At 35.7% G+C, this 72089-nt stretch overlaps 1 long non-coding RNA gene across 1 annotated transcript; it reads right to left on the bottom strand.

Moving 5' to 3' along the window:
• Nucleotides 1-51818: 51818 nt before the first annotated feature.
• On the bottom strand, nt 51819-53210 carry LOC127840981 (uncharacterized). Its single transcript, XR_008030658.1, has 2 exons — nt 52833-53210; nt 51819-52687 (listed from the first exon to the last, which is right to left on the bottom strand). It is a non-coding gene; the product is annotated as an uncharacterized LOC127840981 (long non-coding RNA).
• Nucleotides 53211-72089: the final 18879 nt, after the last annotated feature.

Below are 72089 nucleotides of genomic sequence, written 5' to 3'. Positions count from 1 at the left end.
TTGCTAGACTTGTAGGTCTAATGGTTTCAAGTTTTTCCGCAGTAGAATATGGTCGTTTGTTTTACCGGAAAATTGAAATTGCTAAAATTCAAGCACTGAATAAAGCGAAAGGTGATTTTTCAAAATTAATGTGTTTATAACATGCAAAATGAAAGATGAATTGGAATGGTGGATTGATAATTTAAGTTATCAAAAAAAGCTTATTGATCATGGAAATCCTGATTTGTCAATAACCACAGATGCTTCAACACTAGGTTGGGCTGGAAAATGTGATGGCCAAGAAATTGGTGGCAGAAGGTCAGTTGTTGAAGCTACACATCACATTAATTATTTGGAATTATTAGCATCATCTTTAGCTGTCAAAGCATTTTGCAAAGAAAAACACCATTTGCATGTAAGAATTTGTTCAGACAACTCTTGTGCTGTATCATATATTCAAAACATGAGTGGTTGTAAATCACTAGATTGTAATGACTTGGTTCATGATTTGTTGATTTGGTGTATGAATAAGAATATTTGGCTATCAGCGACTCATATTCCTGGTGTTAGCAATATTGCTGACTTTGGTTCAAGGAATTTTAATGACAATATTGAATGGCAGTTGAAAAAGGAATTTTTTTCAAAAATTATTGACAAATGGGGATTACCACAGATTGATATGTTTGCATCTAGGGTAAATACCCAGTTGCCAATCTTTGTTTCATGGAAACCAGATGCAGACGCAAAATATGTAGATGCTTTTTCATGTGACTGGTCAAAATTATTGATGTACATATTTTGTCCTTTCAGTTTGATCGGACAGACTCTGGCGAAGCTCAGGAGGGACAAGGGCGAATGTATTATGATACTTCCACTGTGGCCAACTCAGAACTGGTGGAACAGTTTCTTGGAACTATTGATAGATATTCCGTTAGTGATTCCAGTCGAAAGGACTACACTGATGATAGCCAATACGGCCAAAGTACATCCTTTGGCAGGCAAACTCCAGTTAGTTGTTTCTCGATTATCAGGAAATCCTTTGAAGACAGACAAATTCCAAAACGTGCTGTTGACATCATGCTTGCTTCATGGAAACCTTCCACTAAAAAACAGTACTCGGTATACATTCGAAGATTGTTTTTGTTCTGTAGTAAAAGGAAGATTAATACACTTCAAGTTACTATGAATGATGTTTTAGATTTTCTTACACAATTATTTGACAGTGGTTTGTCATATGACACTATAAATATTGCACAAAGTGCCTTGTCATCATTAGGTTTTTTGTTAGACGGTTTTGTGGTTGGCCAACATCAGTTGATTAAAAGACTTCTCAATGGTGTTTTTAATTTAAGACCATCTAAGGCAAGGTATAAAGATGTTTGGGATGTGAATATAGTGTTGAAGTATTTAAAAAATTTACCTGATGTAAGGTTATTGACATTAAAAAATCTTACATTGAAATTAGAAATGTTGATTGCCCTGACACAAGCTAGCCGAGTTCATTCCTTAAAGTTATTGACACTTGAGGGCCTTAGGCAAGGTCATAATTCTATTGTGTTACAGAACGAGCGTGTGCGCATGCGCAAGAGTTCAGTCGGGAAAAATTCTGCGGACGTATTTTTGAAGTGTTTTGAATTGTTTTTTGTGAAATTATCGATAATTACGTGGTTTTATTAAGATTACTTATGTGTAGGAAGTGTTTTTCTAGGATTCAGTTGAGTGATTTGCAACGTTGAGTGTTGTTAGTGTGTGAATTTGATAAACATTGCTCAACCACGTGCGACATCATGGCCGCCAAAAACAATTGCAAGAAAGCAAGAAGGGAAAAACAACGCCAGAATATGTCTGATTCCGAGGAAATATGTGAGGATTGTAACAAAGAGGTATCGCCGGATGATAAGGCTCTGGTATGCAGCCTACGTGACAACTGGTTCCACATAAAATGTCAGCGGGTGAGTGTTGCAGATTATGACTTTCTAATCAAATCTGATGATAGTATTCAGTGGTTTTGCAAAAGCTGCAAAGGTGCGTCCCAAAAAGTATATAAAATGCTGACCTTAGTACACAAAAGGCAAGACCAACTGAAGAGCGAGATAAAAAATCTGTCCAAAAATGTCCAGGATTGTAATGGCAACATAACGGATTTGAAAGCAAACCTACACAGTGTCGTCTCGGGCACGGTGAAGAATATTTTGGATGAACGACACGAGGAAAGTGTTAGAGAACAATTTGATCTTCTTTAATTTTAAAGACAATGGCAACACCAGCAATGACAAAGAAACCTTGAAATCAATTCTTGAAAATGTCTTAGGATTAACAGATGCAAGTGGAGAGGTCGAATTAACCTCCATCACCAGATTAGGAAAATTTGATAATACATCCGAAAAGGTCAGACCGTTAAGGTTGTGCATTGAAAGTAGAGATATGAGAGGCAAGATCCTCAAAAACGCGTTTCACCTAAAGAACAATTTGGAGTTCAGTAAAGTTGGAATAGGAAAGGACCTAACCATTAAACAAAGAGAAGTGAATCGGGGACTAAGAAAAGAACTATCAAATAAAAGGAACTATGACCCAAGTAAGAACTGGGGAATAAGGAGGGAAAAAATTGTTGAGCTACCAATAGTTACCCACCCCGTGGCAGCGGGGGACGGGAAAGCCATCTAAAAGACTTATCCCTCAATACAGTTAATGTTATACAGTTTAACAGTTCTACACTTAATTGTTTTTCATTATCTTCTGATTTTTCGATATTATCTGAAAGTACAGATAGAAATTTGACATTAGTAACTGAACCATCTGACTCGAGTAGTGTTACAGACAGAACGAATGTAAACGTAAGTTCAAGACGTTCATTAGCGAACTCATTGACAATTAGCTTTACAAACATTGATAGTTTATCAAATAAGGTTGCAGAGTTGGAAGCATTTCTAGCGAATGAAAATCCAGACATTTTTGGGATATGTGAAGTTTTTCCCAAGTTTGCGCATGAGAAGCTGAGTGTAAATGACATTAAATTTTCCGGCTATGATGTGTTTTGTCCAAATACTGATGGAAGCAGAGGTGTTATGTTATTAGTTAAAAAAATATTTAAAGCTTCAAGAGTAGTGGCACTAGATTCAGTTGAATTTGCAGAACATGTCTGGTGTGATTTGAAATTAAAAGGGAAAGACAATATATTAATTGGAATGATTTACAGGAGTCCCAACTCTAATTGTGCCAACAATCTAAGACTGTTTGAATAAATCAACAAAGCCTGTAATTTGAAATATTTACATCATGTTATAATAGGAGATTTTAATTTTAAAGACATTAATTGGACAACTCTGGAGTGTAACTATGCCATTAACTCAGATGGTCATCAATTTTTGGATACAGTGTTGGACTGCTTTCTGCATCAGCATGTAAAGGAAAGTACGCGTTTTAGAGAGGGTCATAATCCCAGCTGTCTGGACCTTTTATTCACTACCGATGAAGCTACAGTACTGGATAACTCAGTTGTGGTGACATCTCCAATTGGTAAAAGTGATCATTCTGTTGTTTGCTGCAAACTGTGTTTATATACAGATGATCTTTCAGAACACCAAGAAAGGCGTCAATATTTCAAGGGCAACTATGAAAGTATAAGGGCTGATCTGTCTTCTGTGGACTGGGATTCATTATTTAGTAACAGCGATACAAACACTGCATGGACATCATTTAAAACTATTATGGAAGAGACAACAACCAAACATATACCAGTTAGGTCTAAAAGTAAAATTGAGAATATTCGTTGTGCACAGTCACCATTGTGGTTTGATAAAGACGCTAGATTAGCAATACAGAAGAAGAATAAGTATTGGAAAAAGTACAAATACTCGAGATCACCTATAGCTGATCAGAAATATGCAAGCAGCAGACAAGAGTGTGCGAAGATAGTAAAAAATAGTAAAAAAACGTACGAAAAGAAAGTAGCTTCGGAAGTTAAAAACAATAATAAGTCCTTCTGGAGGTATGTGAACTCAAAAAGGAAAACTAAAGACTCCATTGGTGCACTGATCAAGCCTGATGATTCGGAGGCAGAAACTAATGAAGATAAGGCCAATTTACTCAACAGTTTTTTCAGTAGTGTATTTGTGAAAGCAGAAATTGAGACGGGAGAACAAATAGAGGTCACAGATGACATTGAAATGTTAAATAACATATGTTTTAGTGAAATTGAAGTGAAAAAAGTGTTAAAGTTAATAAACCCAGAAAAGTCCCCAGGACCTGATTGTATTCATCCTAAAGTACTTAGTGAAGCTACAAATGAGTTGGTTAAACCATTAACATTGCTTTTTAACAAATCATTGAATGAAGGAGTTATTCCAGACGACTGGAGAAAGGCCATCGTGTCGCCTATATTCAAAAAAGGAAATAAAAAACACCCGTCAAACTACAGACCGGTTAGTTTAACATCAGTTGTATGCAAACTTTGTGATAAATTGAGTAGAGAAAGATTAACAGATCATATGGTTTCCAATAGACTGTTTGCAGATGCTCAATATGGTTTCATGTCAGGACGTTCCTGTGTTATTCAGCTTCTAGAAATTTTTGACGAATGGACAAATATGCAAGATTCTGGAGTGCCAATAGATATTATTTATCTTCATTTTGCCAAAGCGTTTGACCGTGTATCTCATGATTTGCTCCTGATTAAGCTGAAAAAATTGGGCATTGTGGGTAAACTTTTCAACTGGGTGAAAGACTTTTTACATAACAGGACACAGTGCGTAAGGGTTGGTTCATCTGTTTCTTCATGGGCTAATGTTGTGAGTGGAGTACCCCAAGGAAGTGTGCTAGGTCCAATTTTATTTCTATGCTTTATCAATGACTTGCCTGATGTTGTCTCTGGAATTGTTAAAATCTTTGCAGATGATACTAAATTATATTCACAAGTTATAAACAATGAAGATTGTGAAAAGCTTCAAGTTGATCTGGACAAACTTTGTGATTTGAGTGAAAAGTGGAAATTGTCATTTAATGCTGAAAAATGTAAGGTCATGCACATTGGAAGTAATGAAAAAGTGTACAGATACTCTATGAGAGAGAAGGATAGAAATTTTGTCTATGTTGAATCTGTGACTAATGAGAAAGATTTGGGGATTACTTTTGATAATAAGCTCACTTTTGATCAGCATATTTCTAACATCACATGTAAAGCACAAAGAACTCTAGGATTGATACGCAGAACATTTGAATATCTTGACAAGGATATGTTTAACCATTTATATAAATCGCTTGTTCGACCTACATTGGAATATGGATCTAGTATATGGTCTCCACATTTGAAAAAACACATTAAGAAAATAGAAGATATACAACGAAGAGCTACCAAACTTGTGCCAAACTTGTATCATATTCCTTACACTCAGAGGATGAAAGAAATTGGTCTTGTAACCCTGGAGTATAGACGTGATAGAGCAGATATGATTCAGTTGTTCAAATCCATGCACAATATGGACAGTCTGAAATGGGACAAACTGTTTTCACTTTCACAAAATGATTTGCGAGGTCATTCTTTGAAACTCCAAACAACAAAGTGCAAGAAGAACATCAGATTGAATTCTTTCTCAATTAGAACTATTTCATTTTGGAACAGTCTGAGTGAAGAAAATATTTCTTCAAACAATGTGAATCTTTTTAAAACCCGACTGAACAAAGAAAATTGGAATGCTAAAAAATTTGTACCATCATGTTATGTGCACAATGAAATTAATTAACAAGGGCTGTTTGTAAAACATGCATGCCCCCCTATATGGGCTATAAGTTGTAGTAGCAGCCATTGTGTGAATACGTTTTTTGTCACTGTGAATGGTGGTGGTGGTGGTGGTAGCAGAAGAAATAGTAGTAGTAGTAGTAGTAGTAGTAGTAGTAGTAGTAGTAGTAGAAGTAGTAGTAGTAGTAGTAGTAGTAGTATTAGTAGTAGAGTAGTAGTAGAAGTAGTAGTAGTAGTAGTAGTAGTAGTAGTAGTAGTAGTAGTAGTAGTAATAGAGTAGTAGTAGTAGTAGGTGGAGGTTGTGGTAGCAGAAGAAATAGTAGTAGTAGTAGTAGTAGTAGTAGTAGCAGTAGTAGTAGTAGTAGTAGTAGTAGTAGTAGAAGTAGTAGTAGTAGTAGTAGTAGTAGTAGTAGTAGTAGTAGAGCAGTAGTAGAAGTAGAAGTAGTAGTAGTAGTAGTAGTAGTAGTAGTAGTAGTAGTAGTAGTAGTAGAGTAGTAGTAGTAGTAGTAGTAGTAGTAGTAGTAGTAGTAGTAGTAGTAGCAGTAGAAGTAGTAGTAGTAGTAGTAGTAGTAGTAGTAGTAGTAGTAGTAGTAGAAGGAGTAGTAGTAGTAGTAGCAGCAGCAGCAGCAGCAGCAGCAGCAGTAGTAGCAGTAGTAGTAGTAGTAGTAGTAGTAGTATGCATTAAAAAAATGCAGTTAGCCTTACATTTGGTAAAATTTAAATATATTACAAGGGAGGCAAATCTGTAACAATAAATTTAAACTTATTGCATTTGTTTCCCCTGTAGTGTATTACCTCCCCTGTCCTGCTTATATTTATATTAATCAACAAAATTAAACATTAACACAATATTTAATATACAAAATATACACAAAATCTCATATTCTGATAATATTTTTACTGTATTTTACTAAAAGGATGATGTTTCATTGGACTGATAATTATAGATTTAGGATTACAGACCAGTTGCTTCAGTAATATTGTTCAGAGTGTGCCCTGTTGGCCGCGTATGCATTCTTGAATTATCATTCAAAAAACCACTTTACTATTTCGAGTCACCGTGACCTTGACCTTTGACCTAGTGACCTCAAAATCAATAGGGGTCATCTGCGAGTCATGATCAATGTACCTATGAAGTTTCATGATCCTAGGCCCAAGCGTTCTTGAGTTATCGTATGACAACCACCTGGTGGACAGACTGACCGACAGACCGACCGACATTAGCAAAGCAATATACCCCCTCTTCTTCAAAGGGGAGCATAATAATATATGTTGTGAGAAACCTATAAGAAGACATTCATCAGATGGGCCAAGATAGCTTAACCGCTAAAATTATGGCACTACCATTCAGGTATCCAGGTATCCAGGTACAGTAACTCTTTAAAACAATGTAAGCCTGGTAGGCGTGTACCATATGTTGAATTAAAGGAATATTTTCCTGATAAAAACATTTGTGTTGTACATACTTTGAGGGAATATATCAAGCGAACTGAACCTTTCAGAAAAGGTGAACATTTGTTACTCATCAGTTATTTGAAACCATACCATGCTGTGACTGCAAGTACTATTAGCCGATGGCTTAAAACAGTTATGCAGTTAGCTGGAATTGACATTAACGTTTATAAAGCTCATTCAATAAGAGGTGCATCAACATCCAAAGTTAGTCAGTTTGTACCTATTAAGGAAATACTATCTGTTGCGGGATGGAAAAATGCTACAACGTTCAACTGGTTCTATAACAGAGACATACAACAGCAAACATCCTTCTCCGATTCTTTATTGGATTCTTCACAATAAGGTTGGACAACTACACTGGTATGTAGAAATTTCTACATTGGTCATAAAATTTCTCTGTATTGCTTTAAAGTCTCATGAGGTCTCGGAAGTAGTATGACGTAATAGAATCTCCCAATCAAACGAATACTTACCAAGTTGAAGTTTGGTTGGGATTCTATGTAGTCATATATCTACTACTATCTAAGAGATCACATGCCCACCCAGAGTGTTAGTTATGAAATGTTTTTGTGTATACCCTAGCAGGAAATTGTGCACGGAGGTTGTTCTTAATATCTATATAGGGTGTTTGTGCTCTGTGTTTTCGAAAATTTAAGGTTTGAAGCTTTTAAGTACTGACATTATGGTCACGGTTCGGCGCGCATCTCATGTGATCTCTTCAGTAGATATATGACTACATAGAATCCCAACCAAACTTCAACTTGGTAAGTATTCGTTTGTTTGGGGGATTTTATGATACAATGTTCATATCACAATGGGCTTGCTCAATACCAAACTATATTGAAGAAGTAGCATGTGTCTTTGTCGCTAATTTTAATACAGGTTGAATTTGTATTGACTCCATAAACATGAAACAAAGAATATGTTTTGGGATTGCATATATGGCTAAGGCAAGCTTTCGCAAACTTGAATGTGCAGTTTTTGTATTTTTAACTTAACCATTTATTTGTTAGTCTGTATCTTACATTTGTTTCTTTTTGGTTCAATCAAAATATTAAGTCAAGACTAAAAACAAACAGAACAAATATTCATTTGAGAAAGGTTGAAGAGTAATGTAACATCTCTTGACCCCTTGTGACACATGAAAGTATTACTCTTTGCATCAATATTTGTGCAAATTGTAATGCATGTTCTTCCTTAGCTCTTCAACTTGTTTTTTTCTCATTTCAGATAAAAATTAATTCTTACATAAAACAAGAGCACCGCATAACGTGTGCCACGCTCGGCTGCGAAAGCTTGTCAGAATTTTTTTTTTTTTTTTTAGAGGTCACAGTGACCTTGACCTTTGACCTAGTGACCCAAAAATGGGTGTGGCGTGTAGAACTCATCAAGGTGCATCTACATATGAAGTTTCAAAGTTGTAGGTGGAAGCACTTTGATTGTAGAGCAAAATGTCAAGGTTTAGAACAACGCCGGCGGAATACACGACACGACAACGACGAGCTGGCTATGACAATACCTCGGGTTTTCTCCGAAAACAGCCGAGCTAAAAATTGAACAATGCAGAAATTAATCTATGTGCAATTGGCTACAAACTGACCAAGTTATTGAATTCAGTGGACCCTGCAAGTAGGAATTTTGTTTCTAATGATATACTGCCATTATTGGACACGGCGGCAACTGAAGTAAAATCCGTTTCAAATTGCCTGCGAAGACATAAAAAAATTGAAGACATTAAAAAAAAGAGATGAAGCCTGCTGTAAAAGGAAAGTGGCAGAAACATTTTCAGTAATAATGTATTCACTGTCCAAAAGGGCAAGGGAATTTCCATCTAGCAGCAACTCTACATTGAACACCCAGGTACATGACAGTTGTATTATATGCTGTGAAATACCTCAAACCTTCTACTATTTTTATATGTTATTCTGTAAATAACTATAACTTTTAATCTGCTAAATGGGCTAGTTTATTTTGGGAAAACATTTATAATTGTCAAGAATTTACTGTATATAACTCTTGACTACTTACGTGTCATACAGACATTCTGTAGCATTCACACATCATCATTTCAAATATCTGTTTTTTGGCAAACCTGGTGTTATTACATTCCTATTATTGTATATTTCAATTTGTTTTAAAGTGATTTCTTTGATGACTTGGATGATGACTTCCTGGTAAATAATACACTTCAAGACCAGAACAACAACAATGCTACTCCAGACGAGACAGAAAAACCTGAAGAAAAAGGGGAGAAAAAGAAAGACTGATGATCTTGTGATGAATAAAATAATTATGTATATACATATACAGTAAATGCAATTGTTAATATGTTATGTCTTCATTTGTAAAAAAAAAAAACAACAAACAGTGAAATGCTTGTAATGTACTTGAATTAAAATAATTATAAAAAAAAATTCAGTTACATCCTGGATAAGAAACCAAGCTGTTTCTGAAAAGATCAACAAAGCAATGGACATTGTTATTGGTGACCTCCTTCCAGATGTACAGAAAAGAATTCTCCAAAAAGCACCTGCATTACCCGGGGACACCATGGGACTACCTATGGTTAACAGGACAGCTATAGGACTTCGAAACAAACTGTCAATCTTGATGTAGAGAATGGTCTTGTAAATTGGGCAAGGCGAGTTTGCAGCCCATTTACCAAAACAGTTGCTGGGAAACTAAAGATTGTTTGCATTCACTTTGATGACCCGAAAATAGGCCTTCAACTAAGAAGAAATTGTGATCATCTTTACCAAAAAGACATTCTAAAAGAATGGACACAAATTACACCAGTAAAGAGAAAATTCTCAGTGTATAAGTACAAGAACGCTTCAATTCAAAGTGACCAATTTCTATTTATTCTCACTTGTGCAAAGACAATCCACAAATGTCAAGGAGACACACTACAGGAGGTAGTGGTGCAGTTGCCAGAAGAAAGACGCCCACATGTTCACTATGTTGCTTTAAGTCGTGTAACTGCCATGAGCAATTTGCATATTCTCCAACCCTTTGATCCTTCAAAAATAACAGTGTCTGTCTATGTTAAGCTAAAACTGGAACGACTACGATTAAACTGCCAAGTTGAACTCTGTTACACACCTTTGTATACACTACCAACAGATTACTTTGTACTATGCTTCCACAATGCTCAGTCTGTAAAAGTTTATTTGGATGATAGTATTTCTGAACGAAACTATCAACAGCTGATATACTCATATTTACGGAGTCCAAACTCTGTAGACAAGACAACTTTCAAATTCCTGGATTTACTCTGCCTAGGATAGATTTTGATGTTCAGAGAACCCCATATGGTACACTTGTGGCAATCAAACCACAGCATGAAGTACACTTTGAAGGCGTAAATGCTTCGGCGATAGAAATGACTCTTCTTAGTGTTTTGCAACTTTAAAATGAATATCTTAGGACTCTATAGACCTCCTAATCAAAGATGGAAACCATTTGAACATGCTGTAGAACAAATTTCTTGGTAAATTGTTATAAAATAGAAACTGAAAACCTATTAGAAAATTACCTTTTTCAACCTACCAGTCCTTTTTCTACACTGAAAATCTCGTAATTTCTAAACTTTGAAAATTGAAACTATCCATCGGGATTTTTTTTACTGGAATTGGGAAAAAAGGTATGTTTTGCCATTTGGAATATGACCGAATAATGGCTATAAAATCAGCATGAAAAAGCCCTTCTTTAACCATGCTGTATTAAGTGTATGCTTCAACATCGTTTGTATATACCCAGTGGGCACCCAACGTTGCTGCAACGTTGTATGTATGTTGCATTCAAACGTTACAGTTTGGTTGTCACAATAGGGTATATGAAAGTTTTCCTGACGTTTTTTTTCCTAATGTTGCTGCAACGTTGTATTTGTATTTAGGTTGCATTTAAATGTATAATATATAGTTAATTAATTAATTATACTATCAAGTATGTCAAAACAAAACAATTTTTTTTTCTATCTCTGTTTACTGCCAACCGCTCTTTCGAGTATTATAATATTATGCAGATATGGACACTGTCGAGTCCTTTTTCCTAGGAAGAACCAGTACTTGGAGATAATGAGAATGCTCCCCGAGTAGAAATCGAACCCACCAACTCCCGGTCGCTAAGCGGACACCTCATCCACTACACCACCGCGACATTTGAAAAGTTTCGCAAATTTTATTTACTTGAACAATTTATTTTATCCAGCGATTTTTAGTTAAAGTTCATTTTAAGCATCTTTAAGTTTTAAGCGAGATTATACGATTTTTATATGTGTTAAATTGTAATGAATTCAAGGGAGAAAATTGCAGAAAAAATGCAGACGCCTCAAGAGTGCACAATTACCTAGAAGCAATGTTGTTGCAACATTTTTCTCAAACGTTCGACCGACGTTTCGCATGCAACGTTTCAGAAACGTCCGGAAGTGGTTACTAATGTTGCGTCAGAATGCAACGTTTCAGAAACGTCTTTGCAATGTTATGATGAAACGTCCTGGTAATGGTTGCCGACATTGCAACCTTAATATTACGTTTCAGCAACGTTCGTAAAAGGTTTGATGCCCACTGGTTAGTTTATGTATCTAACAAACTTGATGTGGCATGCGGTGGTTAATATCCAGTTTAAAGACCACAAACATGTGAAAAGGTCATGCTCAGATTTTGTTAATAGTATGTTTTTGTCTTGTTGTAGCCATGGAAACAGCAACTCCAGTAAAGTCAGTGAGGGCCTGTCTAACTTGTAATCGTGCATCACAAGGACATTTAAAAAGACCTTGTGAAAGTAGGACATGATCATTTGTTGGTTTGTGACACACGTTTGAAAATATTTGACAAACTATCCGAAATGAAGTTGAATTTACAAAAGAACATGAAAGAACTAAAGAAGAGTGAGGATAGAACAAAGTGATTAATTATGTATTCTGATTCTCCTGTAGTTAAGAAGTTCAAGGACACAACTGTGCCAGTTAAATGTAGAAGAAGTTCAAGGGCACTTTTTAAGATGCCATCTCTATCTCCATCAAGATGTATTGATTCAGTTAGTAGTCCAAAATCAGTCAGCATTACATAGTACTTATAGTATAAGTATAATAGAGTATTTTATAGTATAAATGAGTACTTTTGATCGATTTCTTTTGAAAGAGTGTTGCAAAATGTATTTGTATCTGCGATACGTCAAATGTTCTTATGTAAAGCGCCTTTGAACGTGAACTCTTGCATGAAAAGAGCGCTATATAAATCCGGTATAATAATAATACAATACAATTACTCATACCCTAGAATTTTCAAACATACATTTTTTTGTTAAAACGAAATAGTTTCAATTTGAAAAAAAAATCAAATATGTTAAAATCAACCTATGCCAATGTCAAACACATTGATTTAGAGTTTATGGAGTGCAGCTTTAAGTGTTGTTAAATATCAAAGAAGGCTTGAGATTTTAAATTTCATTTCCAATTCGTGGAGTTTTTACACAATCTGGGAATGTAAATACCTACAAAAAGCAAGCTGTCAATGTTGGATGACCTTGGACAAATAAACGGTCGGGACGTAGTTTCCGCTTTGGCTAATGGGAAAACCATCAAAATCACAGTTGACAACATTGATGGGCACATAAAAGCTTATCAGGTTAGGAAATCTTTGTAACTTTTATTTGAGCTGTATAATTTTATCGATGTTTTACTATTTGTAGCACTTTATCAATTTTTAATGTATAATATTGATAAATAATGAGAAAATAACAATTAAAAGAGATAAAAGTTTGTACATTCAACAAGAGCAATATAAATTTATTTTCCACAGGTCAGGCTTGGAAGTGGAAACAGATTTTCACTACACTCATTGGTCGATCCTGATAGAAAGATTTGACCCAATAGATCTTCAGGGACTTAGCACACAATCATAACAGATAACTGCCCAATATTTTGCAGTGTAATGATCTGATCTTGCACTGTTCAAAGGTGTCAACAGGATGCAAACAGACTTCTGTAGATTATAATAATCTTTAAGGATCAATAGTGCCAGCTGGTAAATCAGGCTATTACCATAACCAGTTGGGAGTATAGCCATAACGTCACGTTTTTCAATGACACAAATTAACGCTTCGATTTGCAGATCCTTGAGTGGCATGGGAAATCCTCCTTTTTTAGCAACCTCACTTATGATATCTCTTTGACTTGCCATGTTTACGATTGGAGATTAAAAGTGAAAGTAGGACAGATAAACAGATACAAAATTTTTGTTCTTCATATTTTTGGAAGATAATGTAATAAATGACCACACCCCCGCACTATACATCCCTCTCCACCCTTACCCCTCAATTAATAATAATAAATCTTTTAAAAAACGAAACAGCATTGTATTTAAGATTCAGAGTGGTGAGCATGGTGAAGTTAAGAGTGAGATTGTAAGAGACTGGAAGGAGAGGCTGCCCACTGTTTGTGCGTGGTACGAACCCAAGGACATCTTTAAAACATTTCTATTAGAAATAACTACGATCTAAATGAAAATGAGAACACATTATTATCTTAAAAATGAGAACACATTATTATCTTAAAAATTCTTTGTCTTTTTAGGCAAGAAGCTGAAGCCGCTCGTTATTGGAAAGTCCCGAAAGCTGCGCTGCTTTGGATCCATGGACATACGGTAGCTACCGGTCCGTTACGAGGCGAATCGAAAAGCTTGGATACTCATCCCCCCTGATGGAGGATTAGACTCAGGGACCTCAATCGCCAGATGGGGAAGCAGAAGCAAAACATCCTGTTGCTGCTTGACAACGCCCAAGTCCACCCCGACATCAAACTGAAAAATGTTAACTTACAGTTCCTTTTGCCGAACACAACGTCTTTGGTACAGCCAATGGATGCGGGCATACTTCAGGCAGTGAAACTTAAGTTCCGGAAGCAGAAGTTCAAGCACGTCGAGATTAAGCGTCATCCCACCAAGCTTGGTTCCAAAAGTTTATGTCATGGAAGAGATGGACCGTCATCCCACCAATCTTGGTCCCGAAATACTGCGCTTCATCTCGATCCTCGACGCCATCTATTGGATCTCGGCTGCTTAGCGCAAACTCTCAACAGAGATGATTTCAAGGTGCTTCTGGAAGTGTGGCCTCACACCCGACTTCCTAACAACGGGCGACCATGCGACTGTCATGAGTGCTAACACTGATTTTGATCCTGAGGACAATCTTCCCCTCTCCATGCTCCGTGTCTCCAAGGAGCTCTTCAATTGTGACATCAATGAACTCCACAAGATTGACAACAATCTGTCGACTTGCCATAACGAAATGGATTTCTGGGAGCGACCGGCACCCCAACCCAGATTTCATCAAGATAAACATTCTGACCAAATTTCATAAAGATTGGATAAAAACTGTGACCTCTATTGTCTACACAAGGTTTTTCTATTATTTGACCTAGTGATGTACATTTTGACCCCAGTTGACCCAAATACAATCCCAACCCAGATTTCATCAAGATAAACATTCTGACCAAATTTCATAAAGATCTGATAAAAACTGTGGTCTCTAGAAGACTGATTTCGCAGGAATTCGCGGCACCGACACAGATGATATTTTAGTGTAAATTATTATTAAAAATTTATTTATTGAGATATCTTCATGAAACTTGGTATGCATATGTTAAATGACATGCTCTTTTCATTTTTAAGGTCCATTTTTCTCTATCTGCAAGAGCAAACATTTTTTTCCTATAAAAACCATGATGTCATTATTCGTTGTTGTTTTTTTTAAGTTAATAACTGTATGTCGCATTACTTTGATGTCATTCCCAAACTGCTTTTGTCTATTTAAATTTTTACATAAAAGTTAACATATTAAACATGTCAATATAAGTAAAATCATTAAACAAACAAACATGTGGTTGAACAGAATACATTTATTGCCAATACACACAAATAGACATAATACATTGAGTACAAAATTGTAAAAATGTCCCTTAATAGTTTACATACAGGATGATTATCTATAATGAAAATAATGCTTTTTCGGCGTAAGCTGTATTAAGCCAGCTTTTCACCTCTCCTGACCTTTGTAAGTGTCCAATAAAATTCAAATAAAATTTCCCGCTGCTAGGTACGAATGAATACACTTCATTTATTCCATTGGCTGATTTGAGTATTCCACCAGAACATTGGAAACATATCCGCGTCTTTGTAACACTGTTTTACTGCATGAAACAATTTTATTTCTAATGAAAAGGCTTAATAGATAGAACAGTTTTACACTCAATTCTCGACATCAATACAGTTTGTGCGTGCACTTTTTATTTTCAGAGAATTACCAGCGCGACGCGTTTATATTTAAAGGCTATGTTCTCATATTTAGTACTTACTTCCATATTCTTGTCAACATGTTAACATGTAAAAGTATAAAGAGCAGTGGAAGCGAGGCCTCACTTTAATACATTGCATTTCAACCCGGGTCAATTCGCGGCCAATGTATGAATGTCAGAGTTTATATACAGGTCATCACCGGAGTTCGCGGCCAGTAAAATAATAGTTATATAATAAATACGCTATCCGTAAACTAGGTGACCTGGAATTTTCTTTAGACCAGAAATATGTAGATTCTTAATGTGTTTTCAACAATACAATGATAAATATTATTTTTGATTAATTTAACAATAATTATTCCACCATATTGACCAATGTATTAAGCATGAGCGCGATGATTATCGATACTGTTAATAATCGAATCAAATAGCAATGCCCGACAAACCACTAAAACAGGTTTGTTTGAAGAACGCGCCTATAAATACGGATACTTCTCGTGTGGCCAGTTGACTCGTATGTTTTAATTTCACTTCCATTCTTCTTTTGGTTTTCTGTTTTGTATCTATAGGTTTATGACCAGCAATATGTAATAATGTAAAATATGCCGCGAAAACTCCGCGTAACATCCCGTACTGCGTGTGATGCAGCTAAGAACTGATCAGAAAAAAGACATTCGCTATCCTTGATTTCATTCATTGAACTATCAACGCCGTATATCTTTTTTAAAGATATTTCTTGTTCCTTTTATAACAGAATAAATTCACAAACAAATATATATAAACATTAATAAAACTAAAATATAATGATATATAATTATTGAATATAAAAATCCTTTCACTTTCTTCTTTCCATTTAATGTTTATTTCACCAGCATTTTTCACCCTGTATTGCAGTGTACTGTCATTTGCATCAGATGGATGTAACAGTCTCAACCATTCCATCAGTACTGTTATTGGAAGATTGTCTTTGTTAACATAAGCTTTTAACTCAATAACAAGTCTGTTGGTCAGTTGTTCTGCCTTTATGGGCTGAATAGTCATTCAATACTTGCAAAGTTAAACCAATTTGTTGGCAGTAAGGGCCTGGGAAGTTTCCGGTGTCCATCTTCATATCCTCCCTTCAGACCAGACCATGGAAGTTTTGTGGGATTACAATACACCTGAAACATAATTAAGACACACATTACAATAAAATAACAAGAAAAGTCTGCCATAAAAAAAATTGTGCACAATTGAGAAATAATGAGAACCAAATGTCTAAAGTAGTAAAGACCTAAATACTGTCCTCTGCACATTTAATATTGTACATATATATTGAAACAACTTAATCATAAAAATCCTTAATACTTATATAACATGTATATTATTATTTGTTTCGTGCAAAATCAATCAGTTTACCAAAACTAATTGGAATATTATGGTTTAAAATCGCTGGTCGAAATGATGCGTATCCGAAATTATATACAGTACTGTTTACATAATTCGTTTAGAATTTAAATGTCCTTACAAACAGAAAATAACAAATTAGTGACAGAAAACACAGAAATATATTAGATGAATTGATTAACACCCATTGTAGTGGTTTTTTTTCTTAATAAGGCTTTATTCTGTGAATATTTCGTTAATTTTTTGCTAAGCAAAGGAAATTCAAAATGGCGGCCATTCGCCATAGATTTTGGGATTTTCGTAACCACTGAACTTTGAACAAAAATGCGTTGGGGTAAACGTGAACCGATTTGGTCTTGAAATATATCAAATTAAAGCTTAGAGTATGTACTTTTAAACGATATAACTTCTATTGATACATACCGATTAAGTTTCCGACAAATTCAAGCAGACTTTGGTCCATTCTAACACAATTGTTTACAAGCCGATTTTAACGAAATTTGCATCATCATGAAGGGGAATTCCTCCTCTGATTGGTTAATTTCACTTCATAAATATTCATTAGGATTTACCTCACCGCAAAACATGTGGAAAATACCCACCGTCACCAAACCGTGTCCGCCATATTGCACCCTACCGCGGACGTGTGAAAATACTGATAATCCGCATTGTTCAATAATTAAGCAACGATTCATAACACTTATCCTTTATGAATTTTCATGAAATAAAAACCATAATAAAGAAAATTTTATTCTCTTTAATCTGATATATTAATTATTATTATACACTTAGTGAAAAACAATTAATTATGCTGTTAAAGTTTTTTCTATTATTTGACCTAGTTTTTGACCCCAGATGACCCAAATACAATCCCAACCCAGATTTCATCAAGATATACATTCTGACCAAATTTCATAAAGATTGGATGAAAACTGTGACCTCTATTGTCTACACAAGGTTTTTCTATTATTTGACCTAGTGACCTAGTTTTTGACCCCAGATGACCCAAATACAATCGCAACCCAGATTTCATCAAGATAAACGTTCTGACCAAATTTCATAAAGATTGGATGAAAACTGTGACCTCTATTGTCTACACAAGGTTTTTCTATTATTTGACCTAGTGAATAGTTTTTGACCCCAGATGACCCAAATACAATCCCAACCCAGATTTCATCAAGATAAACATTCTGACCAGATTTCATAAAGATCGAATGAAAACTGTGACCTCCACTGTCTACACAAACAAATTGTTGACGGACGCACGCACGCACAACGGACGCCGGACATCACACGGTCACATAAGCTCACCATGTCACTTCGTGACAGGTGAGCTAACAAGTGTTTACTGTTAGAAGAAAAGGAGACCATACAAATTCAGGTTGGAAACTTGTCAATAAATGTACGACTTGTAAAGCCAGATGACTAACAGAATTATGTTTTCAACTTTCTACAGCACTACTTCATCATTTTGAACTTGAAAGATGCTGTGAAAGAAGGAGATGTCTTCAGGATTAACTACTGCCTCAAGATGATGATCACCTTCTTCTATAACCACTCCCCACTATCCAAGTACTTGGTCGAGTGTTTATATTACATATTAAAAACTGAAGTTATGTTGCCACCAAAACTTGCATTTCAGATCCGAGTAGCAGCATGTGTTAATCCAAAAGGAGCAAAAGCAAAAAACAAGGCTGCAGATATGCAAAAGGAAAACCTAGTCAATGAGATGAAGGAACTAATTAAAGGTATTGGTTCTAACAAAAACCAACACTCAATTGAAACCATTTCAAAAGCTTATCCAGTTGTTAATGATATTGTCCCACATATTGATTTACAAATCAGTTTAAATACAAGGAAGTGAAGTCTTCACACAAGAGTAGAAGTGAAGATGAGGATTTGAGCTGCTTGTTGAAATATCTTAAATATATTTGAAGCCATTTTGTCGAGTAAGTGGACGGACGGACTTTGTATGGCTATCGTGGCATTAAATCAAGTGCATCTAATTTAAAGAACTGTTGCCACAGAAAGCTTTGCTTAAAGAACAAGAGATGTGTTTGTCAGAAACAAAATGCCCCCTATTGCGCCGCTTTGAAGCCATAAATTTGACCTTTGACTTTAAAGGATGACCTTGCCCTTTCACCACTCAAAATGTGCACCTCCATGAAATACACATGCATGCCAAATATTAAGTTGCTATCTTCAATATTGCAAAAGTTATGGGCAATGTTAAAGTTTTCAGACCGACGCACAGACTGACAGACAGATGGACTGACGGATAGTTCAACTGCTATATGTTACCCTACCGGGGGCATAAAAAGCAACACAAAAGTGAATGTGAGAAGTAAACAATACTAAATATGAAGCTATTAGTGAATAACTTTTGTGACAGAGGAAACAACCGGTACTACATCATAAACTAATATAAGGAAGTGTGTAGTCCCTTTACCTTGTACAACTTGAAACAACAAGAAACCCAGGTGATGCTCCCCAAAGGTTTTTTTGTCACAATATTGCACTATATATTCAGATAAAAGGAAACGTCTTGAGGGGCATAACTTTGGACAAAATAATACGATGGATGGTTTAGCAACTTAAAAATTTCAAAGGGCCATAACTCTCTAAACAAGAATTGCACTATATGTACAATGGAAAATTTCAAAGGGCCATAACTCTGTGAAAAATCATTCGACGAGAACCGGCTGATAATATGCACATCTCCTCTTGGTAGTGAAGCTTCCCATAAAGTTTCATTGAATTCCGGTCATTAGTTGCTGAGTAATAGCACGAACAAGAATTGCACTATATGAACAGTTAATGGAAAATTTCAAAGGGCCATCACTCTGTGAAAAATCATCCGACCAGAACCCGCTGATCATATGCACATCTCCTCTTGGTAGTGAAGCTTCCGATAAAGTTTAATTGAATTCCGGTCATTAATTGCTGAGAAATAGCCCGGACAAAAATTGTGCACGGACGGACGGACGCACGGACAGACAAAGCGGCGACTATATGCTCCACCAAAAAATTTTGGGGGAGCATAAAAATGTACAAATTATAGTCTGACCCTAGATGGCTACAATAATTTCCGCAAAATGACATTTTGAAACATAAATACATGTAATTTTATTTTATGGCAATTATCAGTCATTTTGAAATACATTTATTACAAACATTAATTAATCACCATTTATGTAAAAAAAAATTTACTAATGTTTATACATTGAAATATATACTGTTATAGTTTTAAGACGGATATCACAAAATTTAGTTCAAGAAGACTGATATCACAAAATTAGGAAGAGCAGTGCTTTTTTTATTCTAAAGTGGTAGCCAAATATAATCTCCAATCCCTCAGAAATTTTAATAAAAAGGCTACATCCTCTAAAAAATGTTCATTATATTCATGTACTTTTTCCCCAAAATGAAACTTACACCTGGAAATTTCATTCCCCTATGACTAACACTGCGTGAGTTTTATCCCCAAATTTTGGGTTTCACACACACCATTTCCTATATAATATGAGATCTAGAGCTTCTTCCCCACAGCCTTAAAAAAACCTTGAATGGTAAAAACAATGAACTGTTGATAGTGTTCTTTTTTATAGAGAAACAAAGAACTGCCACCATGCGACCCACATGATTCTGAAAGACTTGATCTCACTACACAGAGCCAAAGTATACAGCCATACTTACCTTTGACCTAACCTCAGAGAACTGGGAAAAGGCAGGCCTCTTCAAAAGACCCTACCTCCAGCAACCAATTGTATAAATGGTGGTTTAAATTAACTGTGGTAATTTGAAAACCGCAGTTATTTACATGGTTAGGTTACCACCGTTTATTTTCCTTTCTATAAACGATGGTTACTGCGCGGTTACCTGACCATTGAAATTTGTAAACTTACCGCAGTAAAATTACCAACAATGCAATACTAAACATGACGTCATTTTTGCGAAATTGTCAATTTGACAGACGACGTTTTACAAAATGAACAATTCCAAAATAGCGAAAGCTTTTAGCGAGCTAGAAATAGACGATTATTGCAGAATATATGAAATTAAATATCCACAAGCTTCGAGGGAACCATGGCTCGGGCGGTCCAGGCATGGTTGCTCGAGTCAGAGAGATCTGGTCCAAGCTTTTAGCTGGCGTAAATGCATGTGGAAACGGCCCGAGGACACTCCAACAAATAACATAAATGTGGAGAAACATGGTAAATATAGAATTAGTAATTCTAGACATTGTCTTTTATTAGAAATTTACATAAAATAGTTTTTTTTGCATTTGAGCTAATATCTGGGGATTTTCTTACACACGGGTGGCGCAAACTACAGTTCATAGATCTACAATTCACATAGTATTGGCAGAATATCGAAGAATTTCAAAAGGCGAAATGAAATGTATCCATTCATGTTATATTTATTTTAGACAAAAAAACGCTAAATCCGATGTATCAAGGGAGTGGAACCATGCTGCCGCTACCAGATGAGGACCCACATTAGCAGAATTGTCACAGACCTCGCCCACTCGGCATCGTTTCATGGCATCGTGGACGACGCAGATACCGTCATCGGTTTGTTCAATAGTGTTTTAAAATTAAAGTAATACAAATGAAAGACATTCCCGATATTTCATCTCCATAGATCAATATTTTTACCATACCCAAAGATAATCAATACCAGTATGAAAAAATAATCGAATAGTTCAAATGATTTCTTCTCTTACCTTGTGCTATTAATTATCCATTGTGATTTCCCGTCTGTAGATCTGCCGTGGAATCATATGGAATTCTATGGAAATCGTTAGATGGAATTCCGTGGAGTATTGGCACTAACTTTCCATCCGATTCCATGCAATCAATGGAAAAGTGAAAAAAAAACAGAAGGGGGACTTGATATGGGATGGAATTCCATAAAATGCCGTGGAATTCCATAGAATTCCGTGGCATTCCATATAATGCCGTGGAATTCCATAGAATGCTGTGGAATTCCATAGAATGCCGTGGAATTCCATAGAATGCCGTGGAATTCCATGGAACGCCGTGGAATTCCATAGAACGCCGTGGAATTCCATGGAATGCTGTGGAATTCCATAGAATGCAGTGGAATTCCATAGAATGCCGTGGAATTCCGTGAAAAGCTATGGAATTAAATAAAAAGCTGGAATAGAATAGAAAAAAAAACAGATTATAGATCAAAGGCATTTTATTGATTTTGAAAAACAAATGTGAATGTAACTAAAGGTTTCATCATAGAAGTTAAACAAGAACAAGATCTGGCATCATTCATTAACCACACACATGCAGTCACAGTACATATTCAAAAATGAGTGGTTTTACATTTTCATAAAGTACCAACTCTCTTAACCACAGGCATGCATGCACACATTCAAAAACACATCCATAAACATGCACGCATATACAGGTGAGAAAAGAAAAACTTATAAAAGGCACAATATAAAACATAGAAGTAGAATTTTACATTTCTCTTATGACAAGTATACTTGCTTTCTCACATATGTTCATAAACACACACAATTACATGCACACACACATCACGCACAATTGTTCTAGAGTTTTTTCTCATAAATTTTAACGTTCAACAACTGTTCCTTATTAATTCCAGAACACTTTCAATATGATAACAGAAGTTCAGTTCTAGTTGATGTGTTCCAGTACAATTCTAGAAAAGTTCCGAAGGTTAACTTCAAATATTCAAGTCTGGAACCAACTTTCTAGAAACAAATTCCCATGCAGACAGCCAGTATTCAAGTACTGAGCATAGTTAATAATAATACATAACAAATTAACAACTGATGTAAATTTGTTATTTATTATACTATGCTCAGTACTGTTGAACATGGACTTAATTCAATTATCCAAGTTTCAAATTCCTAAATTAAAAAAAAACAACAAATAAATTAAGATAAAAAACAAACACAAAATACAATTCACAAAATAAATAACTGGTCTTTTTTATATAAGAAGTAACCAAAATAAAACATGTCACCAGCCACAGACTGCCAGGCTTAACACAGAGGCTAGTTTTTAAAAATGTTTGTCCAAGTCTTCCACTGCCATTTTCCTTTTCTTCTGAGAATATTGAACACCAGTCACTGCCTCCGGGTCCTTTTTGGTATGAGGTACACTGTATACTGCTCACATGTGCTCTACAGAATAAAAAATCATAAAAATGTCTAAAGCAAAGAGTTATTTACATTCAAACTATAACAAGAGATTGCAAAGCAATATGGTCCCCTTCCTGTTAAACTTCACTATTTTAAGTTTGTTAAATATATTTGTTGCCATAGCAACCAGAATTCTTGCATTATAAACAACATGAAATGACGTGCAAAATGTCCTTATTGTCATCTGTTCATGTTTCAAGTTTCATGAAAAAATACTTAGAACTTTTAAAGTTATCCCAGGATCCAGAAAAGTGTAACTGACTTAGACCAATATATTGAATTCCAAAAAGACAAAATACTTTCAGGTGGTTAACATTAAATAACTTATCTAGCCCAGGGCATGACAATATTTACCATGAATTTGTGGCCCTGTAAGTCCTCTAGGTAAATGCGCTTAAAGAGCCGCTTTGCTGTTGGATTATTTCCCTGCCAAACTCTGCAGTATCTTCCATCAACTGTTCAATGGTAATCACATAATGAAAATGTATAGGGAACGTAATTCCTGAATTGTTTTAAATATAAAGTTGTTAAATGGTCTTTAGAAAGAGAACTAAAAACGAAGTGAATACATCGCAAAGCACTAAGCATAACTTAATTTGTTGGTATGATTAGTACAAATTTATTATTGCTATAATTAGAAAGATGTGTAATTCTATTGGTATGAAAATGCACACTCAGATACCTAACAACCAATTCCATTGGTTTAATTTTTTATTTACAAGCAAATACGTTGAATTGATATCCCCCGCCAACATGCTTCTGGACACATAAGTATTATATTTGACACTCAAACAAGCATTTTTTAAAGATACAAAGGGCCATAACCCCGTTTTTAACAGATGGTGTACAATTCCATTTGGCGTGCATCATCCTCTTATCCATATATATACTCGAACCAGGTTTCAATGAAATCCGCCAAAGCACTTCCAGGATATGGCCTTGGACACACAAAAAAGCATTTTTTCAAGATACAAAGGGCCATAACTCTGTTATTAACTAATGGTGTACAATGCCATTTGGCATGCATCATCCTCTTATCCATATACATACTCATACCAAGTTTCAGTGAAATCTGCCAAAGCACTTCCAAGATATGGCTACGGACGGATGGAAAGACGGACAGACGGAAGAATGGAAGGACGGACAGACAACGCCAAAACAATATCCCTCCGCCTATGGCGGGGGATAATAATAAACATTAACACCATTAATGAGCATTGAGTGCTCAACATGCACAGTAAAAAACTTCCTTAGCCTGCAGTTCCATAACCTTGCATGATAAAATTCCGATACTACATTCAACGTTATTAATTTCTCCACATAGGTCTTATTACTTCCTTTTTCAACCTGCAAACTCCACTAAGTGAAAATTTGGGTGACAGCTGCTTTTAAACTAATATTTGCCATACTAAAACCTCAAATATCACATAAAAAGGTCTACAATAATGTCATAAGAAGATTAAATTTAAAGGAATATTTAGAAATAATAAAAATTACAAACCTTCAGTTGTTGTTCTATTCCTAGACAGACTGCTCAAACACTGTATGCATCACTCTTTAGCAATATTTCATGTCACTTTCCAAATGATATAAATACATAAGTATTTTAAGAAAGTGTTTTTAATGGAAAAACTAATGAACTCTTCTGTTTGTTAAATTTCTTTAACTTTATTTTAACAAGTTAAACCAGTACATTGTCCACCATGTTTCATGTTTCAATCTAACAGGTGAACTTTCTGTATTTGAATTCAGCCAATTAGATAAGGCTGTTATATCTTATAACCAATAGATTTGCAACAAATATACCCAACATCTGATGTACAACACATGCTTGGCTTATCAGATAGATTGTTATTTGACAACCTGGACTGGCTGAGTTTGATATTGAGAAAAAACAGTGTGTATACCACTTGGACAGGGTTAAGGAATTTAAACTTGTAGAAATTGCTTTGAAAGTAACAACTACTCCTACTTCTGCAGAACTACTACTTTAATTACTACAGCATCAACAACACCACCACCACCAACAACAGGAACAATAACAGCAGCAACAGCATCAGCAGCAACAACAACAGCAGCAACAACAACAGCAGCAACAGCAGCAGCAACAACTGCTACTACAGCAACAACTGCTACTACTGCTACTTCTATTGCTACTACTATTGCTACAGAAACTGTTAATGCTACTACTTCTACTACTACTACCTCTACTTATATAAAAAAAACACTACTGCTTCTACATCAATTATTACAACAACAATACCTACTACAACAACAACAACAACTACTACTACTAATACAGCTACTACATCTACAACTACTACTACTACTGCTGCTGCTGATGTCGCTACTATGAAGTCTATTTGGCTATTTGTAAGTGTAAGGTGTTCTATATGTGTTCTTATTCCCCATTAGAACTTTTGTAGAACTTACTGGTTCTTAAAGCGTTCTAGATGTGTTCTAGAACTACATTTTAAAACATTTTTAGAAATTATTGACCATATTTTGTCCTTGAAATGTTCTAAAAAGGTTCTTGAAATTATTGGAACAGTTTCAGTCCTAAGCCATTTTCCACAAATGTTCTGGATTTGTTCTAAAAAAACTATTTTGGAACAATTCCAGAACATACGTTTTAGAACACAAATATGGAACAGTTCCAGAACTGTTCCAATTTCTAGAACAAATTTATAATTATCTTTATTGCATTTTCTTTTAAATACAAAATACATGATGCAAATAAATTCATACATGTATTAAACTACAAATACATTTCAGACAACCAGCGAAAATTGTCTAAGTTATTTTCCATTGATTTCCATCCAAGAAAATGTATAAGTTATTTTCCATAACGATTTCCATTGAAAAAAATGGCTAAGTCCAACTTTCCATGGTGTTTTCCATACATTCCGTGGAAATGCATGGAATTTTAGTCGAGATTCCGTGGAATTCCATAACAGCTTCAGATGGAAAATTGGCAAGTGGATGGAATTCCATCAAATTCCATGGATTTCCATCGATTTCCGTAGAATTCCATAATATTTTCTATGGAATTCCATAGAAAAGTGCTAATGACTATGGCAGATCTACAGACGGGTTAGATCCTTTCCAATCATTTTCGATACAATATCACTTACACTCCTATCACATTCATGCATTCATTAAATCCAAATCGTTGTAGCAGTTACTCCTCCATTGCTGAGGTTCCTGAGGCTGCTCATGATGGGTTTTTTAACCGCCATGGACATCTAGGATCCCTTTGGTGTGGTGGAAACAATTGAAGAGAGTAAGATCAGACACTTTAAAACTCCATGCATCAACTTTCAAGCACCGAAATACAACTATCCACTTCGACATCCACAGACTGAATGACGTTGACTTTACACAGCGACTGTTCCAAAAATGTTTGATTGAACTCGATGTTTATGCTTTTGAAATGTGCATTGTGTAAATTATAAAAAAAAGTTGTTCCTTCGTAATAATTATATTAAAGATGCACAAATATTTGCCACTTAAACGTTTGATGCACACATATGTTTGTAAATGCGGTTTTGAGCAGCACCATGCTATTTAAATGAATATGTATTTCATTCTTCACAAAATTTACCTGTGTTATTAGTGAGCAATTACATAAAGAGACAATGTTGATGCAATGTGTAGGGGTCCAATGAGGGGAAACTATTGCCTTTATTTTTTGTTATACAGATTTGTTTAATTTAATTTCCAGATACGTCGAGAAGCAAGGAAAAACCTAATGGTAAGTTCTTTCATCAAAATTACTAAAAGTCTACAAAGTAATATGTACAAAATATGTATTTGTTTATTTGTAAATTTTAACAGTGTTTTATTATTTATTGAAATGAATTGTATACATCATAAAATGTAATGCTACTATTACAAATACTTCTAGTAGTACCACTAAAAGTACAAGTACTACCACTACCACAACTGAACTACTTTGCTACAGCTACAGATAGTTCTAGTGCTACTACTTCTTTTAACACTGCTACTTCTAGTGCTACTACTACTACTTCTACTGCTTCTACTCATACTTCTGTAACAACTACTATTACTACTACTTCCACCACCACCACCACCAAACTTTCTTCTTTTTCCTCTTTTATTTTGTTAAATAACTTAAAATTATCAAATATATTCGAATATTTGTTGTTCAATTCTAGCAACATCTGTTCCATCAACCTCAACAATAGAAAAGTCCAGTGACAGTAGCAGAAAGAAGTATTAATGGGATATGTAAACGTGAGAACTATAACTATTGCTAAATCATGAGTATTCTTTTTGTTTGATTATTTTATTATTGGCAAGTTCATGAAATGTTAATGCTTGATATTATTATGTCTTTTTGTTAAACCTTCAATTTCATTGAAAATGTTGTACATTTTAATTTAAGATCCAGTGCATGTACTTTGTGACATACTTTTGAAAATTGATCTGTAAGGACTCTCAAAGATGCCCAATTAGAGGCCCTGGAAAGCCAGGCAGAGATGAGTAGGGCTTGAGATTGCTTGTAATTTTATTTATAACACTCTAATCAAGCCAACCACTAGTACATTACTAACAATATGAACCTGATACACTCCCTTAATATTCATTTTCATATGTTTAAATCAATAATATGTTATGAACACATTTCAGAGAGGTTTTTATAATATAATATTAACAAGAAAATTGGCTTTTTAATGATTGATATTATTGTATAATTTATCTCAGACTTGTGTTGTTTACTTTATGAAATCTAAAAAAAGTAATGTTTATTTTAACCATGTAGGATATCTTTCAGTTACATATTTGGTTTTATAATTATGTTAGAAAAGTCAGTATTTCCAGTCTGCAAGTTATTTTTGAAGTGTTATTTTCTTCACAATAACAATACTATGAATATACTGAGTTGGATACATGAAATAATAATTGATTTATGTAAGCCTATAAGTACACATAATGATATATCAATAGTAGGGTAATCAGTGCTTTTTTTCACTACTTTTGAAACATGACATTTACATGTGTAATTGGGGATTTCAACGTCAATCCACTATTTAAATTGGAAAAATTACATAAGTAACAAGAGATGTGTTTGTCAGAAACACAATGCCCCCAATTGCTCCGCTTTGAAGCCATAAATTTGACCTTTGACCTTGAAGGATGACCTTGACCTTTCACCACTCAAAATGTGCTGCTCCATGAGATACACATGCATGCCAAATATCAAGTTGCTATCTTCAATATTGCAAAAGTTATTGCAAAACTTTAACCTTGGTTAAAGTTTTGGGACACACACAATGACACAATGACATTATGACACAATGACAGACAGACAGGCCAAAAACAATATACCCCCGATCTTTCGATCCGGGGGCATAAAAATTAATACTTTTCTTTGTTAAACTATAAAAAAGAATGATATGAATGAAAACCATTTAGTAAAATGGTTATTTACACTTAATTAGCCATTTTTACAATTTTTTTATAACTTTAAAAAGTCAAACTGTCCATTTAGAATTTTTGGAATGGATTTGGGATGAAAAAATTTGTCATTTGGAATATAACTCAATAACGGCTATAAAATCAGCTGAAAACAAGATGTGTTTGTGAAACACAATGTCCCCCTATATGACGTTTGACCTTGAAGGATGACCTTGACCCTTCACCACTCAAAATGTGCAGCTCCATGAGATACACATGCATTTCAAATATAAAATTGCTAGCTTCAATATTGCAGAAGTGACATTACATGAGCAATTTTGACCCATATATTTGACCTTGAAGGATGACCTTGACCTTAACCTTTCACCACTCAAAATGTGCAGCTCCATGAGATACACATGCATGCCAAATATCAAATTGCTATCTTCAATATTGCAAAAGTATTCATAAAATAAGCGATTTGGGCCACATATATTTGACCTCTGACCTTGAAGGATGATCTTGACCTTTCACCACTCGAAATGTGCAGCTCCATGAGATACACATGCATGCCAAATATCAAGTTGCTATATTCAATATAGCAAAAGTTATTGCAAAATGTAAAAGTTGGCGCAAACCAACCAACAGACCAACCAACAGACAGGGCAAAAACAATATGTCCCCCACTACTATAGTGGGGGGACATAAAAATGTATTCAGAGTTTGTGTAGTCTCTTTAGAACCCAAAGGTACCAATATCTTATGACACACAAAGATCAAAGTTCCTTTCTACAAAGTAACTGAGATATTCGATAGTGCAGCAAGCAGAGAAAAACGTCAATTTTACTTTCTTCAAACTAACAAGGACCTTTTTCTTCTGCAATGCTTGCATACATGTAGTGTTGTGTGCACTATTATATTTAAACTAAGTTAGTTAAAACAAGAGATGTGTTTGTCAGAAACACAATTCCCTCTACTGCGCCGCTTTGATTAAACTTTGTTTTTTATTATATCCCTTTAAAAAATATTACTTCCCTTGTGAAAATGATCTATTCCTGTCAAATGATAAATAGAAATTATCTCCCTTTAAAGTTTGTTGCTTCCCTTGAATTTTTTTTACCTTTGAGCTTGAAGGATGACCTTGACCTTTCACCACTCAAAATGTGAATCTCCATGAGATACACATGCATGCCAAATATCAAGTTGCTATCTTCAATATTGCAAAAATTATGGGCAATGTTAAAGTTTTCGGACGGACGGACGGACGGACAGACAGCAAACGGGAGGACTGACAGTTAAACTGCTATATGCCACCCTACCGGGGGCATAAAAATTACCACAAACATGCACATTATCAAGTCTGAATATTTCAACAATTTAAAATAAGTCAACCATTTCACATAAAAAGAACTTTGCAGATGACAATTTTTGACATTTAGATGTAAAGCAATAAAAATCACAGACATCTCTCTAAAGAAAAATATTTGTCATACTAATAACCCCAAAAAACATAAAAATACACAAACACAAAGCCAGTTTTTTTGCCTTATTTTAGTGCCGACCTTTAGCTATATATCCAATAGCAACAAGTTTACATTTTCCCCATAATTTGCTGAAAATATTCAAATTGGAGAAAAAAACACACTAATGACATGAATTGCTTTGCTTTTCAAAAACATGTAGTCCGATCTGGTCTTGTACAGGTTAATAATGAGATTATTCATGTGCCCGATTTTCAAATTGGGAGAAAAAAAACGCTAAATGACATCGACTGTTTTGCTTTTTAAAAACACATAGTCCGATCAGGTCTTGTACAGGTTTTAAACTATACCTTGGACAATATTGAGATTATTCATGTGCCTGATAGTCTCAGTGTTTTTCAGGCGCTTATTATATTTGCAATGAAATTCAAGTATTTTATGATTTGGCTGAACAGAAAACAAATATGTCGCGCACATTCAAAATATAAACTGATTATTCAGGACCATGAAAACTAGAGAAATACATTTGTAAAGACTTTTGTGAGCTGATTATTATAATATAGTAAAGAAAACAGAGATGAAAGAGTATCGCTTGGAAAATAGTGAACTTTTGTCAGAGGATTCTTCATTGAGATGCCCAAGATGATAGTACCCAGATTGTGTAGAGGACCTTTTGAGCAACGGCTCCAAACCCGCCCAGTTTGCGAAAATGATTATGCACGTAGCAAATTAGGACATTGAGAGGATGATGAGGGACTATGATGTGTACCTCGAAAATTTTACACAGAAAGTTGGAGCAGTTGTTGCTGGAAAAGTGGGGACGTTCTTTGTTGGTGTTGGAATATGTGATAATTGGTTTTTAACCGTTACTTTGTATGGTGAGAAAGAAAATTAAAGTTTATAAGGTTTTTGTCTACTTTTTTAAGATTGTATATGCCCTAAGGGCTTACTAATCATAAATGGTTTAAGTGTGAATAAATACCTAAACAATGATAACCCGTTGGCCCAAATATGAGGATGTTTTCATGTAAAGCGAGTTAAGGAAATTAAGGTCTCGTAGAACAGAATTATGTAGACTTGAGGTACACTGTAACTCCAATATAACGCGGATGACAGGGTCCAAGCCATGCAACAGCCTTATAAACGGACAGCGTTATAAGTTTTGAGCTTATTTATTTATATTGTCATGCTGTGTTGTCATCCGCAAATACATGCATATAAATCGAATAGAACGATAACAGTATATATACCGCTTTTCTAATGTGCACATTTGTCCGATAATCCAATATAATTACAACATCACTTGTGAAAAAATAATGTTAAACATTTATTACAAGAAATATGTTTACGAATTTCATAAACAAATTCATATACCTACGCCATTTTTCAGAAAAATAGTTCAGTGCATTATGGGACACAGCTTTCATTGGACGAGCGAATTTAAATTTAGATTGAATGCAAAACAATACATGTACAAAGTAATGTTTTATTGCGTCATACGCAGCATGTAAAAAACGTGCTTTGCGTGGACTTTCTGATAACGGGCAAAAATTTAAGCGAATCTCTGTTAACTATTACACTGCGTTAGCATGTAAATAAATCGTCAGGATTTTTTAATTTACTTTTCGTATACGTACTGAAACATTAAACATACACAAAGATCTTTTTATGTATCAAGCTTGTATAGCATATAATAAACGATAACACACTTTCACAGCCATAGTTTATACAATGAAATACAATACACAATAAATATAAAACAAAAACAGGTAATCGTTTTAAATAACTTTAATTTGATAATTATTACGCTTGCACTTACCTTATTGAAATTAGCGCACCAAACCGCTCTGATAGAGAATACATGTAATAAACACGGACTCGCGAGTTTTCACACCTTTATTGACATTACACAACAGATAAACACCAATTAGCTGTCGAGTGTCATTTAACCTCTAATCGATTAACATCAGTTAAACGAACGGATAAAGCAATCAAGCTGTGATCGCCGGCTTCTTTGAATCTTCTTAAAATACAAGTAGTTGCATAACATGGATTTGAATCAGAAATGGAAGGATGGAGAAAAAACGGGATCCAAGCACCCCCCCGCGTTATATTGGACACAGCCTTATAACGGACCGCACTATATTGGAGTTACAGTGTATTAGGGAAGAGGCACCAGTTTTAAAAAAAGCATTTTGAAAATATGACGTTGTGTTATTGTTGATTAAATAAGTGTGGGCTTTGAAATAGGAAGAGTGTATTATATGTGTATTCTCGTAATTTGGCAACACTTCAAGATTTTTTAATGAGATGCCAACATGAGATATGTACCTGAGGATGCCTATTGGTTGAATAATGGTGTCCTTCTATGTGTGCTGGGATGAGACATATATATACATATATACTTTAAGCAGGAAGGTGACCACACCCTTCTCTAAATATTAACCCACTTTCATACCAAAACACACTTAAACCAACATAAAACTGTGTTTTTTCTAAGTTTTTCTGAGCGGAAGTTGGTTTTTGCTAATACAAGCGAGTTAAGTGATTGTGCCATGTAGTTTTGTAATGACAAGGCAAAGATTCTTATTGGTGAGCCGAACTTGGCATTTACGTGTACGAGGGAAAAAGTATCTTGCTCTTACAAGTACTGTCATTGTTGCTGCCGATCATGATTTACATCACAAAGGTAGTTTAACACCTTCAGTTTACATGCGTTGTAAAGTTCTGAACTTAGTGAAAAGTCACCACAATTATTAATGATTCAGTTTTCCAACAGTCAACACCTATGAGGCATGCTGCTGCCATTGTTAAACAAGTCAAATCTCTAGAAGAGCAACCAAGTGTCATTTTGAAATTCTCTGATGGGGGCACAGATCATAGAAATACATCGGAAAGCGTCAAATGTTCTGCAATATGTTTGTTCAAGGAATTTGACCTCAACATGTTCATTGCAGCAAAGTGTGCACCAGGCCATAGTTGGACAAATCCAGCAGAGCGAATGATTTCCCTGTTAAATATTGGCCTTCAGAACTGTGCCTTGTCCAGACAAGAATGTGCTGAAGATATCCAGAAGCTGTTAAAAAGCTGTAATAGCATGCAAAGCATCAGAGAAATGGCCAGAAAACACCCAGATGTAATAGACCACTGGCAAACATCAGTTGAATCTGTGAGACAAGTCATAGAAACCAGATTTTGCAGGCTGTCGCTTAAAGAAGATCCAGTTGAAGTCCTGGACCCACTGAGCCCAGCCGAATTTGATTATCGGACAAGACACCTCAACTTCCTGTTCCCTGGATAGTAAGGTCAGCAATAGCGGCCATATTGGATTTCCCTTCTGACCTAATGTAAACATGTGGTTGAAACTTTGTGGAAAAAATGGGTATTCATCTAAGTATCTTTCAATAAAAACAAGAGTGTTTACTTAATAAATAATTTATCTTGTATTTGATGAAAAAATCAGATGAAAATTCAATTTTATGATTTAGTAATTGGCATAGAAAGATAGCAAAAACTGGCCCTTTTTTGCATGTTAAGCTGAAAGTTTGACTTTTGACCTCCGTGAGGTGGTGTTTTTAATATTCATTTTCTCTCGTTCCAGGCATGGCGAAATTAGAAAAAATCTGCCGGTCATCCGGACAGGCATTTCAGAAAATGTGCCGGTCCGGAAAAAATTTAGCCGGACCGTAAAGCAACAACAACTTAACTAGAAAATTCAAAAATGGCAGCGATCACATCTTGATCTCTTTATTCAACCGGCCGTTAAATTGATTTTAATCGCTTACAGGTTACACTGGCAGCTAATTGGTGTTAATCGGTTGTGTAATGTCAATCATGTTGTGAAAAATTCGCGTGTCAGTTTTTATTACATGTATTCCCTATTAGAACGGTTCGGTGCGATAATTTCAATAACGTATGTGCAAGCCGAATAATTATCAAATTAAAGTTATTCGAAACGATTTAAACATTCTTACTTTAATATGATTGCAGTTTGGAGCGGCTGTTAAAATATACTGCGCACAGTACAAAACACGTTACCTGACATTTAATGATTAAGGCATTTCATTTTTCAGAACGTTTACTAGTAATTAATTAAATAAAAAAGACGATTTATTTACATGCTAACGCAGTGTAATTGTTAACAGAGATTCATTTTCATTTTTGACCAGTATCAGAAAGTCCCCGGGAAGCACGTTTTTTTACATGGCACTGCATATGATGCAATAAAAACATTTCTTTGTACATGTATCGTATTGCATTCAATCTAAATTTAAATTCGCTCGTCCAATGAAAGCTCTGCCCCATAATGCACTGTACTCTTTACACTTATGAAAAATGGCGTATGCATATGGTTGTGTTGATCACGATACCATATTTTATTGTCCTTATCCTACTCGAAAAATATGTAAAAGCTATCAAGATCTTTTTTGTTAGAACGCAGTTGGCGATTTTGCAAACGAGTTTAAAGTAGGTGTTGTGTAACAAGTTGGATTTGCTAATTGTACGTAACAAACCTACAGCAAACATCAAAACAACGAGCGATTTCATTTTCATGATGTAGTAAGCGATTTGCTCTTCGAATTTTCAACTTGAAAAAAAAAAAGATTTGTTTGTAATCATTTCACATTTTGCCGGTCACCAGGACCGACATTCTTGTTAAACCTGCCGGACCAAATTGAAATCTGCCGGTCAGGACCGGCGGACCGGCAATTTCGCCAAGCCTGTCGGTCCTCTCCTCGTATTCATGAGCTTATGGTATCATTTTGTAGGGAAATTGTTGGTCTTGCTACAGCATATGAAAACAAAAAGAAAAATGCAGTTATTTTGGCGCTTGCAGACATCGAAAAATTGCTCATTTTTCGGGACGGCAATTTTACAGAAAAATGCTGATAAAAGATCATAGAAGATATACCATTTGAATAATTTTTCATTAATTGATTAATGATGTGCTTGGTTCATGTAAAAAAGTTCGCTCATTTTTGCTCAGTCCGTCGAAATGTTGCATGTTCTAGCCAGCCGCCATATTTGTTCACCGTGTCACATAATTTCGCAACCTGAAAGTAATGTTTACAAAGTGAAAGATGAATATAAAACAGGCTTGTAATTAGAAGATATAAATTCTATTTCGAAGTAATTACTCATTCTGAGTCTTGATATTAATGCGGATGGTATTTGCAATTTGTTGAATGTGTAATAGGGATGTGTGTAAATGTGTTTTTTTTCAATTGAAGAAGTTATTACATTTTAACAAATCTGGGGGAAGTTCTATTTATTTCAATTCTTTCTGATGACATGTTTGTATTGTCAACATTGTAACAAAAGAAGTCATTACTTTTTATGATTAAAATTTTCATTCAGCAATATGGTTCAAATGATGTCTGCACAACAAAAGTAACAGATGTCTAGATAATATTCTTAAACTATTAACAATACTAAGAAGAAATAGCTTACATATGGGTGGAATAAATTAATTGTCTTAAAAGGGGAACATTCTCAAAAAGAGCAAAATCTCTTTATCCCACATGTTTTAGAATTGTCTGCAAAAATTGCGTTAAATCATGTTGTTGTTTGGTAATTATTTAAAGGGATCTTTACAAGTAAACAGCTGGTATGATGTTAAGGTTAATTAATCCTGTATTGATTGTATTAATTACAATCTTTTAGTAAACCAACATTCTAATGAGCACCCAAAACATGGAGGAGTGTGAAAATTGAAAAAGTTATCATTGGAAATATATGAATCACCTCTGTCATGAGCTCTAAATAATTTTTTATTTAATACTGGTAAAATCTTTGCAGACAATATATGTTTACACTTGAAAAATACATTTTGGCTCAACATCTTGAACAACTATATATTGTACATTAAAATTCTTCAAATAATAAATTGTGATGATATTTTGGATATGCCTCTATTTTATTATAAATTAAAAATTAAAAATAGCTGTATTTAGATAAAAAGTATTAGACTACATGAATGGTTTATTTATTTTGTGAGTAAAATCATAATAGAAAGAAATTGTTTTATTTTTAAAGAATCTTTGGATATATGATGGAACAAGTTAATTTTCCAATTGTACTAATTAAGGATTACTTAACATAATAAATAAATGTATTGAACCTTTTGAAAACATGCCCAATTTTGACAAAACCATAACTGAAAGATCTATTTTACCAATTTAAATTAAGAAACTATCAACAAGTGGCTGCTTGATTTCAGGATGATAACTCAAGAACACTTAGGGATCATGAAAGTTCATAGGTAGATTGATCATGACTTGCAGATGACTGTCACTAGGTCAAAGGTCAAAGTCACAGTGACTCGAGCAGTAAAAAAGTTTCTAGATGATACCGTAAAAGCCCAGTCATAAGTCTACCCGCTCATAAGTCGGGGGGTAAAAAATGATACAAAAATCGGAGATTTTGAATATGTCCAAGTCATAAGTCGAGTCAGAAATTGTCCGTCCACGAATTTCATAAACAGACGCCATTTTAAATGTACGGGAAGTTTTTATTCTATACTTAGACCATGACGTCAGTATAGCCCTGTGCGACGTAGACATAGCGGACACGTGTATTATGTACTTTGTTTAATATAATCAATACGATATTTATTTAGGAAATCGAAAATAATATATATAAAAAAAAGACAAGCAAATCATTATGAACCACATAAAAACAAATTCAACAACATAGGAAACCAGAACGTATATACATGTACATCGTAATTTACACAACAACGACATAGGAAGCACCAAACTCGCGTTCAGCAGCACTATTATTATTTGATTGCTCTGCAAATTCTATCACACGTATTTTAAACGCATTGTCACAAATCAAATGTGTTAGTCAAATTAATAAATTATTATTATAAAGTTTGCACTAAATTGTCCATGCTAGTAATAATCCACAAACTTATAATCCGACGACACACTGTGATCACTGTAATCATATCTTTGTACTTTTAATCTGACTATCAAAACAATTGATTACTTCCTCGGTAAAACATGTATTTATAACAATGATTGACATAACCAATAGACCGCTAACTCCACCTTTGTTCTACATAACAGTTTCTAAGGCGGAGCTATGCATGTGCTCAAACATAATTAAACGATTACCAGTGGATAACAAACTCGCGATTGGTTAAACATGTCGCTTCACAAATTAAAGGAATCTTATTTTATCGGCGTGAAGGGTGATGCTTAATGGCTTCTTGACAGGAAGCGGCTTTCCTTTGATGACATCAAACTGTCAATTCACACAGGTTGCCAATTCTCGCTCGACTTTAAAAATGACTTGATCTTTTGTTTACACGTTCAGTTGTAAAAAAACACCTGATAACATGAAAACTTTGGATTAAATTATGAAAATAGAAACATTGGAAATTTTGCGGCAAACTGTGGTTATATTAATTGGTAAGTATCAGTTAAAAGACGACATTTCGTGTGTCCTATTTCAACAAGTTTTCTATACAACATTAACAACAACTTTAACCATTACCGCGGGGATCAATCTTGGTAGAATATCATCATTTTTTTTTTCATGGACGACCTCATAAGTCGAGACTGTAAATTTAATCAAATTTTTTAGGAAAAAAATCTCAACTTATGACTGGATTTTTACGGTAACTCAAGCACGCTTAAGCCTGGAATCAGGAAAGTTCATATGGACATTAGCCATGACCGGCAGATGACACCTTTTGACTTTCAGGTCACTAGTTCAAAGTTTAAGGTCACAGTGACTCAAAACAGTAAAATGGTTTCTGGATGATAACTCAAGAACGACTATTCACACAATGGCTGCCACTACAACTGACAGCCCATTTTTGGGGCATGCGTGTTTTACAAACAGCCCTTGTTTCAGCCTTAGGTTATACAGACAAATGTAGTCTTCAGTAGTTGTTTTATTGTCTGTATATAATATTAACAATATATTGCATCATTTATATAATTTTTAATGAGTAATATTTGGTTTTCCAAAGAATTTTGCTCATTTTAGCACTCAATTTTTATAGCTTATGCGTAAAAAAGTGGTAAAACACTGTCGTCCGGAAAATTTTACAAAATCTGATATTTCAAAGGGCCATAACTCTGTTATAACGCATGATATCAAGATGAAATAAAAAGCATTAATCTTTTTAAAAGACCTTTCCAACGATGTATTACAGTTAATACTTTATTGTAAATTTAACAAGATGTGTTTGTGAAACACAATGTCCCCCTATATGATGTTTGACCTTGTAGGATGACCTTGACCGTGACCCTTCACCACTCAAAATGTGCAACTCCATGAGATACACATGCATTTCAAATATAAAATTGCTAGCTTCAATATTGCAGAAGTGACATTACATGAGCAATTTTGACCCATATATTTGACCTTGAAGGATGACCTTGACCTTTCACCACTAAAAATGTGCAGCTCCATGAGATACACATGCATGCCAAATATCAAGTTGCTATCTTCAATATTGCAAAAGTATTCATAAAATTAGCGATTTGGGCCACATATATTTGACCTCTGACCTTGAAGGATGACCTTCACCTTGACCTTTCACCACTCAAAATGTGCAGCTCCATGAGATACACATGCATGCCAAATATCAAGTTGCTATCTTCAATATTGCAAAAGCACTCATAAAATGAGCGATTTTGGCCACATATATTTGACATCTGACCTTGAAGGATGACCTTGACCTTGACCTTTCACCACTCAAATTGTGCAGCTCCATGAGATACACATGCATCCCAAATATCAAGTTGCTATCTTGAATATTGAAATACTGCAAAAGTGTACATTAAATGAGCGATTTTGACCCATATATTTGACCTTTGACCTTGAAGGATGAAATTGACCTTGACCTTTCACCACTCAAAATGTGAAGCTCCATGAGATACATATGCATGCCAAATATCAAGTTCCTATCTTCAATAATGCAAAAGTTATTGCAAATGTTAAAGTTGGCGCAAACCAACCAACAGACCAACAGACAGGGCAAAAACAATATGTCCCCCACTACTATAGTGGGGGACATAAAAATAGTCTGTCCTCACTACCCTGGACTTAATGTGGATAAACTTGTGAAGAAGCATACCAGAAAGGTAGAATCCTACATCTCATGGGTGGACAAGCATTGTAGGCAAAGACACTACGCATTCCAGATACGGAAGTGTGAAGATGCTGATTGCTGCACACGGCTGTGAGCCCCATCATAAAGTTGCTGGATTTCGAACTGTTCACGTCGACGAATATCCATCCTATATTAATATCGCTTACATCGTGGTTGAAGGGTGATCCGCCCAACTACTTAATATATTCATGTATTATGTATTATTAATTTGTTTAACCATAGAAACTGTAAAGTTTATGTGTAATAAAATTATGATCGTTCTGTTCTGATTATTTTACCGTTGACTATTTTCAGCTGGAAAACACATGGATGCCATTGCAAGATCCAGCATGACAACACACAAACCTCTTCAGAAGCTGATCAAAGCTAAGTTGAACGAGGAAGATGAGCTGGGAATCAAACTGCTCAAAGCAGCCTACCACATTGGTAAACGTGAACTTCCAAAATATGAGTTCAGACACCACCTTGAGTTTGCGAGCGCAGTTGGTGCAGACTACAGCTCACTAGTGTCTGAAAATGCCAAGGTCACCTACACCAGTAACCGCAGTGTTTCAGAGTTGCAAAGCGCCATCAGTGCAGTAATACTTGAGGACAAAGTGAGTTCAATAAATAAGTCAGATGTGTTTTCTTTGGTGCTGGATGAGAGCACAGACAATGCAAACAAAAAAAGACTAATGATGTATGCTCAGTATCTTGGTGATGATGGACTTGACTATGCATTACTGTCAAATAAGCAAGTAAAGATGGGATCTGCCAGTGCTGTTAACATTGTTCAGTTGGTACTCAAGGACTTGAAGGAGAAAAACATTGACACAAGCAAATTTGTTGAATTGATATCCCCGCCAATATGCTTCTGGACACAAAAGTGTTATATTGGACACTCAAAAAAGCATTTTTTCAAGATACAAACGGCCATAACTCTGTTTTTAACGGATGGTGTACAATGCCATTTGGCGTGCATCATCCTCTTATCCATATATGTGACGTCGTCAGCGAAAATCAGTCTTGTGTACGCTGACGTTAATGTCGGGAAATCGCGTGATTAAAATCTGGTACGAAAATGCGCTGGATATTTCGTCTTTTTTTTTATACAATTTCTCGGCTCATAATTTATGTCATGTTTTGAAAGTTTCCACAATAAAGCATGAATATGTCCTTTAAGCACTGGCACAATTGGTGGTTTGTAATCCATTTTTTTTATTTCCAATTATTCCCCTTGAATGACACGTTTGAGTTTGAGCAGTTCACAGATAGCGCTACCTGCCTCGTAGTGTAGATTTTCAATTGCTTTTTAACACTGTAAATCAAAGTGACATCGTGTACTGTTGGATGTTTTCGATCGAAGAAGGTTCGGAAATGATATTGTCTCAACAATAAAAGGGTAAGTGAAAGATATATGTGTATTCTGGCTGTGTAATTAATGTTCGCGACTCGCAAGTTTGACCCGGAAGTTAATTGTACGATAGCAACTGAATTGTTTACATGAAATGGTGGCAGATTTAAATTTGACCTTTAAATATCATGTCTCAATTTAGTGACAGCAGCACTATTCCATATGAATTTTCACAAGACCAGGGTATTTCGTTTTTAAATGATTTATCTAATGTAAATGAACTTTATTTTGAAACTTAATTAATTACCAGTGCATTTAAATAATTGAGAATACAATGTACATGTACATTGTATGGATAATGAGTACAAATTTATACGTGCAGACATATATTATATGCTCACTTCAGGAGCTGCCCCCTGTTTGCTGGAGGGGATGATGGGTTATTCATGGCACTAAGCACAGCCGGTTCACTACCCCCACTACTCTCATCAGGTATGTTAGTCGGTTATTGTCTATTTATATTTTTGTTCAATGAAACAAATAAGAACATAATTTTTCACTAACAAAATATTTAAGCTGTACAAAAGTACTACATATATTTGAATATTATTTGATTGTTTAAAAAAAATTTTGTTAGAAATGTTAAGGTGCAAATTTAATTATTATAAAAAAGGTGTTATGTAGATAAATATCCTAAATTGTAACCTGACCTTTTATATAACTGATTTTTTAACATTTCAGGTTAACACAGAAGCATCACACTAAGCTTTATGTTGGTAGGACATACAAAGTTTACACCAGATTGGCACTTTGGCATCTGGAAGTCAAGGAGGAGGAAAATTCCTTATCACAGTATGGTGTATGTAACCTGCATGATCCTTCTTTATAATCCTTGTTTGCATTTCCATAGGTCTATTCAGTTGTATAGTTTTGCCATGTAATAAAATATTATGAAAATTATAAAAAATACATCAATTAAAAATAGTGTGTAGGTACTTTATTTCTTGTAACAGGAAAATAAATATTTATTTTAGTAGTTTCAGCTGTTTTATTGGTATGAAATTCTTGATAGGGCAAACAAAATCCCATACAAAATTATCCTTCAAAATTTGTAGTTTTCTATTACAACAACAACAGCAAAATAATATTTTGATAATAGGGAAACTATATTTTGATTTTTTTTCATTATTAAATGGTAATCTTGATACAGAAACTTCAATGAAGAAACGTTGTCTGATGTTGCAGCATCTATGGGGTTATCGTCAAGGACGGGCCACACCATTCCCCAGCTTGTGGGGGACACTTCCAATCCTGTTCTGTTTTACGATTGGAAGGATTACCTTTCTACATTGTTTCACCCCATAAAGAATGTCACCAAATTTCACCAATTCCATGTGTCAGTAGATCATATGGGTGTTGTGGAGTGCAGGGAATTTAGTGACTCACCAGTAGTCAGAATCACTTTCAGGAAGGTCTCGAAAATGAATGTTAATGTGAGCTGTGACAACCTGCCAAAGGAAATGTTAGCGAAAGGGCTTGATCTGGACCGTCAGTGGTACATATTTGAACACATTGGTGAATTATGTCGCACAGATGAAGCCAAAAACTGTATATGTCCGAAACCCGCTACTGATAAGCTACAAAAAACAGACTGTGCCCCCAAAAAAACAGAAGGTGCATTAAGATGCACATCTGATCTTCTCTGAACATGCCAAAACAATTACATACATCATGTATCAGTGTTTTTTTGCCAAGGTATTGGGTGATGTTTTTTCCCACAAACAGTGCAAAAAATCCTCTATTCTGAGGAAAGCTAATACATGTACATGTATACGAGTGCTAAATCTGTTAGTTGATACAGGTTTTGAAGTGTTCAATACAATAGTTTGTTGTTCTAATTGCACAAGCTTGTTTTCAAGTTTTTTAAATCTCATATTTACAAAACAAAAATCATTTTTTCAATGTTACTTTGAAATTGTTTTCACCTTATGGACACAGACTGCCTTTCCAAAAAACTGGAAAAAACATCAATGTGAATATTGTATTTATTTATGTTTTACTATAAAAATCCTATAATTATGTTTGTTTGCTTCATTGTTTCCATAGTAACAAAAACAAACAATATGTATAAATTATTGGTTATTTTGTCTATTTTACAAAATCAGAAATAATGATAATAATTATTATTACATTTACTTAAACATTTAGTAGCCAAGTGTACTTTAAACTAACATTTTCCAATGCTGTTTTTTCCATTATGTTGAGGTTACATTATACTTGAATTCACATGTAACTGAATGAAAAGGAAAATGGAACACACACATTATTGATTGTTATAGTTTAACTAGTTGCAAAAACAGTGCAATTAATATTGTGTTTACCTTTAAACAAACACTTGATTGATAATACAATTCATGTATTTATAAAAGGCGTGATTGTGCGCTCTGGTGATTATTACCATGTAGATTGGTTACCATAGCAACACAAATACTACATTTTTAATGTCCATAATGCTGTTGTCAGTTTTTTGCATTATAATTATGTATTTGACTTAAGAAAGATTATTGTTTTAATAAAACAGTTTGCTTGTTGTTTGAAAAATGTTTTCGTTGTGTTTTTTTTGCATTAAATGATAACTTTTCGTCACACTAAAATTTAGGGTTGGTCACTTTGGAGGGTCATAAAATTAGATTTGAATGTGATAAATAAAAAATCTATATCTTTTTTGTGAACTACAATGTTTAGAGAATCTAAAATTGCCAAAAAGTCAAAATGTGATTTTTTGAACACAAGACTGATTTTCCCAGCTTTGGTCACATATATACTATTACCAAGTTTCAATGAAATCCGCCAAAGCACTTCCAAGATATAGCTCCGGACGGACGGAAAGACAGAAGGACGGACGGACGCCAAAACAATATCCCTCCGCCTATGGCTTGGGATAATAAGTAAGATGGTAGGTGTCAGCACTGATGGGGCAAGTGTCATGACGGGTATGATTGGATGTGTAGTGACTCTTCTTCGTGAGCATGCGCCAGCCTTGGTTGGTGTCCACTGTGCTGCACATAGGACAGCGCTTGCAACATCTCAGGCAGCCAGGGACATTCCTGAAATGCATCACTATTCCAAAACAGTGTCAAGTATATTTAGATACTTCAGCAACTAAGCATTTCGATATAACAGACTTCAGGAAATCCAGTCTATCCTGAATCTGCCAGAGCTTAAGTTTGCAGAAGTACACACGGTTCAATGGCTGAGCATGGAGGCAGCAGTCAAGGCAATCTACCGCTTGTATCCAGCTCTCGTAACGTGCCTGGAATGTGATGCAACAAAGGATGCAGCTGCCAAGGGATTGTTCCAAGAAGTCAACCAGTTCTGACCCACCTCATGATGGACGTGCTGCCATTCATGGGTCGTCTGTCCAAGAATGTTCAAAAAGAAACTCTGGACTTTAGTAGTGTTCAGCCATTGGTGTTGAGTACATGTAACAGTCTACGTGACCTGATAGAGGTGGAAGGAGTGTTCACCAGCAAATTAGGTACATTTGTTGTAGAAAAGGATGGAGTGATCATTTACAACAGGCCTGTCAAAGAGTCAGAGTGTGACAATATAAAGTCAGGAATCAATGATAACTATGTGTTCGAAGGGTTTGAGGCAGAGGACAGTGATGTGGATGATGAGGTCGACAGTGGCAGTTTCTCCCCGGAGATTCGCTATTATGTACAGCAGAAGAATCTTTTGGATCACATGGCACCCACCTACATCAACGCCATCATCTTGAATCTGGAAGACCGATTTCAGGACACCAAAGTGCAATGAATGTTCTTGTGCCTGAAAACATAACGAAATGTGACTCTGTGGCAAAGTTTGGAATGTAGGAATTTCTCTTGTTAGTTAAACAGAACAGACCGTATGTGGGAAGTGAAGATGAATGTGTGTCTGAGTACCGCCAGTACAAAAATCTTGTGCGATGTTCATACAAATCAGAATCCTTGGTGAGTGTGGCTTCAATCTTTGCAAAAAAGTATTGTAAGGAATACCCAAATATGGTGAAGATTTTGAAATGTGTTTCAGTTTTACCGATGAGTAGTGTGAAGTGTGAGAGAGGCTTCTCCACACAGAACAGAATAATAAACAGATTGAGGACCTCCATGAACAACACCACAATGGATTACCTCATGAGGATTTCTGAGGATGGTCCTCCAATAGCTTTGTTTGACTTTGAGAGGGCTCTGAAAAAGTGGAAAAAGGAAAGTCAGGAAGCTGTACAATATAGTTGTTTTTTGGGGGGGGGGGGGGGGGGGGGGTTTCTAATTAATGCTGACGTTGTTAATCACGAATTATACCTTTGTAAATAGAGCGCATCCACATACAAGTATTTAACTAGTAATTGATCGTTAAGTATTAATTGTTGTTGTTGTTGCTACTATTACTATCAAGTATTATTATAATCAATGTTGCTGTTGTTAATCATTAATCCCACTTTTGTAATTGGAGCGTATTCAGATAAGTACCAATTAAATATTTAACCCCTACTGGTTCCAAAGCTAAATTGTTCTTTCTTTATAGACAATATACTGTTAAAATAACCATTTCGCTACTGACCCTCTACTTGAGACTCTTCACATAACAACCACTTTCCCACATGAGCTTCTATGATTTATCGTATATACTACTGCTTGTTTGATATTTGTGTAATGATTTATCGTATATACTACTGTTTGTTTGATCTTTGTGTAATTCTTTGATAAATAAGCTCACATGTTATTACAAAATGTCACAGTTTTGTAACCTGTAGAAACGAATAAAGTACTGTTCTGTTCTGTAATGAGCATATACATTATAATGTAAATATGGTGAACTGTGATGTATTGTCAATGATAATGTTAAAGTACTGTTGATTTTTATGATGCACATGGAAATGTGTTTTGTTTCAATGTATGAATTGATTTTTGTGACTTAATATGAGCATGTACATTATAATGTAAATATGGTGAACCGTGATGTATTGTCAATGATAATATTAAAGCACTGTTAATTTTTATGATGCACATGGAAACTTGTTTTATGTGTAGGCATTGATTTTTGGGACTTAATATGAAAGGATGTAATTAAATTTGAAAATATGAGTTGTTTGTAATTGATGATGATGATGGGCTTGGTGTTATGAGGAGTATAAAACAAGTGAAGATTTGATTAAACGCCGAACATAAACCACTTCTCCTTTAAGTGCCCTCACTTCTCCCTAATTTCAGTGGAGGGAGAAGTCACTTCTCCCTCAATCTTGAACCTAGGCTGTGCCCTGTCCATATTGTTTGAAAATTTAGTTCTCTGGTGTAAATATAATACAGTAAAATTTAGTTTTCTGTCATTGAGTAAAACAGTATAATATCAAAGAAATACTGGCCAAAGTCTTATATTTTCTTGTCTTATTATTTTTCTAGATATACTTTCAATCAGGCCTACAGCTAAAAAATGCTAGCTACGTCCCTGACAACATAGTGAAATAAAAAGGTCCAACATTTTTTTAAGGGCTGTTTACCTAGTTTTAGTATATTTCTTGAATTATTGCATTTTCTTAGTTAAGTAGTTAAGTATTAGTACCTTTAATAAATAAACTTATTAAAAGGGGTTCTCCAGTACCACAGTGTTCATAGGTGGATCTGGGGGGGGGGGGGTAAAGTAAATTCATTTGATGTTTTACACTTAACTAGATCTGAATCACCTATTTAAACTTGTCAAAGCCTTCAAAATCAAACCCCCAAAAATATAAACTATGCACTTTTTTGGCATTATAAGAAGGTACTTGTTGGTGATGAAAGTATATAAGGCCTGACATGCTCGAGAATCACTAAAATCGTGGAGATTCCGGTCGACCCCCAAAACTATAAACAAGGCACTTTTTTGGCATTTTAAGAAGGTACTTTGATGAAAGTATATAAGGCGTGACATGCTCAAGAAGTGGTTGTCAAAGCCTTCAAAATCATTAAAATCGTGAAGCTTCCGGGGTGCCTCGCCCCCACCCCCTAAACGACAAACTATGCACTTTTTTTGGCATTATAAGAAGGTACTTTGATGAAAGTATAAGGCGTGGCATGCTCAAGAAGTGGTTGTCAAAGCCTTCGAAATCACTAAAATCGTGAAGCTTAAGGTGGGAATCGCCCCCTGGACCCCCCTAGCAGAGCTTTGCCCTGCACTCGCCAGGGGCTCTAGCGGCCCCCTTGATCCCCAGCAAAATCTCAATATCCTGCCCCCCCTAACCAGAAATCCTGGATCCGCCCCTGGTATTAAACCATTTATATTGTACCCTGTGCTTCAGCAATTTTCTGGGGAAAGACAGCCTTCTCATTACATTACTGACAATTTAGTTGGTAATATTTCATTTATTTAATTCCAGTCATTTGGACCTGTCATCTGTGAAGAAAACCACAACAACTCCACTGAGAGTACAACTTCTCCATACACCAAGACATAACCTCCAAAGATGATGCGTTCTTCCTCACGTCCTGTCCTCAGATCTGAAATCAAGACATGTGAAAATTCCAAAAAACAACAAATATCAGTTATTTAGGCAGTAGTTGCAGACAACTAAGGTTTCAAGAAACTGTGAGTGTACAACAGGACTGTATTCCCTGTTGAAAGTTGGTAACTCTATAATGATGCTAAATGTCATCTCCAAAAGCAGAGAAATTGTTTCCACCAGTAACAGCAAAATTATGTTAATTCCAAAAGTTGAAATCAGTGAATAAGTGAGACAGTCTGCAAGAACTCTAATAAATCAAAGGATTAACCCCTCACCTGCAAAGCAACACTTGATAAGTGAAATTTTTTACTTGCCTCAACACTGTGAATGAACAAAAACTGTCACGTGACCACAAAAGTCAACGTCAGTAGTCATTTTATGACAACAAACAGCCGAGCAAGGTAGGTTTTTTTCCCAATATCTTTGCTGATCATCCTTTGACTTTCATACGACCTAGTGCAGGCAATATGGCATGCATATAGATTTCGATCGGTATATCACGCATTTTGTGTTTTGCTCTGGTTTTCGAGAACACTTCGGCGCAAATTTCCATTTAAGAAGCAAACGTCAGAAGTAAAATTACAAAGAGTCAGTGTTCTTGAAAATTAACTATCACAGAACTGTCTATGCTTTACCGGACAAACATATATCACATATGTCTATGCATAAACAAACAAAAATATCTACCAGATATTAAATAAATGTTTAAAGAGTGAAAACAAATATGGCAAACGTCAGTAGTACGTTTAGGAATGGCAAACGTCAGTAGCAAAAATATGCAAACGGCAGTAAACGAATAAATGCAGGCGTTTAATAAAATGAAAAACATGTGAAACAATATAATTATTTAGATTTAGATCCCACAGTTGGGGAAGATATTTGTGATATTAAGGACTTTGACCCCCAACCTGTTCATTTTCGAAATGCCCCTAATTATCAAGACTATTTTTACAATACAAGCATGAACTTAAAAGGAATTTCTAAAACGCCAATACTTCAGACCTTTGTGCCAGCCAATATATATATGCAGTGAACAATGATCATGATTATTTTGAAGTTACGCATAAAGAAAACTTTCTAAATCAAACTAAAATAACGACAGAAGAGTGCTGTGAACTGGAAGTTTTGACTAGGGGACAAAACACAAATGATCGTTGGTTCGAGGAACATGGCAAAAGAATCCAGTCGTCCAACTACCACCGAATATGTTCTGCAACAGAAAATGCCAATTTAGCTGCCCTGGCTTCCAAAATGGTCTCTGAACATGTAATCAAACAAAATGAAGCAATGCGCCATGGCTGTAAAAACGAAAAAACTGCAATACAATATATAAAAGTGCGCGAAAAGTTCCCAGTTCAGGCATGTGGCATCATCCATTCCTAGGAGCATCTCCTGATGGAATTGTCAGCAAGGACTTGATTGTAGAGGTTAAATGTGAAGTTGAAACAAAATCAAGCAGGTAAGGACTTAGGAGGTTTAGAACTGCCATCATTGCTGATGATTCAACAGTTATGAAATTACTGTTGTGGCAGGACAACATCGATAAAGTTAAACCTGGACAATCCAACAATATTCAGAATTTACTTACGTCTACATTTGCAGGATAGATTCAAGTTGGAACAACCTCGGAGACAAAATTCTTACCAATAACAGATCTGCAACAAGTATCTTTGGACGAAGTGGATAAGCTGCCAATTTGTGAAGTAACAGCAAACATGTAGAATTAGCATTACTTGCAAATGTTTGCATTGCAAAACACCCATGCAAATGGACAGTACTCAATCAGAATTAATCGTATGCTCACACTGCAAAATTAATCAGAAGAGAACCAATCTAATATGCTCTAGAGAACTGAATTTTCAACTAAGCAATGAACAAGGCCTTGTAAAAAAATGTGTAGCGTTCATATATTAAAGATTTTTGTTGAGAAAAATGACTTTGCAGGAAGTACAACGTCTGAACTGGAGGACACACTGTTGTCAGCTAAAAGGGTAACTATTGCCCATTGCGAAGGGAGTGACGTGGTGAAGGAACTTAATGTCAACAATAAATAATGAAATACACATGCTATTCCATAATTTTAACCTAACTTAACACATAAATGCCTTTTTAGGATGAAAAGTTGTATGTCTTGTTTGATCAGGTGACCAATTTAAGTGTGTTTCTCTTGAATGATAATTTAAATTAAAATGTTCACATTATCATAGAAATGACCTACTGAAAATTACTCATTGATTCTTAAATTGTATTAAGTTAGGTTGAATGAAATGATAGAACTGTCATCTTTGTGTTAGAAATTACAGAGACATTAATAACAGAATTTCTGTCCCATAAACACCATAGCCTAGTTTTGAATTGTATCAAACTTCAGTGTATGTGTGGATCAAAGTTTGACATTATCTTGACTATCCTCTGTTGAAATTTAAGTTACAACAAGATGTGTTTGTGAAACACTATGTCCCCCCCCCCCATTTCTTTGACCTTTGACCTTGAAGGATGACCATGACCTTTCACCACTCAAAGTGTGCAGCTCCATGAGATACACATGCATGCCAAATATCAAGTTGCTATCTTCAATATTGCAAAAGTTTTGGCTAATGTTTAAGTTTTTGACGCAAACAAACAAACAAACCAACAAATAGACAGGGCAAAAGCCATATGATTGTTGAATAATTGCAGTGATGTCAGAATGCTGTTTATTGATCTCAGCTATTTTGAATTGAGAAAGGTTAATTTTGTTTCCATTAGATTAAAACAAATACTTCCTAATACTATATAATACTTCCTGACATGCCCACCAGTTTTTGATGCATTTGAGTTTGAATAAATTTTAAAGGTAAAATCATGCCATATACATTTTATGTTTTTATGCCTTGTGTGTTGTTGTGTTTTTTAAACTTATATTCAATGAAACCACAGCATGGTTCTGACTTGCATTTGGTAGACGCGCATGGACTCGTATTAAACAAAGAAGGATGGACTCCTACTCTTTTTCATTTGTCACTTTTACTGACACAAGATTTAAGTGAGAACCCTGGAGCACGGTCATAATGTTCAAACACCGGTCATAATGTTCAAACACAGGATATCGTCGCTGTCGTTCTCAAACCTCGTAGCTCCAAAATTTTCAAAAATGCTTTTTCGTCTTTTCCGAATATATGAAGTCAGGCGCGTGTTTTGTGCTATATCTCGTTGCTCTACGCCAATCAGAGCCCTTGAAAAATGCAAGTGACGAAATGTTGTAGCTTTATTGTTGGCTTTTTTTCCGGCGAAAAGTCGTAGCGACGTCATTTCATCTATAGGTACGTCATTTCGTTTGGACAAATTTGACAAAAACGTGTTTATATTTGCAGCTACGAGGTTTCCTATCAGGACGAATTGTCATACCTCATACCACGGACGCTCCGTGCTCATACAAATGACACAACTGTGGTGACAAAATATCGTAGCTACCATTTCTGAACATCAGTATGACTTATTAGTATGACTTACGCGTCTACGGCTTATGCCGTATTTTGCAGCTTCATTTGTTTGGTAATTTTACAGAATTTCTAGTTCTAAAACATCGTTATAAAAAAATGAGACGGTTTTTTCTCTCTCCTGAAAACTTGGCATTTTGAAGCTACGAGGTTTGAGAACGACAGCGACGATATACATGTGTGTTTATGTATCTCTAAATTTTCCCTATACGATTAACTGTTGTCATTATATCAATTTAATATATGCAACAATTGTAAAACATGGGACAAATTTAATTTCAGTTCATTATTTCTGTTTTTTCAACAAACAATTTGCATAAATAATAATACTTTTTTCAGTGCACCAACACTATTAACATATTAACATATAACATTTTATTAATTGCATAGAAAATCTGCATGCATGGCCTTACAGTCTTCGAAATTAGCTTTGAAAAGTTACATGCCAGGCGCTGCAGTCGGGCCTGTTACTTAAGAATTTTTACATGCCCAACATATTTTTTACATGCCCAAACTTTTTAACCACAAATATAACAAATCACAACATTTTAGCACTTTTAAACATGAATGTTCACAACATCCTGCATTTACCTGCTCTGGTGGAAAAATAGCGGCCTTTATGGAGTTGGTCCTGCTTTTGCTTTGAGTCATATAATCGTGATGTCATCAACAGTATCCATGGCAAGGGCAATGTGTGTAAAGATGTGTTTTGGCATGCAGTCCCATAAAAGAGTGAACCTCAAAACCCAAAATTTACCAGAAGAATAAAAAAACAGCTATTTTTTTCAAAACATGTTGGAAAACAAAATTCACAGGAATGCCCACAATGCCAGACAATGTACAGTCATTAAACAAGAGCGGGTCAGGAAATTGGATGCAGATGAAGAACAATTTCTCCGAAAAGAAAATGGTGACTGTGCTAAACACGACCTTATGGTGTGCAACAAGATTTTGAGAAATGGATTTTTGATGTACAGCAAGAAGTGCTCAAAAGGGAACAAACAAAACTCCTACACAATTCTCCTGGATTGCATTGACTGTCCAACAGCAATTGAAGTGATGCGATACATTATGCATGTACCAACACAGAAGGTGTATGCCGTTGGTCAGCTATTAAGGTAGAAAATGCGTAATGCGATCAGTAAACATCGGCCAATGTCGGAAACTTTCGGCAAGCCTCGGAATTAAATCGTGAACTATCGTGGGGAACCGAATGAAGTCATCTTCTTTTTTTTCCATCAGTATTTTTTAATAATAATATTAAATTATAGACTTGATTTAAGAAATTAGTTAAAATATTTGTTGAAACATTAATACATTCTAACTTAAAAATAAAAATAAAAGCTGCGCCATGAGCGCATGATACGCCCGTCGTTCGCCAATGAAGTAGTAAGGTAATAAATAACCCTTTGAATCATTTTTTTACTTCAGTTTATTTGTATTTGAATACATGGTTTATTTTATAAGTACATGAGCATGGAAATCACGAAATTTTGACGAACAAAGTCCCATAACTCTGGAACGACAATTCAGAATTCCGTCAAAAACGAAAGGGGATCAGGGTTTATCAATATTAAGATTGTGTTGAAATTTGAAAAAAATCCATCGAAGGATATTTGAGCTACAGTAGGACATTCAATGAAATCACGAAATTTTGACGAACAAAGTCCCATAACTCTGGAACGACAATTCAGAATTCCGTCAAAAACGAAAGGGGATCAGGGTTTATCAATATTAAGATTGTATTAAAATTTGAAGAAAATCTGTCAAAGGATATTTGACGTAGCGTACGACATTAACAGACGGACGGACGGACGGACGGACGGACGGACGGACGGACAGACGGACGCGGGGTATACCATAATACGTCCCGTCATAGACGGGCGTATAAAAAATCCATCGGGGGATATTTGAGCTACGGTAGGATACATGAACAACAATAACATTTAAGGTCACAGTGACCTTGACCTTAGAATGAATGACCTTGAAATGACCAGTGGTCATCTAAGTGTGCTTGCAAACCTTCATGTCAAGTTTGAAGACTCTATGTCCAAGCATACCAAAGTTATAACAATTTTAACATTTTAACATTTAAGGTCACAGTGACCTTGACCTTCAAATGAATGACATTGAAATGACCAGTGGTCATCTTCTTGTACTGGCCAATCTTTATTTCAAGTTTGAAGACTCTAGGTACAAGCATACCAAAGTTATAACATGAAATAAGAACTTTAACATTTTTACATTCAAGGTCACAGTGACCTTGACCTTCAAATGAATGACCTTGAAATGTCCAGGGGTTACTTACTAGTTCTGGCCAACCTTCATGTCAAGTTTCAAGACTCTAGGTCCAAGCATACCAAAGTTATAACAACTTTAACATTTTTACATTCAAGGTCACAGTGACCTTGACCTTCAAATGAATGACGTTGAAATGTCCAGTGGTTACTTACTAGTTCTGGCCAACCTTCATGTCAAGTTTCAAGACTCTAGGTCCAAGCATACCAAAGTTATAACAACTTTAACATTTTTATATAGCTACAGTAGGACATTCAATGAAATCACGAAATTTTGACGAACAAAGTCCCATAACTCTGGAACGACAATTCAGAATTCCGTCAAAAACGAAAGGGGATCAGGGTTTATCAATATTAAGATTGTGTTAAAATTTGAAGAAAATCTGTCAAAGGATATTTGACGTAGCGTACGACATTAACAGACGGACGGACGGACGGACGGACAGACGGACGGACAGACGGACGCGGGGTATACCATAATACGTCCCGTCATAGACGGGCGTATAATAACTGCATGCTGGGAAATTCCCGCATCAAGCATAGCCGACAATGAAATGTCAAGATGAAATACCGTGACAAATAGGGCATTTTTCAACGCGTTTATGACAAACATTCACCCAAAAAAGATTAGCAAATCAAAATAGAACACAATAACTGTAATACTAGTTTATGTTTGGGTGATGAGTGTTCTTTAGATGGTTGTACTTCAACAATTCACAAGCAAAAACAATATGGTAAATGTGTACACAATGGGTGGAGAAACGGAAGAAGATTGATTGAGCTTGAAGTTATATTGTCAAATCCCCAGTACTGCCAGAATTGTAAAATTGGCCCAGTGCCATTGACCTTGTATAATTTAATTGGTGAATTACAAAAAGGACTTAGTGGTTACTTGTATGTGGTGTGTCAAAATCCGGAGTGTGGTCACATCAACCGAGCAGCAAATGGGAAAGTTCACCACATATAACAAGAAGGCTTGAAAGGCACAAAGTCGCTCACCTGAGATCAAAGGAGCTGACCTGTTCTGTGCAGCCCAAGATGTCATTAGAACAAATGTTCTAACCAACTTTCATGACTAGTGAACACTCTGGCAGCCACGATTTTCAACATTGACCAGAACCATTTTCATACACATCCAAGATATCATTTAAACAAATATTCTGACAAAGTTTCATGAAGCCATATAAGGAAAAATGCCCCACCCCCTGGTGGCCATGTTTTTCAAGCAACCAGAACTATTTTCAAACTCATCCAAGATATCATTGGGGTGAATGTTCGGACCAAGTTTCCTGAAGATCGGACAATAAATGTGGCCTCTAGAGTGTTAACAAGATTTTACAATAGCCATATATAGCCATATAAGGAAAAATGCCCCGCCCTTTGGCAGCCATGTTTTTCAAGCAAACGTGACCATTTTCAAACTCATCCAAGATATCATTGAGACCAATCTTCTGACCAAATTTCATGAAGATTGTACAATAAATGTGGTCTCTAGAGTGTTAACAAGGCAAATGTTGACGCCGCACACCTGACAAAAGGCGAACACAAAAGCTCAACATTAGCACATTGTGCTCAGGTGAGCTAAAAACCAATGTAGCATTTTCAAAATCAAATGTGACATTTAATGAGAACATTAATTTCAAAGCAACTTTATTTTGGTGTAACATTTTCTTGAAGCATTGAACAACTAACTAACACATACTATCCGTGACCTTACAAATCAACAATACAGTATTATTGAGTATTGGTATTGCCTTATTGGAAATGTTTTTCGGAGTTCAAATTAATATTGAATATTAATATAATTATTGGAAATGATTAACATTTTGTAGTGTTAAAATGTCTGGATTTAAAACTCTATTCACTTATACTCTGAATGTGTTCAACTTCGACATATTTGCAAAGGCAGCATTGCTAGCATGTGGCACAAATCTGGAAGAAAGAGCTTTTGCATCCAAGTGTTGCAATTAAAATTGGATACGATTTGGCAAGAATATCAGCCGCTAAACTTGCTTTAAGTTTGAAGAATAGAGATAAACAGAACCGAAAGGAGGCAAAAAGATTCTCATACTTGATTGAACAAGAGATGTGTTTGTCAGAAACACAATGTCCCCTATTGCGCCGCTTTGAAGCCATATATTTGACCTTTGACTTTGAAGAATGACCTTGACCTTTCATCACTCAAAATGTGCAGCTTCATGAGAAACACATGCATGCCAAATATCAAGTTGCTATCTTCAATATTGCAAAAGGTATGGGCAATGTTATAGTTTTCGGACGGACGCACAGACTGACGGACCTACGGACAGTTCAATTGCTATATGCAACCCTACCGGGGGCATAAAAAGAATGGAAAGTAAAAGTACGGAAGCAAGAAAGAATGACTTTGGAAGAAAGACGATTAAACAGAGAAAACTGACTTACCAGATCCTGAGGACATTGCCAAGATTACGAGCTATCTTGTAAATGAATGGAAAATCGTTGACCTACACAAGCCAGAACCAGCTACCTTCCGAAAGGTGGCTGTGTTGACAGAGGTCCGCTTATTGCTATACAACAGACATCGGCCTGACGAACTGGAAGCTTTGACGTAAGTGTACCGATTAATCTTTATGTATAGTTATTCTTGGTATATGTTAATTGTTAGTGAAATAACTTTGTTTCAATTTCTTGGATAATAACAATCCTTTGGCATTTGATAAATATAGACAAACAACTAATCAGACAGTGTGTTGCGTGCAAGACCCAGGTTCCAAGGTCAAGATAACTTTTAGAGGTCAAAAATTGGGATGAAATGTTGTGTCCGTACCATAACTTTTCCATGCATTACGGAATTTGCACATAACTTGCACAAGTGTTTACCATTATCTGCCAGTGTGTCGCGTGAAAAAAAGTTTCAATTGAGTATTTACTATTTTTATTTGGGTATTTACTCATATGTGCTGGCCATCTGCTTCTCTGTATAGGTGTGTTTTGTACTTTTAAATTGTTGTTTATTAATGTGAAATTAAATCTGACTAGACTTTCCTCAAATGATCTTTGTGACAATGGATCACTAGATTTTAAAATAACCATTCTTCGAACATGTGCACAACTGATGAATACGCTTTTAAAATGCACTTACTTTTTTTTTCCTAAAAATTTTTGGCTGCATAATGCTTTCAATTCAATGTTGTAACATCCGGTTTCGCATATATGCAGATCTTTTAAAGAGCCACATTTCAGCTGAGGCTGAAACTTGCATTTCTGATTGTCTGACAATTCTGGGACAAGTCCAGTACCACATCTCTGTTCGTAGACGTTATATGATACGTCCTTGTCTCAAGAAAAAATATTGGGGCCTGTGTCAGGTGTCAATGCCTATCACAACTAAATTATTCCGGGATGATATAACAAAGGAAATCAAAAATTGTGATTCCCAATTTTCTATTGGTAATGACAGTTACTTACCCCCTAACCGTGGGCATTACTTTGGCAGGGGTCGTGGTCGATATACAATGCGGCAACCGGTTGGCCACCGTTACCAGCTATATCAGAATCAGATGCCATATCAGATGCCACATCCCCAGAGGAGGGCCAACATGAGGCCGTTCAAGAGCAGACCTCCTAGGAGGCCTGCAGCTACAAGTACAATGCCGGCCCCAAACGGGGTGGAATAGATGGATTAAAAGTAAGTTTAGTTGGAAATTAAACAGATTATTTAAATGTTTGGCAGCAATTTACAAATGATGCTTGGATTCTTAATGCAGTGATTTGTTATAAAATTGATTTTCCACAAGAACCACATCAGGCTTCTATTCCATAATAGATACCATTTCCTGCTGATAAATGGAAGATTGTTAATGATGAGGTTTTGGAATTGTTGAATAAAGGTGCAAATGTTGAAACATTTCACGAAGAAGGTGAATTTCTATCAAATATTTGTCTAGTTCCTAAACCTAATGGAAAACAAAGGCCTGTAATTAATTTAATACACTTAAATCAATTTGTACAATACAACCATTTTAAACAAGAGACATTTTCTGAAGTTTTGGACAGCGTGTGCAAAGAAATGATTTCTTTACAAAGATAGATCTAAGAGATGTTCCGATTTGTGAAGAAGATACAAAATATTTAAAGTTTTCTTGGAATGGGAAATTATACAGATTTGTTTGCCTTCCTTTCGGTTTGTCGATTGCATGTTATTTGTTTACAAAAATCTTGAAACCAATTTTTGCTCGGTTTAGAGCTCAGAACATTCGTTGTTGTTATTACATTGATGATTCTATTAACATGAATCAAAATAAACTAATATGTTTAGAAAATACAAACGTTTTATTACAAACAATGACTTCTTTAGGTTTTTTCATTTATTGGGAAAAGTCAGTTCTTCAGGCTTTATGCTAATAATGACCCTCATGCTTCTCTAAAGCTTGGATGAGGAAACATTTTAGTCAAATGTTTTTCAAATAAGTCATACACCTTATGCAGAATTGCTTATTGTTGTTAAATGGACAGTCAACAGCGATTGAGGAAAAAAGAAAAGTTCTCAAATATCGCAATATGCCAGTCAAAAATATTGATTGCTAGTTAAGTTTTAAGCCACTAGTATTTTTTTGCAAGTAAAGAAATAGTTTTAAAAAGAATATTAATATTTCTAAATGCGCTCAACGTCGTCAATGCTTAACCGCAGGTCAATTTATAGGATGTCTGAATACCCGTATGCGGAAGCACGCCCATTATACTCGACGCGAAAAAAAAACTAGTTTCTTTTTGCCGACAGATGGAAATAACAATACGAAAGATTGTTTGAGCTGCCACGTTTTAAATCCCAAGAACTGGCCTTGTGTAGCTGACCAAAAATTACTTTTATATGGTAATGACAACATAAAGTTATTATTAGATCATTTCAAAGTGCCGTTGTTAAATGCGGGTTGTGATATAGATTTAGCGAAGTCGGAATGGAAGGATCTGAAAATTTACATTGGAAGAACAGAACAAAACCCATTAAACATCTTCCAATGAGTTAGCCAGGAAGACATTGGGAGGGGAGAGTACAAAAACATTATGCTTGTCATTCATTTGACCAGTTTATATCCACTCAGTAACGTGCCTTCTCAGTCATGAAACACACGAAGAATGACTGGAGGTGTTCCTTGCGTAGGGAACACATGGACCAGCTCATGCGGATAAAATTTGCTGGCAAGGGTGAAGAGTTCAATCCAAAGAGGGCAGTTTAGGTAATTGCAAAGTGGACAGAGAGCCAAAAGACCTGATGTTGGCCCTTATGGCCCAAGGAACTGATATCTTTGTATGATTGCAGAAATAAAATGTGTATGTTAAGTACATTTTGTTTTGCTTTAATAGTACTAAACTAATGTCCAAACTTGCGAGAATGTTTTTGAAATATTTGCGAGTTGGTATTAAAGCTGCTCGCAATGTTTTTGCAAGTAAAACAAGATGTGTTTGTGAAACACAATGTCCCCCTATATGATGTTTGACATTGTAGGATGACCTTGACCTTGTGAAGGATGACCTTGACCTTTCACCACTCAAAATGTGCAGCTCCATGAGATACACATGCATGCCAAATATCAAGTTGCTATCTTCAATATTGCAAAAGTATTCATAAAATAAGCGATTTGGGCCACATATATTTGACCTCTGACCTTGAAGGATGACCTTGACCTTTCACCACTCAAAATGAGCAGCTCCATGAGATGCACATGCATGCCAAATATCAAGTTGCTATCTTCAATATTGCAAAAGTATTCATAAAATGAGCGATTTTGGCCACATATAATTGACCTCTGACCTTGAAGGATGACCTTGACCTTGACCTTTCACCACTCAAAATGTGCAGCTCCATGAGATACACATGCATGCCAAATATCAAGTTGCTATCTTCAATATTGCAAAAGTATTCATAAAATGAGCGATTTTGGCCACATTTATTTGACCTCTGACCTTTAAGGATGACCTTGACCTTTCACCACTCAAAATGTGCAGCTTCATGAGATACACATGCATGCCAAATATGAAGTTGCTATCTTCAATATAGCAAAAGTTATTGCAAAATGTTAAAGTTGGCGCAAACAGACAGACCAACAGACCAACAGACAGGGCAAAAACAATATGTCCCCCACTACTATAGTGGGGGACATAAAAAAAGTTAAATTCTAGCCCTGAGTTGTATTGTAAGCTGTTCCTCAGCCACAATTAGCACTTGTCCAAACTGCCTTTTTGCTAAAGAACTGTGGAAACTCTTCACTTATTTCTAGCTATATCTGTACATGATTAATCCCAAAGCATGCACTCTCCTGTTGTTGTTTTTTCCAATTCCACCTGCTGGGTTTAGTTTTTCACTTAAGAGCGAATATGCAACAGCTATTGTAAGTGATTGTGTCAATTCATCATCACTTACGTTGTCCATCTTTACAGATGTGCTTGCTTTTAAATCCATGCAATGTAAAAAATCACATTAATGGAATACCCCTCGCATTAACACTTACGCGCCACGCTTGCGCCTATGCGGAATACCAGTCTTATGTTGTACAGTACCTGAAAATTGTCATGTACAAGAAATTGTTCTGTTCGCATATGCAGTGTGGAAGACGAGTGATTTTTCCAGTGATTTTACTGTTGGAAGTAAGGAAGTCACTTGCATTCCTGGCTGACACTTCTGTGAGGAAGGCAGCTGGAATTAGGAGCACCAACAAATTCATGTTTGCCAGTGCAGGTATGTAGCATCTTTGGTGTGTTTTTTAGCAAGACTGTTCGAAGAAGCATTTGTTTAGAAAGCCAAATAACTGGCTGCAATAATTGTTGGGTTATGTGACTTGGAATTTGAAGCAGTCTTTAAAATTTGCACTCTCCCATAAATTCTATGTATCTAACCCGTATGTATGTAATAACGGTTATTTGAAGAACGTTTTTTTAAGTAACTAAACATAACGTAACATGATTGCAAATCCATTATTTGCAAACAAATGTTGAAGCTTATTCTAAAAATAAAAAAATGTGTTTGGTCTACACTCTTACAATGCGCACCTGCTCATGCCACACCATCGTGCTTTCTTGTCGCCTGCATAGCATGGAAAACAATGTATATAGCCTGATATAGGGATTACTTTTTCCATCGGCGTTGTTAGCGTCACACTTCCGGTTTAAGTTTTGTGTGCAACTACATATAGGTGTATGTACTAAGTACTTAACTTATTAACATATTTCTCTGAAACTTATGTGTCTTCCTAATGATCTAGGCTACCCCCAGGCAAGGTTTGAAGCATCCAGGTGGAATATTACATCTTGAGTTATATGCCCTTAAAACCTAGCTATTTTTTCAGCTCCAATTGTCACCGAAAATGCCCCAACTCGATTTGTTTACTCCATGAGAGACTTTCTAAATGGTGTTAACAGTTATTTAACCTTTTTCTCTGCAAATTCTGGTATTTTCTGGCAGCCAACCTTTCTGTACGTTTAGATTATGTTACCAGCAGGTTAGCATTATATACAGGGGTGTTAAAAGCCAAGGGGTAAATATAACAGTCAGACGAATGAGAAGGAAAAGGTTACTGCAGACATTCAAGTATATATAAGTGAAATTGTTTTGTTTTTTTAATACCCACAACAAAAAAGACAGGTAAGGCAACTTCAAACCATTAATTTTTTAATGACAGCCTAATGGAAAAAAATTGCATTAAAACACAGAGTTATCCAATTCGAGCTGGCACTGCATTGGACATTGTGAAGTTTGAGGCAGACCTGAGGCTCCCAATACATAATTTATTAAAGCCACAAATCTGAGGAAAGACACCGCCACAATTTCACAGTTAAGTTCTGCCCTATAAATACATTTCAAAATAAGGTTTAGTTACTTTTGTTTATTAGTCATGATTTAAAACTCATTCCAGTGTTTATAACTGTATAATATTATAATAACAAGGGCTGTTTGTAAAACATGCATGCCCCCCATATGGGCTCTCCGTTGTAGTGACAGCCATTGTGTGAATATGTTTTTTGTCACTGTGACCTTGACCTTTGACCTAGTGACCTGAAAATCGATAGGGGTCATCTGCCAGTCATGATCAATGTACCTATGAAGTTTCATGATCCTAGCCATAAGCGTTCTTGAGTTATCATCCGGACACCATTTTACTATTTCAGGTCACCATGACCTTGACCTTTGACCTAGTGACCTGAAAATCAATAGGGGTCATCTGTGAGTCATGATCAATCTACCTATCAAGTTTCATGATCCTAGGAATAAGAGTTCTTCAGTTATCATCCGGAAACCATTTTACTATTTCTGGTCATCGTGACCTTGACCTTTGACCTAGTGACCTGAAAATCAATAGGGGTCATATGCGAGTCATGATCAATCTACCTATCAAGTTTCATGATCCTAGGCCTAAGCGTTATTGAGTTATCATCCGGAAACCATTTTACTATTTCGGGTCACTGTGACCTTGACCTTTGACCTAGTGACCTGAAAATCAATAGGGGTCATCTGTGAGTCATGATCAATCTACCTATCAAGTTTCATGATCCTAGGCCTAAGCGTTCTTGAGTTATCATCTGGAAACCATTTTACTATTTTGGGTCACTGTGACCTTGACCTTTGACCTAGTGACCTGAAAATCAATAGGGGTCATCTGCGAGTCATGATCAATCTACCTATCAAGTTTCATGATCCTAGGCCTAAGCGTTCTTGAGTTATCATCTGGAAACCATTTTACTATTTCATGTCACCGTGACCTTGACCTTTGACCTAGTGACCTCAAAATCTATAGGGGTCATCTGCAAGTCATGATCAATGTACCTATCAAGTTTCATGATCCTAGGCCCAAGCGTTCTTGAGTTATCGTCTGACAACCACCTGGTGGACGGACCGACAGACCGACCGACCAACAGACCGACATGAGCAAAGCAATATACCCCCTCTTCTTCGAAGGGGGGCATAATAAGTATAGTGCTCAATAAGAAATCGCTTCATTCAGGTTATGGGCCTGCAAGACCACGAATTAACGTGGTTAGCAAACCACCTCGGCCACACAGAGAAAGTTCATCTGACTCATACTTAATTAACGGCCAATTCCGTACTTATTGAAAGGATAGAAGTGGCAAAAATTTTAAAGAATTCAACAATGTCGGTAGATTCGCGGGAGTGAAACTTTCTAACATTAACCTGCAAGGTAGGAAATAAGGTTATGATTTCAAACATACCTAAAATTAGGATTAAACTTCTCTGGTTTTTAACCAGGTTTTCCAACGGAAAACTCTGGTTATTAGATTGGCAAATGTTGGCAGGCAGGCCTCAAAAATTTGTTTCGAGCGCAACTCTTCCTACATTTCTCAAGGAAGAGATGAATGAGAGAAGTATGTGACTGCTTTTGTACACAGGATAAAAAATAGCAAGTTAGCATCTATCTTGAAATTAAATCATCCTTTGACAAAGCAGCATGCAGGGGTTAGTTGACACTCATGTGACCATGTCTAGTTGTCTTTGAATTTAAAATATAGATGCACTTTGAAGATTGCCCAATGTGATGGTCCTCTGCTACTCAATCAGCAGATCTTGATGGAGAGGATGGAGGACATGAACCAAAGGGAGATGAACCAGAGGAAGACGAACTAGACGAGATTCGCGTTGAGGAGGAGGAGGATTCTCTGCCAATGAAAGGCGACAAAATAATATATAAACAGACCTCCCACCCCATATTTATTAATTGTTCATATAAGTGACAACCTACCATAATTATGATTTCTTGGCAAACCCCACCATACATAATAATACATTTTCTGCTGACCCCACCACACACAATAATAAAAATTTGGTGTACCGTTCTCCCGGGCCCTCCCATACACTTATTTCTGGAATTTCCCCCAACTATGTTATCTATTGTATAATGCAGTAATTTGATATTTTTTTCACATGCATGCCTTGGTTTCTATGTTGGAATATCTTTATGAAAGAAATACTGTTTTAACCTCATTTTGAGGGGGGGGGGATGCTTTTATATTACAAAAAATCTGTAATAATGTTGCCAATTACAATGTTAAATGATTCTGAAAATATAAATTGGAAAACAAGCCTTACAACTTATACAAATTTCCCTAAAGATTGTTTAGAAGTCCAAGAAGGCAACAATACATATGAAAATTTTATGAAGTTTGATACAATTAGAATTGAGGTAAAATCTGGAACTTTCTTCATTTTTTAAGGTTTTCTTTTTCAGTTGAAAGAACTGCAACAAAATCGTGAAAGTCCAAATCTCAGATTGGTAAGCATACTCAATAATTTCTGAAGTTGCTTTCAATGGATTGATAGATGCATGACTGTTAATCAAATCGTATTATCGTTGCTACAAGTAACAAATTATAAGTACTCCTCTATCATTCCAGTATAAAGAACTAAACTTACCAATAATAAGCTGTTGGGGTGTTCACTGTTTGTCAGCCACATTTTCATTCAAACAACATATCCAAAACCGTTTGACCAATTCTTTTTTTAAACGTCATAGCAATAATCCTTGCATGGTCTATGAAATATCTTCTAATAGCGTGTTTCATTAAGAGCTCTGGTTGTCATAGCAACCAGAATGGAAGAAAAGAACATATTATTGGAAACCACTGGCCCGATTTCAGAATAATTTCACACAAAAAATATATTTTCAAGTCAAGAAATAAAATAAAAAAAGAACAAGTAGTATCCAAATACTCTTTTTCATTCCATAAACAAGAGGGTCTGAAAGGCCCAAAGTCGCTCACCTCAGATAAAAAGAAATGACCTGTTCTTTGAAGCCCAAGATTTCAATGGAACAAATGTTCTAACCAAGTTTCATGAAGAATGAATAACATATGGCCCCCTGGCGGCCATGTTTTGTAACAGACCTGAACCATTTTTTAACTATTCCAAGATATGTCCAAATTTCATGAAGAATGGGCAAAAAATGTGTCTTCAAGACTGTTCACATGTTTTCACTATATACTGAAGCGTTTCACCCGTCATGCTGGCTATCAAATTAAAATGAAGTCAATAATTTTAATTATTATTTATTCATCACATACTGTGATGAGGAAAGCTACTGGAGCTCGTCTGAGCATAGCTTGAGGCACAAGAAAAATAAACAACAATGTGACTTAACTATTTTTATTCTTTCCAAACATTCATCATTTATACTTGAGCAATAATGCAAACAATACAAACAATTCATACAGAAATACAGTTAATAAACTTTCAAAAGTTAATCATAGTTAAAACAAGGTTTCGAAAAAAAAATATACACTTTCATGTCTAAACCTGGTCAACAGTTTGTGTTCAGTATGAGGCAAATGCCTGTATAAAGCACTAGGATAAACAAACATCCATGATCACTATAATTGAATTCACACACAAACTTCACTTTCACTAAACAAATAATAAAGAACTCATTTTTCATTGTATTATTACATAAGTCTAATGTAAGACACTTAAAGAAAACAAACAGTTTAAATCCATTTCTTCGGCTTCGATTAATCACTTATAACTTGCGTTAATCACAACACACTTAGTCACTTTAATTAAAAGACTAGCTGAGATTTGTCATTTAACCCATTACTACCTAATGCTGCAACACGACGCATTATTGCTCTACCACCTATTGACGCTTATCGACGCAATTATCAATCTACAGATGATGCCGCACATGGACGCATTTCTAGTTCCCACCTAAAGACGCACTGCGACGCACTCCAATTTAAATCGCCAATAACAAAATATAACATTAAATGACGTCATATTGGGATATACCTATCGAAAGTTTAAATTCTCCTTACCAATTTCCGGTAAAAAAAGCACATAGTTACTTTTTGAAGTAAAGCTAAAAATAGCGATCCAATCATGTAACCCTTGCGCGAGTTTTTCCTTGCACTTCCTATTCAAAACAACTAGCCAAGATGGATGAGGCGTTTCAAACAACTGATGTAAATAATTATAATTCTGACGATAGCGGGTCAGAATTTTCAGGTTTTGAGCCTGAGGACATTCGTTCTGACATTGAAGTTGCTTATGAATCTGAATCCAGTGAAAGTGAGTCGGATTCTGACGACGAACCGCTTACAGAATGAACGTCAAAATTTTCTCCCCTGGCGGTATGTACATGTATACGAAATTGACATTAATTGTCAGTTAGCATTTGACTTTTAATTGTAAAATTCAGTTTTACGTGGCAGTGATCGATTCTTGTATGTCTTATAGATACAGATTATATATATATTTATACATGCTGATGATTATTATGACGAAAAATAGCAGCAAACACATAGGGCATTGTCACCCATTTTTTTTTCAACAAAGACAAAATTGGTTTCATGTTTTGTTTATGTCACTCGATACTTACCTTGATAAACACACAGATTCCATATTTTATTTTTATTTATGAATGCATATATACTTTTCAAATACAAAGTAATAAATTAAATACACACAAATTCATTACACACATATATCCATACAATATAAAATGATGTACTAAAATAGCATGCAATTTATTACAGGATACATTTTATTGCAAACCACAATAAGTTTGCATTAGTGTGTAGATATAAATTGCATTTATTGCGTACATAAAATGTAAATACATTTATATAATATATAACAATTTTATGATATTTCATTCAATCATCTGAAGTCATTTTTTCTTTTCAGTTCAATGACTTTGTTGAGCGACCTGGCCCCAATCTTCCTCAGGACTTCGATGATGAACTTGCCTCCCCTTTGGACTTCTTCTCTCTGATGTTCCATCCCATGATGTTGGCTGAAATTGCAAGGCACACAAACAACTATGCAACATGGAAGATGCAGTCGGAAGGAAGACATGATCCGAGATGGACGGAAACAGATTCCTCTGAGAAAAGAGCCTTCATCGGACTCAATATTTGGATTGGCATTAACAAGATTCCAACAATCGAAAGGTACTGGAGTGAAAAATCTTCGTTGGTAAACAAGGCTTCAAGTCGGTCATGACATCCAATAGATTTCAGAAACTGAACCAGTATGTTCATGTGTCGGACAGAGCCACTGAATCCCCATGAGTAGCACCAGATCACGACAAACTGTACAAAGTTCGTCCTGTGATAGACCATGTTTCTGGGACATTTGCTAACAGTTATACGCTAGGCAAGCATGTGGTGGTAGTTGAGGCAATGGTGAAATTTAATGGACCGAATTCTATGAAACAGTAAATGCAGGCCAAACTGATCAAACGCAGTATAAAGATATGGATGTTATGTGACTCAAATGCATACTTTTGTTGCAAGTTCAGCGTGTATCTGGCTCGCCAGAACAACACCACGAAACATTGCCTGTCTTACAATGTTCTCCGGAATATGACCAGTGACATTCGAGGAACTTAGCGGGAGGTCTACTGTGACAATTACTTCACCAGCGTAGCCCTCATGTAGAAGTTGCTGGAGGACGGGTTGTACTTATGTGGCATGGTTCGGGTGAACAGAAAACAGTACCTTGTGGCCCTGAAGAAGCCAAAGGATCTCCGGGAAAGAGGCCAATTTAAGGTAATGCAAAAAGGGACCTCGAATGTCACGGCATTATACAGTGTGACTTGCAGCAGCCCCATGCAGTGAAAGCCTACAACTAGTACGTGGGTGGAGTCGACTTCACCGACCAATACCGCTTAGGCTATGAGGTTGGACGTAATTCGAAGAAGTGGTGGCACTACTTGTTCTGGTTCATGGTCAACACCGCCATTGTGAATGCCTACCTGATTTTCGAGGAAACCAGCAAGCGTAGGCATTCAAAGAAGCGCTTCAGCCACCTGGACTTTCGCGAGGAGCTTGCTGATTGCTTGATCGAAGGCTACCTCAAGAGAAAACGGGCAAGCCAAGGACAGGCGCAGTTTGGCCATGTCAACAAAGGAAATGTGGGTCCCCATGTCCACGGAATTCTGCCTGGGAAACGGCGCAGGTGCAAATATCACAGCCTTGTACTAAAGGAACGCACCGATACGTGGTATGGCTGCACAACATGCATGACACCACTGTGAGGCAATGGATGCCACAATTTGTGGCACAGTATGACTGTGCCGGCCACAAATTAAAGAACTGGTGCTGTTGAACACTATACTTAGTGAACTCCAAACAATATGTTCAATAACATGTGTAAAAATAGTTCAGGTTAGAGCCAGCCAGAGTGACTTCAAGAGTGTTCACAAGCTTTTTTTACTATATAAATATAAGGAAAATGACCCCCCTCCTAGCAGCCATGTTTTTTTACCGATCCGAACCATTTTCAAACTCAACCGTCATATCCAGAAAACACATGTTCTCACCAAATTTCATGAAGATTGGACCAAAAAAGTGACTTCTAGAGTGTTCACATGTTTTCACTATATACATATAGAGAAAACTGCCCCGCCACCTGGCGGCCATGTTTTTTTACCGATCTGGACCATTTTCGAACTTCTCTGAGATATCAATGAAACCAATGTTTTGACCAAGTTTCATGATGATTGGGCAAAAATTGTGACTTCTATAGTGTTAACAAGGTTTGTCTATAGCCATATAAGGAATACTGCCCCGCCCCCTGGCGGCCATGTTTTTCACTGGACCGGAACCAGTTTTGAACTCAACTTACATATCATTTATACAAACATTTTGACAAAATTACATGAAGATTGGGCATCAAATGTGACTTTTACAGTGTCCACAAGGTTTTTCTTTTTTTTTTTTGACCTAGTGACCTAGTTTTGACCCAGCATGACCCAGTTTCGAACTCAGGCGAGGTATCAATGGTACAAATGTTCTGACCAAGTTTCATGAAGATCAGACAATAAATGTGGCCTCTTATAGAGTGTTCACAAGGCAAAATGTTGACGCCGCACGACGGACGATGGACAAAAAAGCGATCCCAAAAGCTCATCATGAGCACGTTGTGCTCAGGTCAGCTAAAAATTGCACAGGAATATTTCCATAATTATCTTTGTCAGTGAAAAGAGTGCCTTGGACAGATGATGAAATTGAAGAGATTAAGGAGCTCTTCAAAGAATAGCTAGTCAAAAACCCGAAGAAAAAATGCCCTCGACAAGCTTGTATGCAATCAGCTGCAGCAGAGCCAAAGAAAGGACATTGTGGAAACAAAATTGGGAAACTCTCAAGAAAAAAATCAATCACACGACTGTAAGGGTGCAGAAAGACATAGAATAGAAAACCTTTAAATGACTTCCTTGACTGCTTATGGGCTTTTTATGCCCCCCTTCGAGGAAGAGGGGGTATATTGTTTTGCTGGATGTTTGTCGGTCTGTCGGTGGACCAGTTCATTTCCGATCAACCAGTTTCTGTGTGAAAATGTGAACAAATAGGTCCGAGAAAATTATAACAATATGTGCTGTCTCTAATCCATTTTTAACTTTGTAGTCCGCAATAACAGTTGCTAACTTTACTAGTACCTATTGATGTTTTTGAACTCGTGGAAAGTTTTCATTAGTGTTTTGATAAATAAATTTATATTAACAACAAGAGATGTGTTAGTCAGAAACACGATTCCCCCTACTGCGCCGCTTTGAAGCCATACATTTGACCTTTGACCTTGAAGGATGACCCTGACCTTTCACCATTCAAAATGTGCAGCTCCATGAGATACACATGCATGCCAACTATCAAGTTGCTATCTTCAATATTGCAAAAGTTATGGGCAATGTTCAAGTGTACGGATGGACGAACAGACAGACTGACGGACGCTTCAACTGCTATATGCCACCCTACCGGTTAAGCAATTACTATTTACGTTTCAAACTATGTATTATCTGTCATTTAAAATGATAAAACTATAGCAGCTTGGGGTAAGCAACCTAAATTCTCGCTCTATTCCTTCTCACAGTTAATGTGTTAATTGCGCTTTAAATATTTATCATATATCTGATAAGAATGAGCAACAGCATGAAATCACTGATATATTTGCAGTTATGTCAGATTACTGTTTATTGATCCAAGCAATTTTGAATTGAGAAATTTTCATTTTGTTATGATAAGACTAAAAGAAATACTTCCTACTGATATGGCCCTCAGTTTGAGTTTGAATAGGTTAAAACGGTAAAGTCATGCCATATACAGTTTATGTTTTTTATGACTTGTATGTTTTTGTTTGTTTTTTTTTACTATTATTCAATGAAACCACAGCATGGTTCTGACTTGCATTTGGCAATTTCATATTAAACACATAATGATGGACTCCTGCTCTTTTTCATTTGGCACTTTTACTAATACAAGATTCAAGTGAATCCTGGCAGAGGGTCATAATGTTTGAACACCTGATATACATGTGTTTTTATGTATCTCTACATTTCGTCTATACTATAAGCTGCTGTCATTATATCAATTTAATATAGGTATAGGTAAACAATTGTAAAACATGGGACAAATTTAATTTCAGTTCATTATTTCTGTTTCTTCATGAACCAACAATTTGCATAAATAAGTATACTTTTTCACAGTGAACCAACACTATTAACGTATTAAGGATAACATTTTATTCATTGTATAGAAAATCTGCTTGCATGTCCTTAAATCAGTACAAGAAGTTTTTTAGCATTATTTTCCTTGCATATAAATTTGACATATTTCATTTTAGAGCATGTACAACTTATGTTTATTGACTTATGATTTTTTAGCTCACCTGAGCACAAAGTTTTGACGTGTCACGAACAAATTCGGTTGACCAATCAAAATAACGTTTACATTTTCAATACTCTGCTCTGAAAATAGAAAAGCGGACGTCTACATCAAAAATGGCTACCAACATACAGGCTGACAAGATATGTGTCTTTTGTTTTACTTCGTTAAAACAATACCACTTGCACATAACAACAAATGTCTGCCTATTGGAGACTCATCGCTTGGAAATAGTCTTGTTTTACATCAAGTTTGCCATTGCTTAACATAGGAGAGCTTAATCCTCTGTACAAAGTTAAAGTAAAGAATAACAGCAGATGAACATTTCTGTCACTTACAGTAACATATTGCAATTCATGTTTTACATATTGAAGAACTTCAAACTGAAACAATGTTAAGTGCTTGTTTTGGTAAAATCATACATTTAATGAATTTGTTTGAACATAAGGGACTTCTGTATAACCATTACAAAACTTGCTGATAAAATAATATAATTTACTTTATAGAATTTGTTTTGCAGAATGTTACAGACACTGGACACAAGATGTATGTGACTACAGCTGTAATGGAATGTCCCACATACTGCAGATCACACAACATCAGTAACCCAGTTGACATTCTCAGGATTTATCAAGAAAAGATTGTCATTGGCAGACCATTAGAAATCAACGAAGATACTCAAAATACAGAAATAGATGGTGAAACAAATTTCATCATGGTTAACAGATCAAATTTGATACAGACTGCCTTTGATGAGATATCTACTTTAACAGTAAATAATCTCAGAAAAAGTCCAGTTCTATAGAGAGGTAAAGAAAGTCAGTATTTTCTTTCAAGCAAATATTAAAGTTAAATTACACAGGATATCAACCTAAATTGGTGGTTTGAGATTTACCTTTTTAGCTCAACTGGCACTTTGGCACAAAGTGCCAGGGTGAGCAATTGTGAAAAATAGGACTTCCGCTTCCGGTCTGATAAGGGGGAAAAAAATGTAGCAGTGTGTTTTTTGGAGAAATCTAGTAAAATCTAAGTGCTTATCTGTGATCATGGATTATTAAATGTGTAAATAAGTGTCAAGGTGTCATGTAATCAGTTTTGTGTGGATAATTTGTGTTATTGTTGGCTTAAAAATGGATAACTACGCCATGTAAGACCGCATGTAAGGACTGCAACCAGCCGTTTGGTAAAAAAATTAAGGGGATTGAATTTGGCTTTTGTGAAAACTTTTACTGTCAGAAGTGTTCGAAATTGAAAACACAAATCTTCAATGAAATAGGGAAGGAGGAAAGTATTCTGTTCTCATGTATGCATTGCAGGATCGCGATGCCCTTCATGCGGAAAATAATAACAAAAATGAATTCCTTAGAAACAACGGTGGAAAAGTTGGAAAAAACGCTCGGAAATGGAACATGTGACAAGAATATAATAAAAGACATTATTCGAGAGGATAAGGAGGAGGAACGGGATCGTGAATCCAGGAGACTTAAGGTAGTGGTAAATTCTCTACCAGAGGATCTCAAGGAGAGCATCGAAGGACAAAAAGAGCGGGACACAAGGGAAGTAAACATTATTCTCAATGAAACTTTAAACTTAAATGTAAAAGTAGAAAAGATTATAAGATTAGGCAAATTTTACCCTACAACTCATCAGCGCCCAAGGCCCCTTCGTTTCACAGTAAGCAATTTTGAGGATAAACGTTCAATCCTGAGAGCAGCAAGTTAACTAAAAAATCATGAAAAATATTTAGGTATATATCTGACTCCTGACCTGACACCGGCCCAAAGAAAAATTTCTTTTGACCTTCGAACTGAGAAGAGGCAGAGAGAAAAGGATGGCGAAAAAACCCTAGCCATTAGAAAGGGCAGAATTGTTAAATAACTTTTTGTAGGAGACGGTGTGGGCGACCATAACTATGTCCCCGACCGGCGTCCTCCACCCAGAGGTGGCAGGAGTGATTCTTTTCAAGGAAATTGACTCTAATTTTCCAACATGTACATATGTTGAAAGTTCTAGTTTTGATGTTTAAACAGTTCAAGTTGATCTTCTGTTTATCGCGGTTTCTGATAGTAAATCGATAGTTTAAATAATATTTCAGACTGTTCATTGAATGTATATTCTGAAAATTCAAGTTTTTCAGAGTCCAGTTTGTTAATTAATAGTTTTATTCATGACACTGAAATTGTTGATTTAGATATTACAGAAAATCTAAGTAATACTAGTAATTACATGAATGGGTATGCTGAAAGTTCATTCTCAGTACAGACAGACACATTGAATACAAGTTCTACAGACAATTTTGCTGAAATTTCATTCTCGGAGGAGACGAACTCATTGAATACAAGTTCTACAGACCTTTTCCACAAATGTTCATCCTCAGGAATATGCATTGAAAGGGTTCCAGTGTTTTACATCAAGAGTGAAGGAGCACAGTAGAGGTGTAGTCATTTATGTTAAAGATGCTCTTTCAGCTGATTATTGTGAAGTATTAAATGACAATGAATTTTGTGAATCTGTATGGTACACACTGAGAATTGAGACTGTAAAATATTGATTTCACTTCTGTGTCAACCAAAAAAAGGCGTCTTGACAGTGTAATTAATGGTATGTAAATATACTATTAATGAGTAGCGTTATACACCTTTATCAATGCTTATCTTAACTTAAAGACTGTAAGGAACACTTGCACTTTAGGGGTCCATATAATAATAGGCTAATACGGGACGTAACTTTCTTTCTATTAAAGT

Source organism: Dreissena polymorpha, chromosome 8 (assembly GCF_020536995.1).
Source record: "Dreissena polymorpha isolate Duluth1 chromosome 8, UMN_Dpol_1.0, whole genome shotgun sequence".
Lineage (NCBI taxonomy): Eukaryota > Metazoa > Mollusca > Bivalvia > Myida > Dreissenidae > Dreissena > Dreissena polymorpha.
The sequence above is the reverse complement of the archived record's forward strand: the minus strand, read 5'-3'. Positions and strand labels throughout refer to the sequence as shown.